Source organism: Bufo gargarizans, chromosome 3 (genome assembly GCF_014858855.1).
Source record: "Bufo gargarizans isolate SCDJY-AF-19 chromosome 3, ASM1485885v1, whole genome shotgun sequence".
NCBI lineage: Eukaryota > Metazoa > Chordata > Amphibia > Anura > Bufonidae > Bufo > Bufo gargarizans.
The window spans coordinates 155566135-155638223 of NC_058082.1; positions in this window are offsets into that span (position 1 = coordinate 155566135).

Sequence of the window (72089 nt, forward strand, 5' to 3'; positions counted from 1 at the left end):
CACAGGACCCCCGTCGGCATTGACCCAAGGTGCCTGCTCAATGATTTGAGCAGGGACCTCGTTCCGATCACCGCCCGCCGCGGACATCAAAGCGTACCTGTAAAACAGGTATTATTTGCTTACCAGCATTAAAGGCATGAATGGATTATTTCTAAATAACTGTAGTTGGGCAGGAGACATCAAGATAAAATTTGATTAGGGAATCTTCAAACGGCTCATCAAGACCTATAAAAGAGAAGACATTAGCCCATTCACGTAAGTATAATTCTTCAATCCCCTCCCTCCCCGAATTTATATATTTTAGTCGCGTTGCTTATTGATGGGGGTTAAGTCATTCTGTTTAGTGGACTATAAGTTTAAAAAAGTTGTTAATTGCTGGTTGATTATCAGATTTAATACATTTTTAATTAATTGGTTTATTATTATAATGATCAATTTTATTATTAATAGTAACATAATAAGCATCGCGGCCTTTAAATAACCAACACAATATTTTAATAAAGATTTTGTTTAACTGACTTATTTGTGTTATTTATTTAATATATTAGAATTGGTTTATTAAAAATGGGGAATATGGCATCATGTTGTGTTGTTTTAGTGTGGCTTGCTATCTGTAGTCCTTCTGCTCCTTATTGCTGCCAGTGTTGAAGTTTGCTGTTTGTTGCTTGCCAGTGGAAATTATTTTTGTCTTTTTGCTGAGTTGGTTTTTGATTTGCCTCTGGCTCCTAGATTCTTCTTGTTGTTTTGCACGGTAATATTCAGATTAGGATCAATTTCTGCCAGTGTTGTTTCTTTTTGTTCACCATTAATCATCTGCTCCCAAATCTGTATACCATCACCATTTTCTATCTGCTTCATTTTGGACAGCCATCTCCATTATCCATTTGCCATAATCATTCTGTTTTTGTCATCTGTGAGTTTACTACTATATATTTGCTGCCTGTTACCAGTTATTCGTGCTTCATATTACTATTCTTACGGCCATCTGGTTGTTATGAAATTTAGCACTACTGTGAGTCCTGGCAGGATCTGGGAACCTAGTGACACCATTAGTACCAGGGAAAGGCAAATGCTATAGGTAAAGTCTAATTCTGAAGTGTTGTCGACATCACATGTCCTTGCTGTGTTGTTGTGACACAATCAGAGCCAGGTATGGATAGAAAAGGGAGAAAAAGTACAGTATGAAAAAAGAATTTAATTCTGTCAGTCCAAAGGTGCAATCTGTAATACCTCATGGGACATTACAGAGATAGACATTTGCGGTGATAGTCATCTTATCTGTCATGTTTAAAAATAATTAAAGTCATGATGCTAATGTGAACAGAGCCTTAAATAAAAATTCATGTATAAAAGCAACTTACTATCAAACAGATTATTATGCATATACCATCATAAAAACATATGCACAGTTCACATGAACATACAGACGTGGACAAAATTGTTGGTACCCTTTGGTCAATGAAAGAAAAAGTCACAATGGTCACAGAAATAACTTTAATCTGACAAAAGTAATAATAAATTAAAATTCTATAAATGTTAACCAATGAAAGTCAGACATTGTTTTTCAACCATGCTTCAACAGAATTATGTAAAAAAATAAACTCATGAAACAGGCATGGACAAAAATGATGGTACCCCTAGAAAACACAGAACATAATGTGACCAAAGGGACATGTTAATTCAAGGTGTGTCCACTAATTAGCATCACAGGTGTCTACAACCTTGTAATCAGCCATTGGGCCTATATATATGGCTCCAGGTAATCACTGTGTTGTTTGGTGATATGGTGTGTACCACACTCGACATGGACCAGAGGAAGCAAAGGAAAGAGCTGTCTCAAGAGATCAGAAAGAAAATTATAGACAAGCATGTTAAAGGTAAAGGCTATAAGACCATCTCCAAGCAACTAGATGTTCCTGTGAGTACAGTTGCACATATTATTCATAAGTTTAAGATCCATGGGACTGTAGCCAACCTCCCTGGACGTGGCCGCAGGAGGAAAATTGATGACAAATCTAAGAGACGGATAATCCGAATGGTAACAAAAGAGCCTAGAAAGACTTCTAAAGAGATTCAAGGTGAACTTCATGCTCAAGGAACATCAGTGTCAGATCGCACCATCCGTCGTTGTTTGAGCCAAAGTGGACTACATGGGAGACGACCAAGGAGGACACCATTGTTGAAAACGAATCATAAAAAAGCAAGACTGGAATATGCCAAACTACATGTTGACAAGCCACAAAGCTTCTGGGAGAATGTCCTGTGGACAGATGAGACAAAAATCGAAGTTTTTGCCAAGGCACATCAGCTGTATGTTCACAGACGAAAAAATGAAGCATATCAAGAAAAGAACACTGTCCCTACTGTGAAACATGGAGGAGGCTCTGTTATGTTCTGGGGCTGCTTTGCTGCGTCTGGCACAGGGTGTCTTGAATCTGTGCAGGGTACAATGAAATCTCAAGACTATCAAGGAATTCTAGAGAGAAATGTACTAGCCAGTGTCAGAAAGCTTGGTCTCAGTCGCAGGTCATGGGTCTTGCAACAGGACAATGACCCAAAACACACCGCTAAAAACACCCAAGAATGGCTAAGAGGAAAAAATTGGACTATTCTAAAGTGGCCTTCTATGAGCCCTGACCTCAATCCTATTGAGCATCTTTGGAAGGAGCTGAAACATGCAGTCTGGAAAAGGCACCCTTCAAACCGGACACAACTGGAGCAGTTTGCTCATGAGGAGTGGGCCAAAATACCTGCTGAGAGGTGCAGATGTCTCATTGACAGTTACAGGAAGCGTTTGATTGCAGTGATTGCCTCAAAAGGTTGCGCAACAAAATATTAAGTTAGGGGTACCATCATTTTTGTCCATGCCTGTTTCATGAGTTTATTTTTTTACATAATTCTGTTGAAGCATGGTTGAAAAACAATGTCTGACTTTCATTGGTTAACATTTATAGAATTTTAATTTATTATTACTTTTGTCAGATTAAAGTTATTTCTGTGACCATTGTGACTTTTTCTTTCATTGACCAAAGGGTACCAACAATTTTGTCCACGTCTGTAACTAAACTGGCTGAAGCAGTTTTGGAAATAATTAGAGTTGAGTGGACACCTGGATGTTCAGGTTCGGCAGGTTTGGCCGAACTTGAAAAAAAAGTTTGGGTTCGGGACCCAAACTTGACCCAAACTTAACCCTGAACCCCATTGAAGTCAATAGGGACCCGAACTTGTGGGCAATAAAATGGCTCTAAAATAGTCCTGGAAAGGACTAGAGGGCTGCAATAGGCATCAAAATGTGCTTAAGAGCATAACAACTGTTCTGCAAATAAATGTGGATAGGGAAATAACTTAAAATAACATAAAATACTGAAAAATTAAAAATAACAATCTGGATCTAGGAGTAGGAGGTTGAGGAGGCGGTGGATGGGTGGATGTGGCGGTGTAGGTTGACATGGCGGTGTAGGTGGAATAGGTAGCTAACACTGATTTGTTTTATTTTTTTAAAAATTGGGGTATCCCCCAAAATATTGGGACATAAAACAAAATAAACAAAGAATAAGTGCACTTGAGTACAAGAATAGATGATTGAGGCTGGTATAAATGTCTATTCTGCACAAGGTACGGACAAATCCTGTGGGATCCATGCCTGGTTCATTTTAATAAATGTAAGCTTGTCCACATTGGCTACGGCCTGTGATAATGCTCTCTGCCGTGCTAAACACACGTTCACACTATACACTGGCTGCAGGGCAGGTCAGCAGTTCCAAGGCTGACAAAGCTTTTCCACATTTGGCCCATGCTAACCCTGCCTTCTCAGGTGCTGGTGGTGCCCCAGCTGCGTTGGCGACCTCTTCCTCCTCCTCTGCCTTCGCCTTGTGCTTCCTCTGTGCCCCCGCTGTCAGGTGGGAATGCCATCAGCAGCGTGCGCTCGTAGTCGCGCATCTTCCGATCAGTAACAGATGTTTTCACTAAATTTAGTTCCCTGTCAGCAATGCAGAGCAGGGGTTCATTCACGGAAAAATGGGGTTCTTGTCATCCAGCAATAGAACAGAGGATTTCGAGAGATTTAGGCCCCTGTCACCCAGGCACAGCAGGGATTCATACACGGCAAAAGGGGGTTCATGTCACCCAGCAATAGAACAGAGGATTTTGAGAGATTTAGGCATGTGTCACCCAGGCACAGCAGGGGTTCATACACGGCAAAAGGGGGTTCATGTCACCCAGCAATAGAACAGAGGATTTTGAGAGATTTAGGTCCCTCTCACCCAGGCACAGCAGGGGTTTGTATACGCCAAAAATGGTAAAATGTCACCCAACAATTGAAAATAAGAATTTTTTCAATTTAGGGCACTGAAATTGGCCCTTTTTTGCATTAAAATGGCTCTAAAATAGTCCTAGAGGGATGTAAAAGGCAATAAAATGTGCTTAAGAGCATGGCAACTGCTCTGCAAACAAATGTGGATAGGGAAATAACTTAAAATGAAATAAAATAACAAAAAATTACAAATTATTAGTCGGAGGTTGAGGAGGCGGTGAATGTGGTGTTGTAGGTGGAGACAGCAATGGAGGAGGAGGAGGTAGCCAACAATGTGTTTTTTTGCTTTTTTTATTGGGGAATGTAGCCCCCAAAATATTATCGCACACCATCAGGCCGGGCTTGAGGCCCACTGGCAGCAACCACTCGTCGGTCTGTTGTTCTATACCCCGCCACAACTCCTGCGCGGTGTGGGGCCTGTCCCCCAAACACATCAGTTTCAGAACGGCCTGCTGACGTTTACCCCTGGCTGTGCTGAAGTTGGTGGTAAAGGTCTGTTGCTGACAGGATGAGGAGGTGGTAGAAGAGGAGGAGGAAGCCGAGTAGGAAGAGGGGTCCACAGGAGGCAAAGAATGATGCCCTGTGATCCTTGGCGGCAGAAGGACGTGTGCCAAACAGATCTCCGCCTGGGGCCCAGCCTCCACTACATTTACCCAGTGTGCAGCTAGGGAGATATAGCGTCCCTGGCGGTGCTTACTGGTCCACGTATCTCTGGTTAGGTAGACCTTGCCACAGATGGCGTTGCGCAGTGCACACTTGATTTTATCCGATACTTGGTTGTGCAGGAAGGGCACGGCTCTCCTGGAGAAATAGTGGCGGTTGGGAACGACGTACTGTGGGACAGCAAGCGACATAAGCTGTTTGAAGCTGTCCGTCTCCAGCAGCCTGAATGACAGCATTTCAAAGGCCAGCAGTTTAGAAATGCTGGCATTCAGGGCCAGGGATCGAGAGTGGCTAGGTGGGAATTTACACTTTCTCTCAAAGGTTTGTGAAATGGAGAGCTGAATGCTTCCGTGTGACATGGTGGAGATGCTTGGTGACGGAGGTGGTGTTGTTGGTGGCACATCCTCTGTTTGCTGGGCAGCAGGTGCCAACGTTCCTCCAGAGGCGGAGGAAGAAGCCGAGGCAGCAGCAGAAGAGGGAGCAGGAGGGGCCCTTTCTTGGTTTTGAAGGTGCTTACTCCACTGCAGCCTGTGTCTCACATGTAGATGCCTGGTCATGCAGGTTGTGCTAAGGTTCAGAACGTTAATGCCTCGCTTCAGGCTCTGATGGCACAGCATGCAAACCACTTGGGTCTTTTCGTCAGCACATTGTGTGAAGAAGTGCCATGCCAGGGAACTCCTTGAAGCTGCCTTTGGTGTGCTTGGTCCCTGGTAACGGTGGCCAGTAGCTGGCGAACTGTTTTGGCGACCGCTGCTCTGCTTTTGCACCCTGCTCCCGCCTTTGCTCCTCTGTTGGCTCGGTCTCACCACTGCCTCTTCCTCCGAACTCTGAAAGTCAGTGACACGACCTTCATTCCATGTGGGGTCTAGGACCTCATCGTCCCCTGCATCGTCTTCCACCCAGTCTTGATCCCTGACCTCCTTTTGGGACTGCACACTGCAGAAAGATGCAGCAGTTGGCACCTGTGATCGTCATCATCAGAGACGTGCTGAGGTGGTATTCCCATGTCCTTATCAGGAAACATAAGTGGTTGTGCGTCAGTGCATTCTATGTCTTCCACCCCTGGGGAAGGGCTAGGTGGATGCCCTTGGGAAACCCTGCCAGCAGAGTCTTCAAACAGCATAAGAGACTGCTGCATGACTTGAGGCTCAGACAGGTTCCCCGATATGCATGGGGGTGATGTGACAGACTGATGGGCATGGGTTTCAGGCACCACCTGTGCGCTTTCTGCAGAAGACTGGGTGGGAGATAATGTGAACGTGCTGTATCCACTGTTGGCCACCCAATTGACTAGCGCCTGTAGTTGCTCAGGCCTTACCATCCTTAGAACGGCCTTAGGTCCGACCAAATATCGCTGTCAATTCTGGCGGCTACTGGGACCTGAGGTAGTAGGTTCAGTAGGACGTGTAGCTGTGGCAGAGAGGCCACGTCCTCTCCCTGCACTAGAGGCTCCACCAACACCACCACGACCATGACCGTGTCCCTTATTAGATGTTTGCCTTATAGTTAGCGTTTACAATGCAAAGTAAAAAGTGGTTAAGTCTGTTAAAAATAATTAACTGCCAATAAAAACCCTGATGTAGGGTATTGCACTCAAACTTTTTTTTTTACTCTATATGACAGCGGTATTTGTGGCCTAAATGTGACACTTACTTATGTATATCTTATCCCAGATGTGCAGTATATCAGAGGGTTTTTTCACAGCAGTAACCAAAAAGCTGTATTTCTGGCCTAAATGTGACAGTCACATATGCACATGTAATCCCAGATATGCAGTATATCAGAGGCTTTTTTAAACCCCAGTAACCAAAAAGCTGTATTTCGGCCTAAATGTGACAGTCACTTATGCTTGTCTAATCCAAGATGTGCAGTATATTAGAGGGTTTTTTCACCCGATTAACCAAAAAGCTGTATTTCTGGCCTAAATGTGACAGTCACTTATGCATGTGTAATCCCAGATGTGTAGTATATTAGAGGGTTTTTTCACCCCAGTAACCAAAAAGCCTTATTTCTGGCCTAAATGTGACAGTCACATATGCACATGTATTCCCTGATATGCAGTATATGAGATGCTTTTTTTCACCCGATTAACCAAAAAGCCGTATTTCTGGCCTAAATGTAATCTAATCCTAGATGTGCAGTATATTAGAGGCTTTTTTCACCCCAGTAACTAAAAAGACATATTTCTGGCCTAAATGTGACAGTCACTTATGCATATGTAATCCCAGATGTGCAGTATATCAGAGGCTTTTTTCACCCCAGTAACCAAAAAGCTGTATTTCTGGCCTAAATGTGACAGTCACTTATGCATGTGTAATCCCAGATGTGCAGTATATTAGAGGGTTTTTTCACTCCAGTAACCAAAAAGCCGTATTTATGGCCTAAATGTGACCGTCACTTATGCTTGTCTAATCCTAGATGTGCAGTATATTAGAGGCTTTTTTCACCCCAGTATCCAAAAAGACATATTTCTGGCCTAAATGTGACAGTCACTTATGCATGTGTAATCAGAGATGTGCAGTATATTAGAGTGTTTTTAACCCAGTAACCAAAAAGCCGTATTTCTGGCCTAAATGAGACAGCCACTTATGCTTGTCTAATCCTAGATGTGCAGTATATTAGAGGCTTTTTTCACCCCAGTAACCAAAAAGCCTTATTTCTGGCCTAAATGTGACCGTTACTTATGCACATGTAATCCCAGATATGCAGTATATCAGAGGCTTTTTTCACCCCAGTAACCAAAAAGCCGTATTTCTGGCCTAAATGTGACAGTCACTTATGCATGTGTAATCCCAGATGTGCAGTATATTAGAGGCTTTTTTCACCCCAGTAGCCAAAAAGCCGTATTTAATGCTTAAAAATGACAGTCACTTTTGCATGTGTAATCCCAGATGTGCAGTATATCAAAGGCTTTTTTCACCCCAGTAACCAAAGAGCCGTATTTCTGGCCTAAATGTGACAGTCACTTATGCATGTTTAATCCCAGATGTGCAGTATATCAGAGGCTTTTTTCACCCCAGTATGCCAAAGCCGTATTTAATGCTTAAAAATGACAGTCACTTATGCATGTGTAATCCCAAATGTGCAATATATCAGAGGCTTTTTTCACCCCAGTATGCAAAAGCCGTATTTATGGCCTAAATGTGACAGTCACTTATGCACGTTTAATCCCAGATGTGCAGTATATCAGAGGCTTTTTTCACCCCAGTATGCCAAAGCCGTATTTATGGCCTAAATGTGACAGTCACTTATGCTTGTCTAATCCCAGATGTGCAGTATATTAGAGGCTTTTTTCACCCCAGTAACCAAAAAGCCGTATTTCTTGCCTAAATGTGACAGTCACTTATGCATGTGTAATCCAAGATGTGCAGTATATTAGAGGGTTTTTTCACTCCAGTAACCAGAAAGCCATACTTCTGGCTTAAATGTAACAGTCACTTATGCTTGTCTAATCCTAGATGTGCAGTATATTAGAGGCTTTTTTCACCCCAGTATCCAAAAATACATATTTCTGGCCTAAATGTGACAGCCACTTATGCTTGTCTAATCCTAGCTGTGCAGTATATTAGAGGCTTTTTTCACCCCAGTAACTAAAAAGACACATTTCTGGCCTAAATGTGACAGTCACTTATGCATATGTAATCCCAGATGTGCAGTATATCAGAGGCTTTTTTCACCCCAGTAACCAAAAAGCAGTATTTCTGGCCTAAATGTGACAGTCACTTATGCTTGTCTAATCCTAGATGTGCAGTATATTAGAGGCTTTTTTCACCCTAGTAACCAAAAAGCCGTATTTCTGGCCTAAATGTGACCGTTACTTATGCACATGTAATCCCAGATATGCAGTATATCAGAGGCTTTTTTCACCCCAGTATCCAAACAGACATATTTCTGGCCTAAATGTGACAGTCACTTATGCATGTGTAATCAGAGATGTGCAGTATATTAAAGTGTTTTTACCCCAGTAACCAAAAAGCCGTATTTCTGGCCTAAATGTAACAGTCACTTATGCTTGTCTAATCCTAGATGTGCAGTATATTAGAGGCTTTTTTCACCCCAGTAACTAAAAAGACATATTTCTGGCCTAAATGTGACAGTCACTTATGCATATGTAATCCCAGATGTGCAGTATATCAGAGGCTTTTTTCACCCCAGTAACCAAAAAGCAGTATTTCTGGCCTAAATGTGACAGTCACTTATGCTTGTCTAATCCTAGATGTGCAGTATATTAGAGGCTTTTTTCACCCCAGTAACCAAAAAGCCGTATTTATGGCCTAAATGTGACCGTTACTTATGCACATGTAATCCCAGATATGCAGTATATCAGAGGCTTTTTTCACCCCAGTAACCAAAAAGCCTTATTTCTGGCCTAAATGTGACAGTCACTTATGCATGTGTAATCCCAGATGTGCAATATATCAGAGGCTTTTTTCACCCCAGTATGCCAAAGCCTGTATTTATGGCCTAAATGTGACAGTCATTTATGCATATGTAATCCCAGATGTGCAGTATATTAGAGGCTTTTTTCACCCCAGTAATCAAAAAGCCGTATTTGTGGCCTAAATGTGACAGTCACTTATGTATGTGTAATCCCAGATGTGCAGTATATCAGAGGCTTTTTTCACCCCAGTATGCCAAAGCCGTATTTATGGCCTAAATGTGACAGTCACTTATACATATGTAATCCCAGATGTGCAGTATATTAGAGGCTTTTTTCTTTCACAATATTTTTATTGAGTTTTTGAACAAAATAATACAGGTATTTAGCAATAGCAGCTTGTACAGATATACAATAATCATAGTGTTACTGAAGGTCATGACACTTCCCACATTAATTGCCCGTATCAGGTTAAGGGGGGAGGGAGGGACATAGGGAATAGAACAAATATAAACAAACAATAATAACAACCTGTCCATGGTCCAAAATTATGCCCACTGCACAATTATATCTTATGCACGAATGGTATTCACAGCGCTCACTGGTGACTCAAAGGTCTCTTAATGAACTCCAGCTTCATATGCACTTTGACACCACTCACCATGACATATAAAGAACACCTACTCCCAAAGATTTCCCCAACTCTCTCCTTTATCCATTGGTAGTGGGAAATTTCACTTTCCACTCCCCCCAATTATTCAAGTAATGTTTAAACCTGCCCTGACACGAAGCCAGGGTGCCTTCCATTTCACAATGAAAGCTAACCCGATTGACTACCTCTGAGATGCAGGGAACTTTATTAGATTTCCAGTATTTAGCTATGAGGATTTTGGCAGACTTTAATATATGAAAAACTATCGTACGATAGGCCTTCGGCACTAAATGCAACCCATTAAGTAATAAGACCAAATCTGGAGTAAAGGGGAGAGTTAAGTTAGAGAACGAGATAAGCATGTTAGACACTTCCTTCCAAAAGGATTTCAGTTTTGCGCATTCCCAGAAAATGTGCATCATACCTCCCCCATGCTTCCCACATCTCCAACACAAGTTTAATACTTCTGGGTATATTAAGGACAACCTTTCTGGAGTCATATACCATCTGTAGATTATTTTCCTAGTAGTGAATATATGTTCCCATGCAATTTGATCTGTAGGCAGATCCAAATCTTTGGCCCATTTATCTAAACCTGTCACGGTCTCTTTGCTATAAACTTCAAGGAGTAGCCGATAAAACTTAGAAATACCCTTCTCCTTACTACTTACACTAAAGAAGAATGTAGCAAATAATGAGTCAGGTCTACCCACTTCCTCTGGTAGAGACTTCAATAGGGATCTCAGCCTCAAGTATTTATAAAACTCTTTATTAGGGATCTCAAATGTACGAGATATATCAGAAAATTGCAGCATCCCTGAATCACTCCACACCTCTCTTATTGTCTTAATTCCTTTCTGCCTCCATGAGTTAAAGGAAATATCTGGTATCATCTGCTCTATAGCTTCCAACGGTATATCTAACCTCTTCATATGAATAAAATCTTTGGATAGAATTACATTCTTCCACAACACTAACCCTGCTTTGATCAGTGTTGACTTGGATTCACTACCCGCCGGATCAATATATGGGCAATGTAAAGTCACCCCAGTATTCTTTACAGCCGACGTATTTGACTCTATCTGCACCCATAATGGAGGATTCGGATCTGTCAGGCTTTGTCTCTTGGGCGTCAAAAGTGCTGCGTAGTGATGATAAAGTAAATTAGGAAAACTAAGACCTCCCAAAGCAATTGGTTTATAGAGGGTGGCAGCCGCTACCCTGTGTCTGGCATTTTTCCATACGAAACGTAGCAGCATAGATTGTAATTTCGCTATATATTTTTGGGATACAGAAATTGGAACATTTCTAAACACATATAGAATTTTCGGCAGCACCATCATTTTTATCGTTGCAATCCGACCTACCCACGATATTTCATTACCTGCATATGTTTTAATGTCCTCAGCTATTGTATCTATCAGCGGTTCGTAGTTAACTTTAAATAGCTTTTTAGAAGGAAAGGGCAATTCTACCCCCAAGTACGTAATACTATCTTTCGCCCATTTAAACGGGAATTTAGATGCTATGAATAACTGATCAACAGGGGCCAGTCTCATATTTAACACTACTGACTTATTAACATTGAGTTTGTAGTACGAAACTGTACTAAATTCCTCCAGAATGGATAAGACTGCAACTAAAGATCTGGCCGGGTCAGTTAACGCTAAAATTACATCATCCGCAAATAATCCTATTTTATGTTCCTTCCCTCCAACTTGGACTTCCGAGACATTACATGCCCCCCGAATATATTCTGCCAGTGGTTCCATGACCAAGGTAAAGATTAGGGGTGATAACGGGCACCCTTGTCAAGTACCATTTGTGATGGGGAACCCCTTAGACATGAAACCAGAAGTCAGAACTTTAGCCGATGGTTTAGAATACATAGCCAAGATTGCTGTTTTCGCTTCCCCCACAATTCCAAATTTATCTAATATCTTATCCAGATAACCCCAATGGACCCTGTCGAACGCCTTCTCCGCATCCAGGGATAGGAGCAAAGAAGGCATTCCATGCTGCTCCACCAGTTCAATCAGGTCTATGAACCTTCTGGTGCCATCTGCTGATTGCCTGCCTTTTACAAATCCCACTTGGTCTATATGGACCAAGCTAGGAAGAATCTCCGCCAATCTCACCGCTAGAATCTTTGCATACAATTTTAAATCTGTATTCAACAGTGAGATTGGACGAAATTTCTCTGGTTTATCTGGAGACTTCCCATGTTTTGGCAATGTGATGATAGTGGCCTCTAGCATTTCAGCCGGGAAGTCCCCCCCCCCACCTACTTACCTCATTAAAAAGTTTCTTAAGCGAAGGTACCGGATAATCTTTAAATTCCTTATAATAACTATTTGTAAGGCCATCTGGACCAGGAGCTTTATTAGGTTTTAAACCTCTAATGGCACTTTTTATTTCCTCATCAGTAATTTCTGCCTGAAGAACCTCTAGGTGAAATTGGGAAATTACAGGTAATTTTACCCCCTCTAAGAATTTATCAATTCCCTCTAAGGATGGCTGGATCGTTGCGTTAGTTTAAGATTATAAAGCGACGAGTAAAATACAGCCATTTCCTCAGCTATCAATTGAGGGTCAAAATTTTTTGTACCATTATCACTAAGTATATAGGGAAGTTTCATTTTACATTGCCTCGCTTTTAGCCTAGAAGCCAATAAGGAACCCGCCTTATTATCCCTCCCATAGTATTGGGCTTTCATCCGCCTGAGCGCCAGATCATACTTGTGTAGATCCAGGATATGTAACTCCTGCCTCAGTTTTTTAAGTTCTAGCTCACGTGTTACACAAAACACTTTCTTATTTAGGGAGCTAAGTCTAATGATAGAGTTAACTAGCCGTGCTCTATGAGCTTCTCTTTCTCTTTTATCTTTAGCTGCTAAACTAAGAAAATGCCCCCTAGCAAAGGCTTTATGAGCACACCATACCGACCTAATATTGACTTCCCCTGTGTCATTATAGGTAAAATATTATTTGATAGATCTGTGCGACCCTTCAATATATTTTGCTGAATGGAGAATTCTCTCATTTAAACGCCATGACGTGCGAGTGCCTGACCTAAATTGTTCCATAAGTGTAACATGAACTGGGGCATGGTCAGACCAGCTAATATAACCTATGTCACAAGAGATGACTTTAGGCAAAGTGTTTAAATCAGATAAAATGAGATCAATTCTAGAATAGGTTTTATGCCTGTGGGAGAAAAAACTATAATCCCGTTCATCAGCATGTTTGGCCCGCCAGATATCAACTAATCCTTCCTGCTGTGAGGCTGAGAATAGTTTGGAGGGCGCGTCTTGCTTCTCCGCAGCCAAAGAATCTAACGCTGGCCACATCAATGAATTAAAATCCCCCATAACTAATAAGGAACCTGATTTGAGACCTGAAACCACGCTAAACAGTTTACGAATAAATTTCAAAGGCCCCTTATTTGGCGCATACAGTGCTACTAATATAAATGGAATATTATTGATCTCACATATCAAGATAATATACCGCCCCCCAGTATCAATTTTTGAGTCAACCAACTTAAATGCCACAGAATCCTTTATGGCTATTGATACTCCTCTCTTTTTCTTATCCTTTAAGGTGGATGAGAACACATGCAGATATTTTTTATGTTTAAATCTATGTGCGTCAGCTGTGACTAAGTGCGTCTCCTGCACACACAGGACATCTGAACTATCCAATAGCGCATTTCTCCACAGCTGAGATCTTTTAAAAGGACTGTTAAGCCCCTTTGCATTAATGGTAGTAAACTTAATCACCATTCTGACAGTGATAGTAAGAGCTAGTCAATATGAGCTCCCACTCCCCATTCCCGACTATCTCCAATGAGCCTTGTAGATAATAAACATGCATAATACGAGTACACAATTCCGGACCATGGTACACAAGAAATAACAAAAAAGTAAACAAGTAAACCTCAACTCTTCCATATCTGGACGCCGACCACATTGCGTCCTAGAGGGGGTTGCAGTAACCACCTACGACCGTTTAAGCCTAACATTGACACAGTGTCTGTGTAATTGGCATTAAAGGAATTAAGTCCTTTATCACTGCATACAACCTCTTCAGGTGTCTGGTGTACGTCCGCTTGTCACCTCAGATCACTCGCCATCCAACTTAGTCAGAGACGGAGCCTTGGATCTTTGTGGAATGATTGATGACAAATTCCAATTGTCTAGTAAAGACACAGCCTCATCCACTGTTGAAGCTACAAATTTCCTGCCTCTGTATGAAATGAGTAGTTTAGCCGGGAATCCCCATCTGTATTGAACGCCATGATGACGAAGAATTCTGTCTGCCTCTTGAAATTCTCTCCTCTTTGCGAGCGTGGCAGCTGACAAATCTGTGTATAGGGATACAGCTCGAAATCTATCAGGTAAGTTAGGATTCTCTCTGGCAGCCGCCATTATTCTTTCCTTTACGTGATAAAAAGTAATCCGCGCTAAGACATCCCTTGGCACCTCAGATGGCAGACTCTTGGGCTTGGGAATCCTGTGAGCCCTATCAATATATAACTCAGATTGCGACAGGTCTGGTAATAAGGCCACAAATAAGTCAGTTAGAAAAACGTGCAACTCCTCTTGTTTGACCGTCTCTGGAATGCTGCGAAATCGGATATTGTTTCTACGAGAACGGTCCTCTAAATCAATTACTTTTGCTCTCAGAAACTTTAGCTCCTCTTCTTTCTCATTCTGTGTATCTACAAGATCATTGTGCGCTCTGGCAAACTCCGCCATTTTATTTTCTAGGTGAGACGTTCTGTGTCCCACAGCCATTATCTCCCTTTGAAAAGGCACTATTATTTCTTTAATGTCCGCTTGTAGGGACTTCCTCAGATCCCCCATCAATGTAATGAGCATAGATTCAGTTAGGGGGTTATCTCCCCTTCTTGACTCAGAAGGTAATAGGTGCTCTTCCTGATATTTCAACAGAGCTGACCTGCTATGTGCCCCTGGGCTCTCGCTCTGCCCCTTTAACATACTATGCTGCTGTCCCCCAGTACCTGTGACCACAGCTGCAGTAACGGCATTCTGTGTGCCGATAAGATCACACTGGGGTGTAATCATCCGAATCGCTGGGGACCCGATGCTCGCTTGTAGCGAGGAAGAGGCTGCAGGGCTCATGTGGATATGTTCAGCTGCGTTGCACAAGGCCACGCTTCCACCTGCGCCATCTTGGCTGCCGCTTACCGCCGGGAAGAACTCGGTGAGTTTGGAAGATGCCAGCTTCTTTTTTGGCTTCACCATTCTTTTCCGACTTAGTCCCCTACTGGGGATAAGTTCAGCTCACTAGAAGACCTTAATAAGCCGCTATGAGCCGCTATGTAGGCTTATTGGCACCGGAGCTCAGCTAATGTGCGTCTTGCTCCATGGGCCGCCGGCCACGCCCCCCCATTAGAGGCTTTTTTCACCCCAGTAACCAAAAAGCCGTATTTCCGGCCTAAATACCAGTAACCAAAAAGCCGTATTTCTGGGCTAAATGTGACAGTCACTTATGCATGTGTAATCCCAGATGTGCACTATATTTAACAGATGTATTTTTTTAATCCCAGTAAGCAAAAAGCTGTATTTCTGGACTTGCAGACATGCAGATAGCCTGTGCTGTTCTGCTCTGCTACAAGATAAGTTTTGGAAAGAATCTGTTATCAGAACTCCAATTGAACTTAGCGATCTACATAGATATAGTTGTGTGGGTGCAGTGCTCAATCTTTTCACCCTGCCCTGAGCCCAGTGACACAGAAAAATAACTTTTAGCTGTCTGTTAGATAGGTGGGCGGCAGCAGCCATTTTTTTGGCAAGCTCCGTGCACCAGCACTGCATATGTGCTTTTGTGACATTCAAATCCAAGCTTGAAATACTGCAATAATAATCTGGCTTTGAAAAAACACCCATTTTTGGCAATATCCAACATCTGGTGCCTTTGCAGGATTAGTCAGTGTGCAATTTAAGCTAGAAATAGAGCTATAATTTCTGGGTTTTTACAGACACCCTTTTTGGGCAAAATACACTATTTTACAGCCCTTGCAGCATCTGCACATGTGAAATTCAAGCGTTATATACAGCTTTCATATTCTGTTAGTAAAAAAACACCCTTTTTTTGCTAAATACTTAATATTGCAGCCCTTGCTGCATCTGTGATTGTTAAAAACAAGTTTTGAAAACTTCAATAATTTTCTGGCTTTGAAAAAACACCCATTTTTGGCAATAACCTTCATTTTGGGCCTCTGCCTCATTAGTCAGTGTGCAATTTAAATTAGAAATACAGCTATAATTTTCTGGGTTTTAAAAAGCACCCTTTTTGTGCAAAATGCACAATTTTAAAGCCCTTGCTGTAAAATTATCTCATGATATTCTCTGTAGTAGTTTTCCCTAACATGAATCCCGATTGGTCCTCATGAACAAGCGCCAAAATCACACTCCTAAGTCTATTTGCCAAACTCTTGGCTAATATTTTATTATCGTGGTAATCAATGAAATAGGACGGTATGAATCCATCAAGACTGGGTCCTTACCTGGCTTTAAAATAAGTGTAATCAAGGCTTCTCGAATAGAATCTGGCAATTTCCCCACCTGCTTCGCTGACTCCCAGGTTCTAAGCAATTTTGGAATTAATATTTCTTTATATTGAGCATACACCTCAAACGGGATGCCATCTGTTCCTGGAGCCTTGCTCTTTGTTATCCTATTTAACATCTCCTTCACTTCTAAAGGGGTTAAGGGAGCTTCCAGGGACTTACATTGATTTTGTTGCTAACCACAAGATAGTAATTTAATCCAAAAACAATTGTATTTGCTCTGAGTTTTAATTTATCTTACTACTGTATTTATTCGCAAAATATTTTTGGAGTAACTCCAACTTGGCTGTTTGTTCCATATTTTTTATCCCATTTCATCCACTATACAGTAAATATACTTATACTTTTTTGTTTGGGTCGCTGCCAAGTTCGCAAATTTTTTCCCAAGAGTATGTGCATATATGTAATTATCCCTTACGTGATTTTTTATTTTTGTTGTTCTGCCAATAAGAGCAATTCATCCTTTACTTCAGAGGCCTTCTCTATCCAAACAATGTAGTTTTGTTCTGTAGGGTTTGCAATATAGTTTTTTTCATATTTTTCTGCCTTGCTTTCCATCTTTGTTATTTTCTCTCTTATTCCTTTCTTGTATATTACTGTGTATTTTGTAATAATCCCTCTAATAAAGGCCTTGGCAGCCTCCCATATCATATTTACGGCATATATATTAGGACATCGTCAGACATCATCCACAACTCCATCCTCCGTCAGGCAAAACTCCATCAGCCCTCAGACATCAGACAAAACTCCGTCCTCCGTCAGGCAAAACTCCATCAGACATCAGACAAAACTCCGTCCTCCGTCAGACAAAACTTCATCAGCCCTCAGACATCAGACAAAACTCCGTCCTCCGTCACCCAAAACTCCATCAGACCTCAGACATCAGACAAAACTCCGTCCTCCGTCAGGCAAAACTCCATCAGACCTCAGACATCAGACAAAACTCCGTCCTCCGTCAGGCAAAACTCCATCAGACCTCAGACATCAGCCAAAACTCCGTCCTCCCTAACTCAAAATACGCCCTACTACACACACTCTTCACCTGACGGAGCTGCTAGCTGCTGGAGAGGCAAAGGACCTGTGATGACGTCATGACCATGTGACGAGTCACGTGTGTGGGAGGGGTCAGATGTGCACAGCAGCTGGTAGAGTGTACAGAACAGTAGCCATCAAATAGAGCTCTGTACTAGAGATGTGTGTGTAACCTGCATGTAGCAGAGCTGTGTACTGTGTTACAGAGATGTATGTGTAACCTGCATGTAGCAGAGCTGTGTACTGTGTTACAGAGATGTATGTGTAACCTGCAGGTAGCAGATCTGTATGTGTAACCTGCAGGTAGCAGAGCTGTGTACTGTGTAGCAGATCTGTATGTGTAACCTGCAGGTAGCAGAGCTGTGTACTGTGTTACAGAGATGTATGTGTAACCTGCAGGTAGCAGAGCTGTGTACTGTGTTACAGAGATGTATGTGTAACCTGCATGTAGCAGAGCTGTGTACTGTGTAGCAGAGCTGTATGTGTAACCTGCATGTAGCAGAGCTGTGAACTGTGTAGCAGAGCTGTATGTGTAACCTGCATGTAGCAGAGCTGTGTACTGTGTTACAGAGATGTATGTGTAACCTGCATGTAGCAGAGCTGTGTACTGTGTTACAGAGATGTATGTGTAAACTGCAGGTAGCAGATCTGTATGTGTAACCTGCAGGTAGCAGAGCTGTGTACTGTGTTACAGAGATGTATGTGTAACCTGCATGTAGCAGAGCTGTGTACTGTGTTACAGAGATGTACGTGTAACCTGCAGGTAGCAGAGCTGTGTACTGTGTAGCAGATCTGTATGTGTAACCTGCATGTAGCAGAGCTGTGTACTGTGTAGCAGAGCTGTATGCGTAACCTGCATGTAGCAGAGCTGTGAACTGTGTAGCAGAGCTGTATGTGTAACCTGCATGTAGCAGTGCTGTGTACTGTGTAGCAGAGCTGTATGTGTAACCTGCATGTAGCAGAGCTGTGTACTGTGTTATAGAGATGTATGTGCAACCTGCAGGTAGCAGAGCTGTGTACTGTGTAGCAGATCTGTATGTGTAACCTGCATGTAGCAGAGCTGTGTACTGTGTTACAGGGATGTATGTGCAACCTGCAGGTAGCAGTGTTGTGTACTGTGTAGCAGAGATGTGTACTGTGTTACAGAGATGTGTGTGTAGCCTGCATGTAGCAGAGCTGTGTACTGTGTATATAGAGCAGTGTGTGTAACAGCATGTAGCAGAGCTGTGTACTGTGTTACAGAGATGTGTGTGTAACCTGCATGTAGAAGTGCTGTGTACTGTGTAGCAGAGCTGTATGTGTAACCTGCATGTAGCAGAGCTGTGTACTGTGTTACAGAGATGTATGTGTAACCTGCATGTAGCAGAGCTGTGTACTGTGTTACAGAGATGTATGTGTAACCTGCATGTAGCAGGCTGTGTACTGTGTTACAGGGATGTATGTGCAACCTGCAGGTAGCAGAGCTGTGTACTGTGTATATAGAGCAGTGTGTGTAACAGCATGTAGCAGAGCTGTGTACTGTGTTACAGAGATGTGTGTGTAACCTGCATGTAGCAGTGCTGTGTACTGTGTAGCAGAGCTGTATGTGTAACCTGAATGTAGCAGAGCTGTGTACTGTGTAGCAGAGCTGTATGTGTAATCTGCATGTAGCAGAGCTGTGTGCTGTGTAGCGGTGCTGTATGTGTAACCTGCATGTAGCAGAGCTGTGTGCTGTGTTACAGGGATGTATGTGCAACCTGCAGGTAGCAGAGCTGTGTACTGTGTATATAGAGCAGTTTGTCTAACCGCATGTAGCAGAGCTGTGTACTGTGTTACAGAGATGTGTGTGTAACCTGGGAACTATAAAAAAGTGTAAAAAAAAAACATAAATATTCAGATCACCCCCCTTTTCCCAAAATTAAAAAAAAGGAAACATCATGGGTTTCGCAATGTGTAAAAACGCCCATTGTATAAAAATATATTCCCCATACGGCAAACAGCAAAACAGAAAAAAAAAAAGAGTCCAAATGTCCGATTCGCCGTTTTTGGTCACTTCATTTGCTACAAAAATGTAAATAAAAAGTGATCAAAAAGTCTTAAACACCCCAGAATGGTATCAGTAAAAAGTTTAGATTGCCCCGCAAAAAATGAGCCCCCATCCAGCTCTGTACACATAATTACAAAAAAGTTATGGGGCTCAAAATATGGCGACAAAAAAAATCGGATATTTTTTTTTTTATCACTATTAAAACGCAAGAAAAACTATACATATAAGGTATTGCCGGATTCGATCTGACCTGTAGAATAAAAGTACCAGTCAGTTTTATCGCACATCGAATGTCGTAAATAAAAATCACGTAAAACTGTGGTGGAATTGCTTTTTTTTTTCAACAGGAAGAATGGGCAGTTTTACCATCTGAGAAAATAAAGAGCCTCATCCACAACTACCACAAAAGACTTCAAGCTGTCATTGATGTTAAAGGGGGCAATACATGGTATTAATAACTGGGGCGTGTAAACTTCTGATCAGGGTCATTTGGGGAGTTTGTGTTGTGATTATGATTTATAAAGAGTAAACACCGTTGTTTGACATAAATGGCTTCAGCCGACCACTAACCATGAGCGAGAGAGAAGTGTCTGTGGTATCAATCATATTCTTTGAACAATGGTTAAAGGGGTATTCTCATTTTAATGATCACTGTTAAATCTGTTAATGATTTGACAGTGATAATTTTTCTAAATGCATTTTATTACCCAATTCCCATCCTTTTTTAGAAAATAAGTCCCCTCTTACCTGATGTTGTCTTTGGTCTCCCCTGGTCACGGTCACCTCTCCTGTCGAATCCAGCCGGGCCACGCTTGCGCAGAAGACGGAAAATTCGCTGCGCCATGATGACTTCTTCCTGGCCAGTATAGTACAGAGCCGCGAATGCGCACGCCGACTCTGTACTATACAGGCCAGGAATAAGTCACCATGGCACATGCGCGGCGCTGTGCGCGTTCAGGACATTGCGCGGCCCGGCCGGGAGAGAATCTTCAGTCTTCTGCGCAAGCGCGGCCCGGCCGGGAGAAGAATACAGGAAGTGAACATCACGCTCAAGGAAGGTAAGTATGAAAAAGGGAAGATGAGAATACCCCTTTAAGAAATCATAAATTCTGCAAGGGTATGTAAACTTATCAGCACAACTGTAAGTAGCTGTGTGATATAAATCTGTGGAATATGGGAAGCACAAGAGGATGTGCACCTTAAATCCCATCTTTGTAAGGCCTCTTGCACATGGTCGCTGTGTGCCTGTGGTCGAATTGTGGACCACATACGGCGGTTCCGCAATACACAGGGCACCAGCCGTGTGCATCCCGCATCCGTGATGTCGACCCATTCACTTGAACGGAACAGAAACACGGATCAGATCCCCACAGAAGCACTACAGAGGGCTTCCGTGGTGTTTCTGGTCATGCCTCCGCACAGCAAAAAAGTAGAACATATTCACGGACCTATTCAAGTTGAATGGGTCTGGATCTGTCCCGGCTGCTGCACGCACGTTGCCCGTGCATTAGGGACTGCAAATTGCTGTCCCCAATGCACGGAATGGACCAACAACGTTCATGTGCAAGAGGCCTAACACTTGTGATCTGTGTGAAGCGGCATATATGCATTCATGTTGCATGTATTTATTAATTAGGGCTACCAATTCTGAGTAACTCGGAGTGACAGGAGATTTACAGAATCAGATTTATTTTTTTGTCGTCATATTTTGAGCTCTATAACTTTTTTGTAATTATGTGTACAGAGCTGGGTGGGGGCTCATTTTTTGCGGGGCAATCTGAACTTTTCACTGATACCATTCTGGGGTGTTTAAGACTTTTTGATCACTTTTTATTTACATTTTTGTAGCAAATGAAGCAACCAAAAACGGCGAATCGGACATTTGGACTCTTTTTTTTCTTCTGTTTTGCCGTTTGCCGTATGGGGAATATATTTTTATACAATGGGTGTTTTTACACAATGCGACACCCATGATGTGTATTTTTTTAGTTCTTTTATTTTCATTTTGGGAAAAGGGGGGTGATCTGAATTTTTATGTTTTATTTTACACTTTTTTATAGTTCCCAGGTTACACACACATCTCTGTAACACAGTAAAAAGCTCTGCTACATGCGGTTACACACACATCTCTGTAACACAGTACACAGCACTGCTACATGCAGGTTGCACATACATCCCTGTAACACAGTACACAGCCTGCTACATGCAGGTTACACATACAGCTCCGCTACACAGCACACAGCTCTGATACATGCAGATTACACATACAGCTCTGCTACACAGTACACAGCTCTGCTACATTCAGGTTACACATACAGCTCTGCTACACAGTACACAGCACTGCTACATGCAGGTTACACATACAGCTCTACTACACAGCACACAGCTCTGCTACATGCAGGTTACACATACAGCTCTGCTACACAGTACACAGCTCTGCTACATGCAGGTTACACATACAGCACTGCTACACAGTACACAGCTGTGCTACATGCAGGTTACACATACAGCTCTGCTACACAGTACACAGCTCTGCTACATGCAGGTTACACATACAGATCTGCTACACAGTACACAGCTCTGCTACCTGCAGGTTACACATACATCTCTGTAACACAGTACACAGCTCTGCTACATGCAGGTTACACATACAGCTCTGCTACACAGTACACAGCTCTGCTACATGTAGGTTACACATACAGATCTGCTACACAGTACACAGCTCTGCTACCTGCAGGTTACACATACAGATCTGCTACACAGTACACAGCTCTGCTACCTGCAGGTTACACATACAGATCTGCTACCTGCAGGTTACACATACATCTCTGTAACACAGTACACAGCTCTGCTACATGCAGGTTACACATACATCTCTGTAACACAGTACACAGCTCTGCTACATGCAGGTTATACACACACATCTCTAGTACAGAGCTCTATTTGATGGCTACTGTTCTGTACACTCTACCAGCTGCTGTGCACATCTGACCCCTCCCACACACGTGACTCGTCACATGGTCATGACGTCATCACAGGTCCTTTGCCTCTCCAGCAGCTAGCAGCTCCGTCAGGTGAAGAGTGTGTGTAGTAGGGCGTATTTTGAGTTAGGGAGGACGGAGTTTTGGCTGATGCCTGATGGAGGACGGAGTTTTGGCTGATGTCTGAGGTCTGATGGAGTTTTACCTGACGGAGGACGGAGTTTTGTCTGATGTCTGATGGAGTTTTGCCTGACGGAGGACGGAGTTTTGTCTGATGTCTGAGGTCTGATGGAGTTTTGCCTGACGGAGGATGGAGTTTTGTCTGATGTCTGAGGTCTGATGGAGTTTTGCCTGATGGAGGACGGAGTTTTGTCTGATGTCTGAGGTCTGATGAAGTTTTGGGTGACGGAGTTTTGTCTGATGTCTGAGATCTGATGGAGTTTTGGGTGACGGAGGACAGAGTTTTGTCTGATGTCTGAGGTCTGATGGAGTTTTGCCTGATGGAGGACGGAGTTTTGTCTGATGTCTGAGGTCTGATGGAGTTTTGGGTGATGGAGGACGGAGTTTTGTCTGATGTCTGAGGGCTGATGGAGTTTTGTCTGACGGAGGACGGAGTTTTGTCTGATGTCTGAGGTCTGATGGAGTTTTGGGTGACGGAGGACAGAGTTTTGTCTGATGTCTGAGGTCTGATGGAGTTTTGCCTGATGGAGGACGGAGTTTTGTCTGATGTCTGAGGGCTGATGAAGTTTTGTCTGACGGAGGACGGAGTTTTGTCTGATGTCTGATGGAGTTTTGCCTGACGGAGGACGGAGTTTTGTCTGATGTCTGAGGGCTGATGGAGTTTTGCCTGACGGAGGATGGAGTTGTGGATGATGTCTGACGATGTCCTAATATGTATGCCGTACATATTGACTGTCGTTGATCCCTCGTTCATCTCAAAGAACTCAATTATCTCTCGCAAGATCTTACTGTGTATATCCATCATATTTATCCATCCTATATTTATATTCATACCTCTTTTGTTTTTATTTTATTTTTTTATTTTTATATTTATATTAATTGGATTGTGATCCGAAAATCCCCTTTGCCCATATTTTACCCCAACAATTTCTAGTGAGCCTTTCTCATTTGTAAAAACTAAATCGATCCATAAAAACTCCTGTGAGTCTTTGAAAAGCACAAATATTTCCTTAAATTAGGGTACATAACCTTCCAAATGTCAATCCATCCCATTTCTTTAGTATTATTATTTTTTTATCTTGCATCCATAACATTTTTGAAATCCCAACCACCAACAGTGATTTATCCCCTTCCTTAAGTGCAATATCGTAAATTTTTAATAGGACGTCGATTTTAAAGGGTGGTGGCATATATACACTTGCTATTAACCACGCCCTACCTTCCAGTATACAATCCAACAGGACATAACAGCCCTCCCTATTAGGGATGAGCGAACCCGAACTGTATAGTTCGGGTTCGTACCGAATTTTGGGGTGTTCGTGACACGGACCCGAACCCAAACATTTACATAAAAGTCTGGGTTTGGGTTTGGTGTTCGGCGCTTTCTTGGCGCTTTTTGAAAGGCTGCAAAGCAGCCAATCAACAAGCGTCATACTACTTGCCTCAAGAGGCCATAACAGCCATGCCTACTATTGGCATGGCTGTGATTGGCCAGTGCAGCATGTGACCCAGCCTCTATTTAAGCTGGAGTCACGTAGCGCCGCACGTCACTCTGCTCTGATCAGTGTAGGGAGAGGATGCAGCTGCTGCTGTTAGGGCGAGATTAGGCAGGAATTTACTCATCAAAAACACTTAATGAAGTGATCGATCTACAGCTGTGCATCATTCAACTTCTGCTAGTTAATTGATCATTGTTTTTAGGCTGCCCAGACCGTTTTTCTGTTACATTTTTCTAAGGTGATCGGCGGCCATTTTGTGTCTTGTGGTGCGCCAGCACAAGCTGCCTCCAAGTCCATTTAACCATCAATAGTGTGTGTTTTTTTTTGCTATATCCTACATCAGGGGCTTGACTGTGCTTGCTATTTTATTGAGGGGTGAAATATAATTGCCAAAATAGCAGTACCCTAAATCTGGTGTTTCAGCTGTGGCTAGCCAATTGTAATACTGTCTGCTGTCTGGCAAAGGATATATTTTTGTTCTGGGTTGAAATTCAATTGCCAAATTAGCAATTCCATAAATCAGTGGTTTCTGCTGTAGCAGGCCAAGTTTAAATCTATCCATAAAAGGGTATATTACATTGAAGGTGCTGATAGGGTCATCCTAAATAACTTCACACGCCAACGTGCATTTCCAAGTCTAATTCTGTCCGTAAAAGGGATACCTGTCATCCAGGGCCTAAATACTAGGCCTACAATTTATATTCAGCTAAATCTGTGGTTACTGCTGTGCCTGTATTAGCGTAATACGGTACCTAAATAGATAGCCAGATAGTGTTAGGTGCCTGTAAAATAAGGCCTGAATTTGAATTCAATACATTGGGCCAAATAATTTTTTTCTTATTGTGGTGAACGGTAACAATAAAGAAAACATCTAGTAAGGGACGCAGATGCGGACATGGTCGTGGTGGTGTTGGTGGACCCTCTGGTGCTGGGAGAGGACGTGGCCGTTCTGCCACAGCCACACGTCCTAGTGAACCAACTACCTCAGGTCCCAGTAGCCGCCAGAATTTACAGCGATATTTGGTGGGGCCCAATGCCGTTCTAAGGATGGTAAGGCCTAAGCAGGTACAGGCATTAGTCAATTGGGTGTCCGACAGTGGATCCAGCACATTCACATTATCTCCCACCCAGACTTCTGCAGAAAGCGCACAGACTGGCGCCTGAAAACCAAGCCCATCAGATCACCCCCATGCATATCAGGGAAACTGTCTGAGTCTCAACTAATGCAGAAGTCTCTTATGCTGTTTGAAAACTCTGCTGGCAGGGTTTACCAAGGGCATCCACCTAGCCCTTCCCCAGCGGTGGAAGACATAGAATGCACTGACGCACAACCACTTATGTTTCCTGATGATGAGGCCATGGGAATACCACCTCAGCACATCTCTGATGATGACAACTGGTGTCAACTGCTGCGTCTTTCTGCAGTGTGCAGACTGAACAGGAGGTCAGGGAGGAAAACTGGGTGGAAGACGATGCAGGGGACGATGACGTCCACATGGAATGACGGTCATGCCACTGACTTTCAGAGTTCAGAGAAAGAAGCAGTGGTGAGACCGAGCCAACAGCATAGCAAAAGAGGGAGCAGGGGGCAAAAGCAGAACACCCGCCGCCAAGAGAGTTCGCCTGCTACTGGCCACCGCCACCTGGGACTGAGCACCCCAAAGGCAGCTTCAAGGAGTTCCCTGGCATGGCAGTTCTTCAAACAATGTGCTGACGACAAGACCCGAGTGGTTTGCACGCTGTGCCATCAGAGCGTAAAGTGAGGCATTAACGTTCTGAACCTTAGCACAACTTGCATGACCAGGCATCTGCATGCAAAGCATGAACTACAGTGGAGTAAACACCTTAAAAACAAGGAACTCACTCAGGCTACTACCTCTTCTGCTGCTGCCGCCTCGGCCTCTTCCTCCGCCTCTGGAGGAACGTTGGCACCTGCCGCCCAGCAAACAGGGGATGTACCACCAACACCACCACCTCCGTCACCAAGCACCTCCACCATGTCACACAGCAGCGTTCAGCTCTCCATCTCACAAACATTTGAGAGAAAGCGTAAATTCCCACCTAGCCACCCTCGATCCCTGGCCCTGAATGCCAGCATTTCTAAACTACTGGCCTATGAAATGCTGTCATTCAGGCTGGTGGACACAGACAGCTTCAAACAGCTCAAGTCGCTTGCTGTCCCACAGTATGTTGTTCCCAACCGCCACTACTTCTCCAAGAGAGCTGTGCCTTCCCTGCACAACCAAGTATCCGATAAAATCATGTGTGCACTGCGCAACGCCAACTGTGGCAAGGTCCACCTAACCACAGATACGTGGACCAGTAAGCACGGCCAGGGATGCTATTTCTCCCTAACTGCACACTGGGTAAATGTAGTGGCGGCTGGGCCCCAGGCGGAGAGCTACACATCTTCACCACCAACTTTAGCATAGCCTGGGGTAAACGTCAGCAGGCCATTCTGAAACTCATGTTTGGGGGACAGGCCCCACACCGCGCAGGAGTTGTGGAGTGGTATTGAACAACAGACCGACGAGTGGTTGCTGCCGGTGAGCTTCAAGCCCGGCCTGGTGGTGTGGGATAATGGGCGAAATCTCGTCGCAGCTCTGGGACTAGCCGGTTTGACGCACATCCCTTGCCGGGTGCATCTGCTGAATTTGGTGGTGCAGAAGATCATTCACAACTACCCCGACATGTCAGAGCTGCTGCATCAAGTGTGTGCCGTTTGTGCGCGCTTCCGGCGTTTACATCCTGCCGCTGCTCGCCTGTCTGCTCTACAGCGTAACTTCGGCCTTCCCGCTCACTGCCTCATATGGGACGTGCCCACCAGGTGGAACTCCACCTTGCTGTCACCGCCAGACATCTGAGAAGCTCTGACAGACGTTCTTCAGAACCTCCTGCTTGAGGTTCTTTTGTTTTGCTTTCGTTTTGTCATCTCGTTTTCTTCTCTCATTCTGTCAACTAGTTGCACTGATTGCATCCCTTTAAATCCCCTCCCGTACTGCATCACTTTGTGGTTTATACAACTTCCTGGAGTGTGTTCATGGTGGATGCTACAACTGATGCTTCTATAGATAAGTCTGTTCATTTATTTGTGTTTTCCTGTTTGCTTGATCCTAGGTGACCCTGACTCTCTCCGCATTAAGTGTAGGGAGCCGGTGGTCGTGTCTTCTCACTATTATAGGGTGTTCGGGTGTCATACAGTCAAGGCACGAGGGCATGCAATTTTCTATCATAGAGATCTTTGCATGGGCTGAGAAGACAGGCAGAGATTCAGGGCTTAAATAGGGGTAACCCTTTTGTTCCTTAGTTTTGGATCAAGCCAGTCGGATACTTATTTGTAACTTCTTGTTTTCTGTTACACCATCCGTGACACTTGCACATGCTGGACAGACTGTGCGAGCAGCAGCAGGCCATAGTGGAGTTTCAGCTGCAGCACGCACTGGTCAGTCGCACTGGGGAACAGCACCACTTCACCACCAATGACTGGGCCTCCATGAGAGACCTGTGTGCCCTGTTGCGCTGTTTAGAGTACTCCACCAACATGGCCAGTGGCGATGACGCCGTTATCAGCGTTACAATACCACTTCTATGTCTCCTTGAGAAAACACTTTGGGCGATGATGGAAGAGGATGTGGCCCAAGAGGAGGAGGAAGAGGGGTTATTGTTAGCACTTTCAGGCCAGTCTCTTAGAAGTGACTCAGAGGGAGTTTTTTTGCAACAGCAGAGACCAGGTACAAATGTGGCCAGACAGGGCCCACTAGTGGAGGAGGAGGAGGATGAGGATGAGGAGGAGGTGAAGGAGGATGAAGCATGTTCACATCGGGGTGGCACCCAACGCAGCTCGGGCCCATCACTGGTGCATGGCTGGGGTGAAACGCAGGACGATGACGATAAGCCTCCGACAGAGTACAGCTTGTCCTTACCTCTGGGCAGCCTGGCACACATCAGCGACTACATGCTGCAGTGCCTGCGCAACGACAGCAGAGTTGCCCACATTTTAACATGTGCGGACTACTGGGTTGCCACCCTGCTGGATCCCTGGTACAAATACAATGTACCCACCTTACTTCCTGCACTGGAGCATGATAGGAAGATGCGCGAGTACAAGCGAACTTTGGTAGATGCGCTACTGAGAGCATTCCCAAATATCACAGGGGAACAAGTGGATGCCCAAGGCAGAGGAGGAGCAAGAGGTCACCAACGCAGCTGTGTCACGGCCAGCTCCTCTGAGGGCAGGGTTAGCATGGCAGCGATGTGGAAAAGTATTGTCAACACGCCACAGCTAACTGCACCACCACCTGATACGGAACGTGTTAGCAGGAGGCAACATTTCACTAACATGGTGGAACAGTACTTGTGCACACCCCTCCACATACTGACTGATGATTCGGCCCCATTCAACTTCTGGGTCTCCAAATTGTCCACATGGCCAGAGCTAGCCTTTTATGCCTTGAAGGTGCTGGCCTGCCCGGCGGACAGCATTTTGTCTGAGCGTGTATTCAGCATGGCAGGGGGCGTCATTACAGACAAACGCATCTGCCTGTCTACAGCCAATGTGGACAAGCTGACATTCACAAAAATGAACCAGGCATGGATCCCACAGGACCTGTCCATCCCTTGTGCAGATTAGACATTTATAACTACCTCCCCTTAACCATATATTCTTGTTCTCCAGGGCACTACCTCATTCAATCCTCTTTTTTTCATTTTACCATTATATTGCGGGGCAACCCAAAGTTGAATGAACCTCTCCTCTGTCTGGGATCCGGGGCCTAAAAATATCTGACAGTGGCCTGTTCCAGTGTTGGGTGACATGAAGCATGATTCTCTGCTATGACATGAAGCCTGATTCTCTGCTATGGGACCTCTCTCCTCTGTCTGGGTGCCAGGGCCTAAAAATATCTGACAGTGGCCTGTTCCAGTGGTGGGTGACATGAAGCCTGATTCTTTGCTATGGGACCTTTCTCCAATTGATATTGGTTAATTAATTAATTTATTTTTATTGATTTCCCTATCCACATTTGTTTGCAGGGAATTTACCTACATTTTGCTGCCCTTTGCAGCTCTCTAGCCCTTTCCTGGGCTATTTTACAGCCTTTTTAGTGCCGAAAAGTTTGGGTCCCCGTTGACTTCAATGGGGTTCGGGTTCGGGGCGAAGTTCGGGTTGAGTTCGGGTCCCGAACATGAACATTTTCGGGAAGTTCATCCGAACTTCTCGAACCCGAACATCCAGGTGTTTGCTCAACTCTACTCCCTATCTATAGTTACTTTCACTATTTTTATATCTATGTCCCAATGTATTAATATACTTACTCCTCTCGCGTATGCTGAATATACTGAGTGGAAAGAGTGTTGCATCCATGGTCTATCTATCCCATCCATCGTCTCTCTTTAAACCCCTACTCAACCCTCTAATATTCCATGAGATAATTCTCATGTTTTTTGTTCTTAATCCTATCCATCACCAGGATATCGCAGGACCTCCAATGTTGTAAAAAGATCAGGAGCGGAGGGAGGGAGGAGACACGGGAGGAGAAAAGAAAAGGGGAGAGAGAGAAAGAGAAGAGAAAAAAAAAATACACGCTTTAGTATTAGTATTAGTAGAAAAACAGCCATTTTGTGCAAAAATCTTTAATTGTGGCCTAGTCTGGATCTGTACATGTGAGATGCACCATTTACATACTGTCATTCTATTCTGCTATTAGAAAAACACTAATTTGGGGCAAAAATCTTTAATTGCGGCCTAGTTTGCATATGTGTGAGATACACACTTTAGATACCGTGGTTCTATTCTGTTATTTGAAAAACAGCCATTTGGGGCAAAAAACTTAAATTGTGGCCAAGTCTGGATCTGTACGTGTGAGATACACACTGTACGTGTGAGATACACACTTTAGATACTGTGTACTGCTATTAGCAAAACACCCATTTTGGGCAAAAAAATTTAATTGTGGCCTAGTCTGGATCTGTAAGTGTGAGATACACCCTTTACATGCTGTGATTCTACTGTGCTAATAATAAAACACCCATTTTGGGCAAAATTTTTTAATTGTGGCCTAGTCTGGATCTGTAAGTGTGAGATACACCCTTTACATGCTGTGGTTCTATTGTGCTAATAATAAAACACCCATTGAGGGAAAGATCCTAAATTTGAAAAAATATGAGGAGAGCGTCAAATAAGGGACATGGCCCAGGTCGTGGTGCTGCTGGTGGAGCTCCTGGTACAGGGAGAGGATATGGTCGATCTGTGGCAGCTGCACGCACAAGTGAAACCCCTTCCTCGGGTGCGAGTAGGCGAGTAGGTGATAGAACCTGCAGCGGTATTTGGTCGTGGCTAATGCGGCTCTATGAATGGTGAGGCCAGAACAAGTACAGGCGATAGTGTAGATTGGGTTGCTGACAGTGCCTCCAGTTTCTTCACATTGTCTCACACCCAGTCTCCTGCTGAAAGATCTGAGTTGGCACCTGCAGCTGATGTCCATCAGTCTTTCACCTCACCCCCTTGCAAATCAGCCAAGCATTCTGAGCCTCAAGTCATACAGCAGTCTCTTCTGCTTTTTGATGACTCTGTTAGCAGGGTTTCCCAGGGCCATCCACCAAGCCCTGCCCCAGAAGTGGAAGAGATTGAGTGCACCGATGCCCAACCACTTATCTTTCAAGATGAGTACATGGGAGGACCATCGCAGCACGTCTCGGATGATGACGAAACACAGGTGCCAACCGCTGGGGCTTTCGGAAGTGTGCACACTGACAAGGAGGGCAGGGGTAAAGACTGGGTGGAAGATGATGTGGAGGACAATGAGGTCCTCGACCCCACATGAAATCAAGGTCATGGAAGTGACCTGTGTAGTTCGGAGTAAGAGGCAGTGGTCACACAGAGTCACCAGCACAGCAGAAGAGGGAGCAGGGTGCAAAAGCGGAGCGTCCGTCCCCTAGACAGTACGCCTGCTACTGCCCACCGCACACCAAAGCCAGCTCCAAGGAGTTCCCTGGTGTGGCAGTTCTTCAGACAATGTGTTGATGACAAGACACAAGTGGTTTGCACGCTGTGCAATCAGAGCCTGAAGCGAGGCATAAACATTCTCAACCAGAGCACAACCTGCATGACCAGGCATCTAAGTGCAAAGCACGAGCTTCAGTGCAGTAGACACCTCAAAAAACAAGAAAGGTCTCTGGGTCCTCCTGCTTCCTCTTCTGCTGCAGTCTCGGCCTCTTCATCCACCTCTGGAGTGACAGTGCCACTTGCCACCCCGCAAACAGAGGATCTTCCAGCAACACCACCACCTAGGTCACTAAGCATCTCCACAATGTCCCACGGAAGCGTTCAGCTCTCCATCTCCAAAACACTGGAGTGGAAGAGTAAGTACCCCCCTACCCACCCGCGATCCCTGGCCCTTAATGCGAGCATTTAAAAATTACTGAATGCTGTCATTCTGTCTGGTGGAGACGGAGAGTTTTAAAAGCCTTATGGTGGTGGCTGTCCCACAGTACATCATGCCCAGCCGCCACTACTTTTCCAGGCGTGCCATCCCTTCCCGGCACAACCAAGCGGGGGACAAAATCAGCTGTGCACTGCTCAATGCCATCTGTGGCAAGGTGCACCTAACTACGGATACGTGGACCAGTAAGCATGGTCAGGGACATTATATCTCCATAACAGCACAATGGGTAAATGCAGTGGCGGCTGGGCCTGAGGCAGGATAGCAGTTTGGCGCATGTCCTTCCACCACCTACTCCGCCTCCTCATCCTCTACCGCCTCCTCATCCGGTCAGCGTAACACCTTTACCACCAACTTCAGCACAGCCAGGGGTAAACGAAAGCAGGCAGTTTCAAAACTTATCTGTTTGGGGGATAAACCCCACACCGCGCAGGAGCTGTGGATGGGCCTTGAACAACAGACCGATGAGTGGTTGGTGCCAGTGAGCCTCAAGCCCGGGCTGGTGGTGTGGAATAATAGGTGAAATCTCGTAGCAGCTCTGGGACTAGCCGGTTTGACGCACATCCCTTGCTTGGCGCATGTGATGAATTTGGTGGTGCAGAAATTACTTAAAAATTACCCCGATATGTCTGAGCTGCTGCATAAAGTGCGGGCAGTCTGTGAGCTCTTTCGGCGTTCTCACCCTGCTGCTGCTCGCCTGTCAGTGCTGCAGCGTAACTTCGGCCTTCCTGCTCACCGACTCATATGCGACGTGCCCACAAGGTGGAACTTCATCTTGCACACGCTAGCCAGACTGTGCAAGAAGCAGCACGCTATAGTGGAGTTTCAGCTGCAGCACGCACGGGTGAGTCGCTCTGCGGAACAGCACCACTTCAACACCAATGACTGGGCCGCCATGCGAGACCTGTGTTCCTTGTTGCGCTGTTTCGAGTACTCCACCAACATGGCCACGGCCGATAACGCCGTTCTCAGTGTTACTATCCCACTTCTATGCCTCCTTGAAAAAACGCTGCTGGTGATGATGGAAGAGGATGTGGCACAGGTGGAAGAGGGATCATTTCGTAAGGTATCCAGTCATTCATTCACAAGTGGCTCAGAGGGTGGGTTCCTGCACCCACAAATGCCAGGTACACAATTGTCCAGCTAGGGCACAGTTCTGGAGGATGACGAGGTGGAGGATGAGGAGGAGGAGGAGGAGATGGAGGAGGAGGAATCTTGTTTACAGCAGGGTGGCACCCAGACCAGCTCATGGCCATCACTAGTGCGTGGCTGGGGGGATACAGAGGAGACAGACGATACACCTCCCACAGAGGACTGCCTCTGGGCAGCCTCGCACACATGAGCGATTACATGCTGCAGTGTCTCCGCAGCGACCGCCGAGTTGCCTACATTCTAACTTGTGCTGATTACTGGGTGTCCACGCTGCTGGATCCCCGTTACAAGGACAACATACCGTCCTTAATTCCGTCACTGCAGCATGAACGTAAGATGCGTGAGTACAAGCGCACGCTGGTAGACGCGCTGCTGGTGGCATTCGCACCTGACAGCGGGGGCACAGTGGAAGCACAAGGCGAAGGCAGAGGTCGCCAATGCAGCTGGGGCACTGCCAGCACCTCAGAAGTCAGGGTTAGCATGGCCGAAATGTGGAAAAGCTTTTTCAGCATGCCACAACAACCAGCACCACCAGCGGATATGGAACGTCTTAGCAGGAGGCAGCATTTCAGCAGCATTTCAGTATGTGTGCACACGCCTACTCATACTGAATGACGGGTCTGCCCCCTTCAACTTCTGGGTCTCCAAATTGGGCACATGGCCTGAGCTTGCCCTTTACGCCTTGGAGGTGCTGGCCTGCCCTGCAGCCAGTGTTTTGTCTGAACGTGTGTTTAGCACGGCAGGGGGCGTTATCTCAGACAAGCGCAGCCGCCTGTCCACAGCCAATGTGGACAAGCTCACATTCATTAAAATGAACCAGGCATGGATCTCAAAGGACTTGTACTTACCTTGTGCAGAATAGATATGTATACCGGCCTTAACCAGCCATTGTTATACTACAGCGCAATTGCTCATTCTTGTATTTTGGATATTTCACACTCTTTTGGAATGTACCCTAATAAAAAATAAAATAAAACCAGTGTTGGCTACCTCGTCCTCCTCCATCTCTGCTTCCACCTACACCGCTACATCCACTGCCTCCTCAAACTCCTACTCCATATGGACCTCCACCTCATAAATCAATTTTTTATTTTTTTAATTTGTACGTATTTTAGTTTATTTTATGTCATTTCACTAATTTGTCTTTTACATTTTCGGGTGACGTTTACCAATTTTTGGGTGTGATATACCACTGCTCTACCTAGTAGACCGGTTAAAAAATTCACTAATTTATCTGTTACATTTTCGGGTGAAATTTACAAATTTTTGGCTGTGATATACCACTGCTCTGCCTAGTAGACAGGTTAAAAAATTCACAAAATTGTCTGTTACATTTTTGGGTGAAATTCACCTATTTTTGGTTGTAATATACCACTGCTATACCTAGTCGACAGGTAAAAAAAATTCACTAATTTGTCTGTTACATTTTCGGGTGAAATTCACCCATTTTTGGTTGTGATATACCCCCTGCTCTAACAGCTTAATAAATTCCTACATTTTTTTTTTTTACAATTTCGAGTGACATTAAACAATTTTTGGCTGTGATAGACCCCTGCTCTACCTAGTAGACAGGTTAATAAATTTCACTAATTGTTCTTTTACATTCTTGGGTTGACATTTTACAATTTTTGATGTGAATAAACCCCTGCTCTGCATAGGTGACAGGGATTTAAATTTCTAAAATTCGTCTTTAATTGGCCCTTTCCTTCGATCCTTCTGCTTTAATAATTTGTCCCACATTTCCGCTTCATCCCATTGCAGCCATTGACCTCCCTTGGATGAGGTCTCCCTTTCTCACGCTCCCTCTCTGGTGTGGAACCCTGATTCGCCGATAACCGTGATCAACATGGTAGGCTCAGAAAAGAACATCGAAATTTGATAGAGAAGATATCCAAATGGATGGTGGACGTCACAGGGCACCTCTGCATAGGTGACAGGAACATACATTTAAAAAAATCGTCTGTTACATTGTCAGTTGACATTTTACAAATTTTGCCGGATAGAAACCCCTGCTCTGCAAAGGTGACAGGGAATAAAATTTCTGAAATTCTTCTTTAATTGATGCGCGCCACCTCCTTTAATTCAATGCTTAAAGTTTAATAGTTTTTCCCAAATTTCCACTCTATCATATTTAATTTGAAACAATTAACCTCCCTTGGATGTGCTATGCCTTTCTCACGGTCCCTCTCCAGTGTGGAATCCTGATTGGGGCATACCCTAATTTAAAATAAATAAAAATGTAAAACCAAAAAGCAGTGTAGGCTTCCTCCTCCTCATCCACCGCTGCTTCCATCTACACCGCCACATCCACCGCCTCCTCAACCTCCTACTTCATATGGACCTCGTCCTCCTAGATCAGGATTATTATTTTTATTTTTTACCTATTTTATGTTATTTAAAGTCATTTCCCTATCCACTTTTGTTTGCAGAGCACTTGCCATGCTCTTAACCACATTTTGATGCCATTCGCAGCCCTCTAGCCCTTTCTATGACATTTTTACAGCCATTTTAGTGCTCAAAAGTTCGGGTCCCCATTGACTTCAATGGTGTTCGGGGTCAAGTTTGGGTCCCGAACTCGAACTTTTTTGTGAAGTTCGGCCGAACCCGTCTTACCCGAACATCCAGGTGTCCGCTCAACTCTAGCTATGATCTTAGAAAATTTATATTCCTGGAAAATCAGCATGCTATAAACACAGGAATTAATTAAGATATTTTTTAATGTAGTAGTTAAACATTTGAAGTGCTCTATTAAAAAGGTTGAGAGGTATAAATAATCAATAATCAATTGAAATTCTCACCTCATGTCATAATAGTCTATTTGTTACAATAAATGTCATGACTAGTGATGAGCGGTAGCCAAAATATTCGAATTTGCAATATTTCACGAATATTTAGTAGAATATTCATCATATATTTGCGAATTCGAGAATTTGCTATTATTTTCTTGATTGCGAAAATCGGCAATGTAATATTCGCGTAAAGCAAGCGCAATACAGCTGTGGGTCACTTTTGCTACATTTTCCAAGCTGCTAGAGGTTTCCTGAAACTGGAGAAAATGGTTGGTACGGCAGAACATTAAAAAGACTTTAAATGTAGATAGAGTGCTCCAATATATTCGTGATTGAGCTAATCGGCAATTAATGATGTGCATATTTGGCGCAATACGTGAAACCACATTTTAGCAGGTCTGACTACATATTACTGATTGGTGCACTAAGTATTGTTGTGAACTTGTGACATCACAGCACTATGTCTGTAGCATGTATGTTTGGACAGCAGATCCTATCACACTACCTAACACACTGCACTGGAACAACAACACTACATCAGGATATAACCTACACTGACTATCTCCCACTAACTATCTGTATTATATATATAAGCTATCTAACTATCTATCTAATGTAATGAGTGAAAAACACAGAGCACAGCAATGACACTGCTCTCTCTCTCTCTCAGAACTTAAAAAAAAACTGTAGAAAATGGCTGCTTGTGAGGTTCTTATATAGTAAGGGGTAGGCAACTTTCCTATTGGTTGCTAGGGATGTTGCTAAGCTCAGACAAAGACATTGCAGCCTTCTTATTGACCCACAAGCAAGAAGCAGGGAGGGATCATGGGTCCAGATGAAAAAAAAATCTAGAATATTCGAAAATACGAATATACCCGTATATTTTAAATATTCGCGAATTCTCAAAATGCCGATATTCACGATTAGTGATAAGGAAATATATATTTGCTGTGTTTGTATGAGGGGAGGCGGGGTCTAGCGTTTATAAGACTCTACCTTCCCCCCTCTCCTCACCAGCGTCAGCTCGTTTGCCCCACCCTCCCAATCCCATTATTACAACAACTCATTGGGGGTGGGCCCCTTTAGCCTACCCTCCGTACAGCAGTCTCGGCCCACCTCTACTGCTTTAGAAATAGGTAGGTAGGTCTCACATATATAGAAGACCCGAATACAAATATTCGTTATTTGAATATTTGCACCCAACACTAATCATGACATTATTGACTTAAATCTATAGAATTTATTGTTATCTGCGTTTCCAGACGTCATCTCTTTTACATTAAAATAACTGACTTTATTTTAAGAAAAGGTGCTTTTTTTAAGCTTTTTTTTCTACTCATTAACTTGACATGAGGAAATTTGATTTCAATTGATGAGAGCAATGCCTTCATCTATCAAAAGCATCCTGACGGTAAAGAATAAAGGATGCTCCCACAGATAAGATAATATGGTAGTCAAAGAGCAACGTCAAAGTGATTATGAAATCATGTACTTTCCTTTCTTTGAAAATAAAAGAAATAAAGTTTATGTCTAAAGAGCCTTCATTCAATACACCCTGAGCATGAAAAGGATGTATAACTGGAAATCGATCTTTAGAACAAATATGAAGGCAAAAGTCATTGTTTAAATAAAATGAATAAACTAAAAAATGCCAAGTTAATCTTCAGTTCTACTTGCTTGTATATTGATTTTTAACCTGTTCCCGACCACCGTACATATATATGTACGTCTGCAATCGGGATTTTAAACATGGCACCAGCTAGTGTGTGAAGTGGGTGCCATAGCCACTCGATACCTGCTGTTTTAAAGAGCAAGCACACTGAGCTAATGTATGTGGCTGGTGGTACAACTGATTGTGGACATTTAACCCTATAGATGCCATGGCCAAATGTGACCACGGCATCTCTGATTATAAAATCCAGGAGAACACACTCCTGACCATGCTCCAGCTCCTCTTGGAGGGGATCAGGGGAGCTGGAGTGTGTGTGCACATTAGTTCCTATGGAGAGCTTGTCTGTAGTAGAGCTCCATAGAAGCACAGTAATATTCTCAATGCTAATGCATTGGAGTCTATGAGAGAAGCAATCTAATGATTGCTTGTTATAGTTCACTAGGGGAAAGTGTGACTAAAAGAAAAAAACAGTTTTAAAAAAATAATAAAATATAAAAATTCAAATCACCTCCCTTTCCCCAAAATTTAAATAAAAGTACATAAACAATAAAAGTAACATAATGAGAATTGCATAATGAGTATTCCCATACTATTAAAATATAAAAATAGTTATCCCATAAGGCAAAACGGAAAAAAGACTAAATTAACACTTTGTTGGCACTTCACCTCTCACAAAAAAAGGAATAAAAAGGAGTCATACACACCCCAAAATGGTATCAATAAAAAGTACCATTGCCCTACAAAAAATTAGCCCTCAGACAGCTCAGTATGCAGTAAAATAAAAAAGTTAGAATATGGTGATTGTTTTTTTTAACAATCATACATGTGTGGCATCGTTATAATCGTACTGCATAGAAAACTGTAAAAACAAAAGCCATAAAACTGCAAGGGAATTGTATTTTATTGTAGTGCCACCCCAAATTAAAAAGTTATGGCTTTAGGAAGGCTGGGAGTAAAAAATGAAAATGAAAATATGGAAACATTTCCCAGTCGTTAAAGGGTTAAGGATATTTATATACAGTACTTGAAAACATTTTGTAATGTATTGTAAATCCAATTGGGATACTCTGGATTTATAGGTATAGTGAACCTTGTTTTGCGCTAGTGAGGGTAAAAACAACAGAAATAACTTGGTTCTTAAATGGATATTGTCACGAACCAGCAGTTGTGAACACACTGGGTCACATGTCCTAGCTCCTCTAAGGGCGTTGTCTAAGTGAACCCCTCATTCTTCACAGTACTCCTGATGGTGGGGATAGGCTTTCCTGAGAGGAACATCAGGTCGCCACCTCTTGAGAAGGATTGGCACACGAGGCAGCTGGTCCAGAGGGCCCAGGATGTACCAGAGGTACAGATGTAGTTAGCAGTCAGGGGCATAACCAGTAGCAACAGTGCAGGAACGAAGGATGAGGCAGAGGCAAAGTCTAACAAGCAATAGGTCAGGGCAGGTGGTATAGTTACAGGTCATGCAGTCTGGGTTGGCAAAAGGAGAGTCAAGGCAAGCAGGCAGGGATCAAACAGGTAGCGGAGTCCAGAAACACAAATACGGGGCAGATGCACAGAAACAAAAGCACAGAAATCAGCAACCTTTGCAGGACACAAGGACTTTGACACTCTGGGAAGGGGGCTGAGACACTTATATACATGCAGGAGGGCTAGGATTAGTCAGCGAGGTCACATGATATAACCCATAAAGCACAGGAAGTGATGAGCACCGACCCTTAAGGAAGTGCTGCAGGGAAAAACCACCAAAATGCTATGGCCAGGGCTGAAACAAAACTGTACCTGCAAGGACAGAGCCCAGGACTGCAGCGATGAATGGGGAATCACAGGCAGCAGATTACCGCTGAACATGGCACCCAGGACCACACAGCAGCCGCTGTTACAGACATGTATCAGCTAATAGCAAAGTTGTGCTCAAAATGCCTAGCTAACCAGGTACTTGCTTTTTGGTACATTCTAAAAGCTTTTTTTCTTACTACCATGCAGTAAAAACACTTAAAAATATATTTTGTGTCACTGTATTCCAATAGCTGTAAGAGTAGTGATGAGCGGCAGGGGTCATATTCAAATTCACGTTTTTTTCGTGAATATTTCGTAGAATATTCGTTGAATATTCGCAAATTCGAATATTCATTATATTCAACAGTTTTTTTTGTTACTAGTGGCTCATTGGCCCACAAGCAAGAAGCAGGGAGGAATCATGTTTTCAGATGTTAAAGAATGACGAATATGCGATATAGCGAATATATAGCAGTATATTCGAAATATTCGCGAATTCTCGAAGATGCGGTATTCGAGATAAATATTCATAATTTGAATATTCACGCTCAACACTATGTACGAGCTGCATTTTTTACTTTCTATCACTGTAGCTTATTTTTTGCAAGACAAGTTGTAGTTTTCAGTGGCACCATTTAGGGATACTTAGAGCTTTTTCATCACTTTTTTTGTCTTGTGAAGAACAAAAAATAAATAAAAAGCAACAGCAAACTACAGCAACGAAGCTGCTATTTTTAAGTTGTGTTTTAGTGTGCTATGACATTTTTCTAGTATGGTCAGTATAAAGAGTTTTCAGAGAATTTAATATTGATGACCTATCCACTAGATAGGTCCAAGAAAAGAAGATGGAGGCAGCATGACCGGTAAAAAAATCCCTTTTAATGGGAACCGCCAAGTGAACAAGCGTGCAACAGTTGTGACGTTTCGGCTGCTTTACAGCCTTTATCAAACACGGCTGTAAAGCAGCCGAAACGTCACAACTGTTGCACGCTTGTTCACTTGGCGGTTCCCATTAAAAGGGATTTTTTACCGGTCATGCTGCCTCCATCTTCTTTTCTTGGACTTATCATGTAGGAGCCCTGATGAATCTTGGACTCCAGGTAGGCTGTTGCATACCGGGTGACCTCAAGTTCTGGTGAGTGCGATTCCATCATTATATTTTGTTACTATCCACTAGATAGGTCATCGGTATCTGATCGGTAGGGGTCCAACACCCTGGATGTTTGAGAAGGCAGGAGCACTCTTGTGAGCACTGCTGCCTTCTCACAGCCTACTAAGCACAGCACTATACATTGTATAGTGGCTGTTCTTCATATCGCGCTCAGACAACATGGATTTACAGTAACATAAACATTTAGCTACAGTAATGATGTATTGAAGTACAGCAAATTCAGTTTATTTAGTGAAATGCCAAACAGTGAGTTATAGAAAGCTAGCTGGGAAATTATCAGGGCCTGAATTAGTATTTTAGCAGTGCCAGTGGTGAAGGAGCATGGGGACTGAAATGAGAGATATCTTTTAGGTAAAGGTGACAATTTGAGATGAGTAAATTTTTCACAAATTCGATTCAGCCGGTTTGCCGCTTTCCCCAAAAATCTGAATTTATTTGCGGGAAATCGCGTTAAAAAACGGCTAACCACCTTTATAGTGGTGTAGAACACTGTGCCTTGCGGTAACACACATGTTACCAGGAGTCTGCTGTGGTAGTGAAATAATACTGTGAAGCCTCATGCACAGGTCCGTGGGACACGGACCGTGAGATACCGGACTGGATTCCTGCTGAGTGCAGGCACGCATGGCGTCATTGGTTGCTTTGACGCCGTGCGCCCGCTGCTCTTAGAATCACTGCACACTTCAGTCACTGGGCCAAAACTGACCAAATAACTTAAGTATGTACTCCGCTTTACAGGTCTATGTTAGGGCCAAGAAGAAGCGCACTCCTTTTACACCGTCGTCAGCTGATTCCACATAGATGTCTACAGAACCTTTTTATTAGATGCTTATACAGGTAGAGCCCCCTAACAGAGTGGAGAGGGTGTCAGCAGTAAGTTTGTGTTTATGTCACTAATTATTTTGCCCTTCCTCTGATCCGTCAGAACAATAACCCCTAAAAAACGGATCCTGTCTGTGGAGCATCTGCTTTCACTCGGTCAGCATTTGGTCACTAATCCATCAGTATTGCTGATGCCCCCAAAAAACACAGGAGTGGATCCAAAAAAGAGATGGCACGTGAATGGAATATTTGCATGTCTTCTGTGTTTTGTACCCAATCCTTCTTTTGGCTACCAAATCACAAGCCAATTCTGATGGGACCATACAGGCCTTACATTATCTGCTACACAGACAGGATCCGTTGTGCATCTCATTTTTCCTTGCTTTTGACAGATCAGAAGAAGGGTCAAATAAATCATGATGTCAGCCAAGTCGAAAGGCAAAATAGTGGCCCAGTCATGAAGTGGGAACAGTGTGTCCACAGACTGGCCCTATGACATAGTTGTGAGGTGGAAGCAGCATGAGGAGACCACAGAGTGGCCCAATGTCAGAGTCTGGAGGTGGTGGCAGCATCAGGAGGAGGCCACAGAGTGGTACAATGACAGTTTGGAGATGGCGGCAGCATAAAGAGTCCACAGAGTGGCACAATGACAGTTTGGAGATGGCGGCAGCATCAGGAGGCCACAGAGTGGCAAGGTGACATAGTGTGGAGGTGGCAGCAGCATTATGAGACCACAGAGTGGCAAGGTGACACAGCGGGGAGGTGGCAGCATCATGAAGAGACCACAGAGTGCCAAGGTGACATAGTGTGGAGGTGACAGCAGCATGAGGAGACCACAGAGTGGTAAGGTGACATAGTGTGGATGTGGCAGCAGCATGAGGAGACCACTGAGTAGCAAGGTGACATAGTGTGAAGGTGGCAGCAGCATCAGGAGGCAAGGCAACATAGTGTGGAGGTGGGTGGCAATACAGGTACCCGCTGAAGATGGTGCTAGAAAGAAGGAGCACTTGGCATCAGATGTGTGGCATCAGGCGGGTGACAGCATCAGAATAGCAGCTGAGGCAGGTAGCCAGGAGAAACCAGTCTCTTTTGACAAAGTGTTGGTGTGGCACCATGGATGATCTAGTCTGATGCATCAGGCATTGGTGGGTGGAAATCCTGATTCATCTTGACAAAGGTCAGTCTCGCCACACTTCACCTTCTGCCTACAAATTCTACATAGTGTGGAGGTGGGTGGCAATACAGGTACCCGCTGAAGATGGTGAGTAAAAGAAGAGAGCACTTGGCATCAGATGTGTGGCATCAGGCGGGTGACAGCATCAGAATAGCAGCTGAGGCAGGTAGCCACTGGATGATGCAGTGGTTGCTGCAGCAGGCTGGACCACCACATCGGAGTGACGGTTCTCCCAGGCCACTTTGTGGTGTCACTGCATATGTTGATGCAGGGCCATAGTGCCAACATTGAAACCCTGGCCACGCTTCACCTTCTGCCCACAGATTCTACATAGTGTGGAGGTGGGTGGCAATACAGGAGAAACCAGTCTCTTTTGACAAAGTGTTGGTGTGCCAACATTGACATCCTGGCCACGCTTCACCTTCTGCCCACAGATTCTACATAGTGTGGAGGTGGGTGGCAATACAGGTACCCGCTGAAGATGGTGAGTGAAAGAAGGAGCACTTGGCATCAGATGTGTGGCATCAGGCGGGTGACAGCATCAGAATAGCAGCTGAGGCAGGTAGCCAGGAGAAACCAGTCTCTTTTGACAAAGTGTTGGTGTGGCACCATGGATGATCTAGTCTGATGTATCAGGCATTGATGGGTGGAAATTCTGATTCATCTTGACAAAGGTCAGTCTCTCCACATTTTTGGTGGACGGGTGAGTTGTTTCTTGGCAATCGCTTCAGTGATCGATTACTGACGAAATGACTGAAGAGGAGTAGTAGGGCGAGGAGCAGGAGCATCAAGACCAGCAGATGATGGGAAGGACAGACAGCTCCCTTGTTCGACTGAGGTGGTGAAGCCTTGACTGCCTGAAACCGGGTGTGTGCCACTGGATGATGCAGCGGTTGCTGCAGCAGGCTGGACCACCACATCGGAGTGACGTTTCTCCCAGGCCACTTTGTGGTGTCACTGCATATGTTGATGCAGGGCCATAGTGCCAACATTGACACCCTGGCCATGCTTCACCTTCTGCCCACAGATTCTACATATGGCCATGTTCACCTCCTCAGGCTTAACAAAAAACTGCCGCACCGCCGAGTAGGTGATTTTAACCCCCAACACTACGCGCTGACTGACTGCTACCGCTGCTGCCTCCGTGGACCGCTACTTCCCAGGCAGGTAGACTCCTGCGAAGTGAGTGGTCTGTCCCCGGCAACATTGGCTCCTGACCTCCCACTGCTGCCACCCTGCTGATTCCCGGCCACACTAGCGACTTGCTGGCTCTGCTGTTGCCTCATGGGCTAGCTGCCACCCTCTTCTCCACATGATGATGAAGCCCCTTTGTGACCTGGCTCCCAAGTGCTATCAGCTACATCAAGAACCGCTGGGTTGCTGGTCAAGATACGACAGCTAGCTGACACTGGGAGCTCAGCCCTCTCGAAGTGACCCCTGCTGCCATGGCCCCTTACTCTGCTGCGACCTCTGCCTGCGCCAGAAAAATTTAGGCCTCTGCCACTCCCCTGTGCAGGTCCTGGCACTTCTCTGTCTGACATACTGTTAGATAAAATAAATAAACAAAAAGGAAATTAAAACACCCCAAAAAAGTCTGCAATTTTCTCACTTCACCACATAACGGCTAATAAGCCCTTTTTTTCCCTCACTAATACACAAAAAAAGGGGCTTTAGAACATATAACTGCACCACTAAACTGCAAATATATTTTTCCTTTGCCACTAATACACGCCACAAAAGACTTTAGAACATATAACTGCACTGGTGAACGGCAAATATATTTTACTTTTTCCACTAATACAAGCCACAAAAAGCTTTAGAACAGATAACTGCACTGCTGAATGGCAAATATATTTTGATCTTGCCACTATGTCACGACAAAAAGGGCTTTGAAACATATAAATGCACCGTTGAATGGCAAATATATTTTACTTTTGCCACTAATACACACCACAAAAGGCTTTAGAACATATAACTGCACCGGTGAATGGCAAATATATTTATATGTTGCTACTATTTCACGACAAAAAGGCTTTAGAACATATAACTGCACCGCTTTAAGGCAAATATATTTTACTTTTGCCACTAATACATGCCACAAACGGCTTTAGAACATATAACTGCTCCGCTGAACGGCAAATATATTTTACTTTTGCCACTAATACATGCCACAAACGGCTTTAGAACATATAACTGCTCCGCTGAACGGCAAATATATTTTACTTTTGCCACTAATACACGCCACAAAAGGCTTTAGAACATATAACTATACTGCTGAATGACAAATATATTTTACTTTTTCCACTAATACATGCCACAAAAGGCTTTAGAACATACAGTACAGACCAAAAGTTTGGACACACCTTCTCATTCAATGAGTTTTCTTTATTTTCATGACTATGAAAATTGTAGCTTCACACTGAAGGCATCAAAACTATGAACTAACACATGTGGAATTATATACATAACAAAAAAGTGTGAAACAACTGAAAATATGTCATATTCTAGGTTCTTCAAAGTAGCCACCTTTTGCTTTGATTACTGCTTTGCACACTCGTGGCATTCTCTTGATGAGCTTCAAGAGATAGTCACCTGAAATGGTCTTCCAACTGTCTTAAAGGAGTTCCCAGAGATGCTTAGCACTTGTTGGCCCATTTGCCTTCACTCTGCGGTCCAGCTCACCCCAAACCATCTCGATTGGGTTCAGGTCCGATGACTGTGGAGGCCAGGTCATCTGGCGCAGCACCCCATCACTCTTCTTCATGGTCAAATAGCCCTTACACAGCCTGGAGGTGTTTTTGGGGTCATTGTCCTTTTGAAAAATAAATGATGGTCCAACTAAACGCAAACCGGATGGAATAGCATGCCGCTGCAAGATGCTGTGGTAGCCATGCTGGTTCAGTATGCCTTAAATTTTTAATAAATCCCCAACAGTGTCACCAGCAAAGCACCCCCACACCATCACACCTCCTCTTCCATGCTTCACGGTGGGAACCAGGCATGTAGAGTCCATCCGTTCACCTTTTCTGCGTCGCACAAATACATTTCTGAGGCTGGTGACTCGGATGAACTTATCCTCCACAGCAGAGGTGACTCTTGGTCTTCCTTTCCTGGAGCGGTCCGCATGTGAGCCAGTTTCTTTGTAGCGTTTGATGGTTTTTGTGACTGCACTTTTTTTTTTTCGGACTGACTGACCTTCATTTCTTAAAGTAATGATGGCCACTCGTTTTTCTTTACTTAGCTGTTTTTTTCTTGCCATAATACAAATTCTAACAGTCTATTCAGTAGGTCTATCAGCTATGTATCCATCTGACTTCTCCACAACGCAACTGATGGTCCCAACCCCATTTATAAGGCAAGAAATCCCACTTATTAAACCGGACAGGGCACACCTGTGAAGTGAAAACCATTTCAGGTGACTACCTCTTTAAGCTCATCAAGAGAATGCCAAGAGTGTGCAAAGCAGTAATCAAAGCAAAAGGTGGCTACTTTGAAGAACCTAGAATATGACATATTTTCAGTTGTTTTACACTTTTTTGCTATGTATATAATTCCACATGTGTTAATTCATAGTTTTGATGCCTTCAGTGTAAATCTACAATTTTCATAGTCATGAAAATAAAGAAAACTCATTGAATGAGAAGGTGTGTCCAAATTTTTGGTCTGTACCGTATAACTGCACCGCTGAACGGCAAATATATTTTACTTTTGCCACTAATAATGACTTTAGAACATATAACTGCACCAGTGAACGGCAAATATATTTTTATTTTGCCACGAATACACGAGAAAAAGTGCTATAATTTTAGCACTCAACCACACAACGGCTAATAAACCCTTTTTTCCCCACTAATACAAGCCAAAAAATGCTTTAGAACATATAACTGCACCGCACAAGGGCAAATAAGATGTAGACATATTTCCTTGTAATAAACCCTGTTAATGCCTGTATCAAACAATACTTGCACCCCAATAACATAGAACATTTTGCTGTAATTAAAGAGCTGTATAATGGAAATTTGGATCCCCAGTCAGTACAGCAAGGTGTAATAGGATTGTTCCTATTATCCAGGCTGTAACCTCCCCTACTGAACCCTGTTCAACATAAATGCTGTGGAATGATTCCTCCCTATCCTTTCTCTACACCTTGAATAATCATTCCCTGAACTTGTAAAAAATTTTTTGTAGCACAATTAAGTTTTCTCTAGCACTGTCCCTAGTGCCTGCTGACGTCTCTCCCTGCACTAAGTACACAAGAAAATGGTTAAATCCAAGATGGCTGCCGCTATTTATAAGACTGTGACATCACACGGCTGGCTTGCTGCATGCATTGCATTATGGGTGATCCCGTGTTCCCAGAGTTCCTTGCTCCATGTCCTCACACGTGCAGCAGCCATTTTAGGAAAAAATTAGATTCATTACGAAGTGTGAGTAAATACGGATTTGATGCAAATCAAATTTTTCCTGAAATTCAGATCGAATTCCACATCGTCAACTTCGATTCACTCATTTCTAGTGACAATTCTTTAAATAAGATATGTAACTCAAAGACATACAGACCAATGATGGGAGGGAATGGTAGCCTATCTGATATGATCTCATAGAAGAGATAATCTAGCACAAATTGCTATAAAGTATTATGTTGTTACAGAGGAGGTGGATATATCATATTTAAGTAAATAACATGATGGAGGAAATAGAATAGGCTCATTTTGAGAAGACATAGGCTACTTTCACACTACTTATGAACGTGTTGGTTGTATTATCTTTAACATACCCAAGATGGATCCATCATGAACTCTATTGAAAGTCAATGGGGGACGGATCTGTTTTCTATTGTGTCAGATTGTGTCAGAAAAAATGGATTTATTTGACTTGCATTGCGGGTCATGATGGATCCGTCTTACCCCGCATCCCAGGACGGAAAACAAACCGCATGCTGCGGTTTGCTCTCCAGTATGAAAACAGAATGCATTTTGGAGCATTCCATTCTGTTCAGTTACATGTTGTCCCCATTGACAATTAAGGGGAACAAAATTCAAGCGTTTTTTTTTTTCCAGTATTGAGACCCTATGACAGATCTCAATATCGGAAAATGTTAATGCTAGTGTGAAAGTAGCCTTAAGTGGGTTTTCCATGTCTTTAATATTGGTGACATATCCTTAGGTTTGTAGATGCCACTAAGGATAGGTCATCAATATTAAAGTCCCCAAAATCCATTTAAGGATTTGACAGTAGAGATAGTTAAGCAGTAGTGTTATTTAGAAGATCAGGTGAATTACTCTGAGAGTTGGGAGTTATCAACATGGTACTGGATGAAGTTGGGAAAGATGAATAAATCTTTTTTTTTTTTTTTTACCTGTAAGGATAGAGCCCATTAGGATTATAGAATATTAGGAGATAGTTTATATGCAATTTTCCACCATACTAGATTATTTTAATCACTTTTATTTAACACATTTCTGTTGCAGTTCTCTTACTTATTACAATTCTTTTTTTTTATCTAACAGGTGCATTCAAACATTATTGCTACATATAAGGGGCATGAAAAGCAAAATGTATTACCGTATTTTTCACTTTATTAGATGCACATGATGATATGGTGCACCAATGTTTTAGAGGAGGAAAATAAGAAAAGAAAATATTTTTCATAAGACCTCAGATCAGATCCCCATATCAGATCTGTAGATCAGACCCGTATATAAAATACTAAGTTCAGACCCCCATATCAGATCCTCAGAACAGACCCCCATATCAGATCCTCAGAACAGACCCTCATATCAGATCCCCATCAGAGCTAAAATAAATAAATGAACTTACCTCTTTTTCCCAACTGCTACTCTACAGGTCTGGCTGTCTCCCCTGCAGTCATAGCTCCCTGGTCTTCTCTAGGCCCTATGCAAAGCATCAGGTGGTCATATGGCATCAGTGCGCACACTACATCCTGATGCTGTATCAGTCAAGACAGCTCATGCGCCCAGTGGAAGACCAGGGAGCAGTGAGTACAGCAAGTGCTAAAATTGTTATACTCACCATTCCCTGTGTTTACTGCATACCTAGTGAGTGCTTCTGTAATAGAAGCACTTTTGGGAGGAAAAAAAAATTGTGTCTTATAGCTTGGAGCAGCTTGCAAGAAACCAATCAGAGTGGTCCCTTGCCGGTGATCACTGTGATTGGTTAGTCTTAACAGACTAACCAATCAGAGCGCAGCTGCTATAGCAGTTCTGGTTTCAGGCTCTGATCTCCACAATTAATGAATCTGGAGAACAGAGTCTGAAATCAGGTATGCTCCCTGTTCCACTGATGCTGCCTGTGACCCTGATGTCCCTTCTTGTCGCCTGCCATGCAGTCTCCCCTCTGTGCACTATTATCTGTGAAGATGGTGGGCCAGGAACTGAGCCACCACCATCAGCAAGGGGTGTCATCTGTAAAATCAAGCGGATGCCAGTGCTTGCATTGATCCCGTACGTTTAACCCTTTACATGCCATGGTCAGTAGCGACTGCTGGAGTAAAGCGTTAACAGAGGTAGGGAGCTCTCTCTCTCCACCATCGGGCTGCCTTGCTGTGATGGCAGCATCCTGATGGTTGTGCCATAGCAGCTGGAGGCGTTACAAGAGGGTCTTGATAAAAAATGTAATAAAAAAATAATAATTTCTATAAAAAAAAATGGCTTTTCCCATATTTGCTCATTTATTATTGATTATAAAATTAAAAAAATAAACTACACATAATTGGTATTATTGCTGTTTTTGTTGCTCCACCTCCCCAAAAAATGGAATAAAAAGTGATATAAATATCATATGTATCCTAAAACGGTACCAATAAAAAACTACAGCCTGTTCCACAAAAAACAATGGCAGAACAATCAAATTGTTATTGATGTTAGTAAATGGTGATGCAAAATATAGCTTTTTTTAAATAAAAAAATGATTTAATGCTGCAAAAGCAGTCCGGTTGGTATCAAAAGATAAATACCAAGGGAGCGCAGGAATAACGCCCTTAGAGTTTAGCCCAAAGCCAAACCAGTCCACTCTCACTTTTCTATAACAATTGTGCAATTGTCAAAGCTGCATTTCATACAATGTCCTTTATTATTTACTTAAAAAGAGCATAATAGGACATAGAGCAAAAATCGAATTTGAAATTTAGGTTTGCATAAGATGAATTATGCACATTTGAAAATTACACAAACTGCAATTTTCGGATTTATTTTACTTTATGACTCCTATGGATTGTCCTGCAGATTCATCATGGGAAAGCAGTAGAAGTGTACTACCTGTATCGCCTTGCCAATTATCAAGGGAGGACCTATTATACCTTATGAAAACTCCACTCTTGCATGTTGTTGAATATGTCACATATGGGAAGGCATATTACTGACACAAAAACAAGTAGTAGATTACCAGTTGCATATACCTCAGTGCTTTCTGGAGGAATCTGGAAGCTGATGTTAAAAAGCTAGCATTTATAACAGGAGTACTGTTACTTTCACAATATAATGTATTCTTATAAACAGATGCCACATTTTTTCTTGAAGCAAATGTGGGTTTCCTAAAGCCCAAAATTTAATTCTCCAGGTTAGTATGATTACAGTGATGCCACATGTATATAGTTTTTATTTTGTTTTAATACTGAAAAAAATGCTAATTTACAATTTTTTTACCCCCTTAACTTTTTCATATTTCAAGTACATGTCAACAAGGGGTTAGAGTAACGGTTGTTTCATTTTTTTCCATAAATGAATGGAGTGAATATAAGAAAGAAACTTTGGAATGTATCTTAAAAGATGCTTAAAGATGCTCTCTTCTCCTCTCTACCTTCTCTTCTCTAACTCTCAGGGTAACTATGTTAGGTGAGATATGTAAAATGTAAAATATATTATTTCCAGTAATAAGTGTAATAATTAACCCTGATATATCACTTCCAGTATGTTGGAGAGAGGTATGGAGTAGAAGTGATGAAGGTTTAAATGGACATATGTATTGATGAAGTTATTCCTGAGGAAGGAGGATACCATGAAATGGGTTGAATATGTATTGCTGCATATAACATAATGTAATAAACTGGAAGATTTTACAATCGTGGAGTACCATTTATTAAAGTAATTAAGTGGAGATGCTGGAGAGTATCCTGGTAAGAAAGGAGGGTCTGTAATGAACTCTTCTCTGAGACATGAGTAATATTGACTACCTCATAGATGTAGAAATCCTTGCGGTTCACTGCATACCTTGTTCTTTGCTCTCCGTGTGTATTTTTTTATTTTTATGGAAGCATTAAGTAACCCAAGATATTTTTGCCTTATATGCTGATATTAGTTAAAAAGGTTATTGTTATAATTCTCCACCGGTCCTTTGAGATTGGCGGTGAATAGGGATGAGCGAACTCGAACTGTATAGTTCGGGTTCGTACCGAATTTTGGGGTGTCCGTGTCACATTTTCGTAAAAGTCCGGGTTCGGTGTTCGTCGCTTTCTTGGCGCTTTTGTGACGCTTTCTTGGCGCTTTTTGAAAGGCTGCAAAGCAGCCAATCAACAAGCGTCATACTACTTGCCCCAAGAGGCCGTCACAGCCATGCCTACTATTGGCATGGCTGTGATTGGCCAAAGCACCATGTGACCCAGCCTCTATTTAAGCTGGAGTCACATAGCGCCGCCCGTCACTCTGCTCTGATTAGCGTAGGGAGAGGTTGCGGCTGCGACAGTAGGGCGAGATTAGGCAGATTAACTCCTCCAAAGGACTTGATTAATCGATCGATCTGCAGCTGTGCATCATTGTGCTGCTGAAATTCAATTGCTCACTGTTTTTAGGCTGCCCAGACCGTTTGTCAGTCACTTTTTTCTGGGGTGATCGGCGGCCATTTTGTGTCTTGTGGTGCACCAGCACAAGCTGCGACCAAGTGCATTTAACCCTCAATGGTGTGTGCTAAAGCCTACATCAGGGTGAAGCTGTCACACCAAGTGCATTTAACCAGCAATAGTCTGTTAATTTTTTGGCCATATACTACATCAGGGGCAAGCTGCGCCCGTCACCAAGTGCATTTAACCCTCAGTAGTGTGGTTGGTCAAGCTGTCACACCAAGTGCATTTAACCAGCAATAGTCTGTTAATTTTTTGGCCATATACTACATCAGGGGCAAGCTGCGCCCGTCACCAAGTGCATTTAACCCTCAGTAGTGTGGTTGGTCAAGCTGTCACACCAAGTGCATTTAACCAGCAATAGTCTGTTTTGGCCATATCCCAGTCTAATTCTGTCAGTAAATCCATACCGGTCACCCAGCGCCTAAATACTAGGCCTCAAATTTATATCCCGCTAAATCTGTCGTTACCGCTGTACTGTTGTGGCTGGGAAAGTTATTTAGTGTCCATCAAAGCACATTTTTTGTTCTGGGTTGAAATACAATTCCCAATTTAGCAATTTCATAATTTAGTGGTTTCTGCTATATCAGAGCTATTTGAAATCTATCCCTAAAAGGGTATATAATATTCAAGGTGCACATAGGGTCATTCAGAATAACTTCACACACACGCTACTGTGCATTTCCAAGTCTAATTCTGTCAGTAAATCCATACCGGTCACCCAGCGCCTAAATACTAGGCCTCAAATTTATATCCCGCTAAATCTGTCGTTACCGCTGTACTGTTGTGGCTGGGCAAGTTATTTAGTGTCCGTCAAAGCACATTTTTTGTTCTGGGTTGAAATACAATTCCCAATTTAGCAATTTCATAATTTAGTGGTTTCTGCTATATCAGAGCTATTTGAAATCTATCCCTAAAAGGGTATATAATATTCAAGGTGCACATAGGGTCATTCAGAATAACTTCACACACACGCTACTGTGCATTTCCAAGTCTAATTCTGTCAGTAAATCCATACCGGTCACCCAGCGCCTAAATACTAGGCCTCAAATTTATATCCCGCTAAATCTGTCGTTACCGCTGTACTGTTGTGGCTGGGCAAGTTATTTAGTGTCCGTCAAAGCACATTTTTTGTTCTGGGTTGAAATACAATTCCCAATTTAGCAATTTCATAATTTAGTGGTTTCTGCTATATCAGAGCTATTTGAAATCTATCCCTAAAAGGGTATATAATATTCAAGGTGCACATAGGGTCATTCAGAATAACTTCACACACACGCTACTGTGCATTTCCAAGTCTAATTCTGTCAGTAAATCCATACCGGTCACCCAGCGCCTAAATACTAGGCCTCAAATTTATATCCCGCTAAATCTGTCATTACCGCTGTACTGTTGTGGCTGGGCAAGTTATTTAGTGTCCATCAAAGCACATTTTTTGTTCTGGGTTGAAATACAATTCCCAATTTAGCAATTTCATAATTTAGTGGTTTCTGCTATATCAGAGCTATTTGAAATCTATCCCTAAAAGGGTATATAATATTCAAGGTGCACATAGGGTCATTCACAATAACTTCACACACACGCTACTGTGCATTTCCAAGTCTACTTCTGTCAGTAAATCCATACCGGTCACCCAGCGCCTAAATACTAGGCCTCAAATTTATATCCTGCTAAATCTGTCTTTACCGCTGTACTGTTCTGGCTGGGCAAGTTATTTAGTGTCCGTCAAAGCACATTTTTTGTTCTGGGTTGAAATACAATTCCCAATTTAGCAATTTCATAATTTAGTGGTTTCTGCTGTATCAGAGCTATTTGAAATCTATCCCTAAAAGGGTATATAATATTCAAGGTGCACACAGGGTCATTCAGAATAACTTCACACACACGCTACTGTGCATTTCCAAGTCTAATTCTGTCAGTAAATCCATACCGGTCACCCAGCGCCTAAATACTAGGCCTCAAATTTATATCCCGCTAAATCTGTCGTTACCGCTGTACTGTTGTGGCTGGGCAAGTTATTTAGTGTCCGTCAAAGCACATTTTTTGTTCTGGGTTGAAATACAATTCCCAATTTAGCAATTTCATAATTTAGTGGTTTCTGCTATATCAGAGCTATTTGAAATCTATCCCTAAAAGGGTATATAATATTCAAGGTGCACATAGGGTCATTCAGAATAACTTCACACACACGCTACTGTGCATTTCCAAGTCTAATTCTGTTAGTAAATCCATACCGGTCACCCAGCGCCTAAATACTAGGCCTCAAATTTATATCCTGCTAAATCTGTCTTTACCGCTGTACTGTTCTGGCTGGGCAAGTTATTTAGTGTCCGTCAAAGCACATTTTTTTTCTGGGTTGAAATACAATTCCCAATTTAGCAATTTCATAATTTAGTGGTTTCTGCTGTATCAGAGCTATTTGAAATCTATCCCTAAAAGGGTATATAATATTCAAGGTGCACACAGGGTCATTCAGAATAACTTCACACACATGCTACTGTGCATTTCCAAGTCTAATTCTGTCACTAGGCCTCAAATTTATATTCAGCTGAATTTGAATACAATACATTGGGCCAAATAATATTTTTGTTGTTGTGGTGAACGATAACAATGAGGAAAACATCTAGTAAGGGACGCGGACGTGGACATGGTCGTGGTGGTGTTAGTGGACCCTCTGGTGCTGGGAGAGGACGTGGCCGTTCTGCCACATCCACACGTCCTAGTGTACCAACTACCTCAGGTCCCAGTAGCCGCCAGAATTTACAGCGATATATGGTGGGGCCTAATGCCGTTCTAAGGATTTAAATTTGTCCTAAATTTATGAAATTTATGAAAATGGACTGTTGCAGTGGTGGCTGACGTGAAGCCTGATTCTCTGCTAGGACATGCAGACTGATTCTCTGCCGACGTGAAGCCAGATTGTCTGTTACGGGACCTCTCTCCTCTGCCTGGGTGCTGGCCTAAATTTATGAAAATGGACTGTTGCAGTGGTGGGTGACGTGAAGCCTGATTCTCTGCTATGATATGAAGACTGATTCTCTGCTGACATGAAGCCAGATTCTGTGTTACGGAACCTCTCTCCTCTGCCTGGGTGCTTGGCCTAAATTTATGAAAATGGACTGTTGCAGTGGTGGCTGACGTGAAGTCTGATTCTCTGCTATGACATGCAGACTGATTCTCTGCTGACATGAAGCCAGATTGTCTGTTACGGGACCTCTCTCCTCTGCCTGGGTGCTGGGCCTAAATATCTGACAATGGACTGTTGCAGTGGTGGCTGACGTGAAGCCTGATTTTCTGCTATGACATGCAGACTAATTCTCTGCTGACATGAAGCCAGATCCTCTGTTACGGGTCCTCTCTCCTCTGCCTGGGTGCTGGGCCTAAATTTATGAAAATGGACTGTTACAGTGGTGGGTGACGTGAAGCCTGATTCTCTTCTATGACATGAATACTGATTCTCTGCTGACATGAAGCCAGATTGTCTGTTACGGGACCTCTCTCCTCTGCCTGGGTGCTGGGCCTAAATTTATGAAAATGGACTGTTACAGTGGTGGGTGACGTGAAGCCTGATTCTCTGCTAGGACATGCAGACTGATTCTCTGCCGACATGAAGCCAGATTGTCTGTTACGGGACCTCTCTCCTCTGCCTGGGTGCTGGCCTAAATTTATGAAAATGGACTGTTGCAGTGGTGGGTGACGTGAAGCCTGATTCTCTGCTATGATATGAAGACTGATTCTCTGCTGACATGAAGCCAGATTGTCTGTTACGGGACCTCTCTCCTCTGCCTGGGTGCTGGGCCTAAATTTATGAAAATGGACTGATGCAGTGGTGGGTGACGTGAAGCCTGATTCTCTGCTATGATATGAAGACTGATTCTCTGCTGACATGAAGCCAGATTCTGTGTTACGGAACCTCTCTCCTCTGCCTGGGTGCTTGGCCTAAATTTATGAAAATGGACTGTTGCAGTGGTGGCTGACGTGAAGTCTGATTCTCTGCTATGACATGCAGACTGATTCTCTGCTGACATGAAGCCAGAGTCTCTGTTACAGGACCTCTCTCCTCTGCCTGGGTGCTGGGCCTAAATTTATGAAAATGGACTGTTACAGTGGTGGGTGACGTGAAGCCTGATTCTCTTCTATGACATGAATACTGATTCTCTGCTGACATGAAGCCAGATTGTCTGTTACGGGACCTCTCTCCTCTACCTGGGTGCTGGGCCTAAATATATGAAAATGGACTGTTACAGTGGTGGGTGACGTGAAGCCTGATTCTCTGCTAGGACATGCAGACTGATTCTCTGCCGACATGAAGCCAGATTGTCTGTTACGGGACCTCTCTCCTCTGCCTGGGTGCTGGCCTAAATTTATGAAAATGGACTGTTGCAGTGGTGGGTGACGTGAAGCCTGATTCTCTGCTATGATATGAAGACTGATTCTCTGCTGACATGATGCCAGATTGTCTGTTACGGGACCTCTCTCCTCTGCCTGGGTGCTGGGCCTAAATTTATGAAAATGGACTGATGCAGTGGTGGGTGACGTGAAGCCTGATTCTCTGCTATGATATGAAGACTGATTCTCTGCTGACATGAAGCCAGATTCTGTGTTACGGAACCTCTCTCCTCTGCCTGGGTGCTTGGCCTAAATTTATGAAAATGGACTGTTGCAGTGGTGGCTGACGTGAAGTCTGATTCTCTGCTATGACATGCAGACTGATTCTCTGCTGACATGAAGCCAGAGTCTCTGTTATAGGACCTCTCTCCTCTGCCTGGGTGCTGGGCCTAAATATCTGACAATGGACTGTTGCAGTGGTGGCTGACGTGAAGCCTGATTCTCTGCTAGGACATGCAGACTGATTCTCTGCTGACATGAAGCCAGATCCTCTGTTACGGGACCTCTCTCCTCTGCCTGGGTGCTGGGCCTAAATTTATGAAAATGGACTGTTGCAGTGGTGGCTGACGTGAAGCCTGATTCTCTGCTATGACATGCAGACTGATTCTCTGCTGACACGAAGACAGATTCCCTTTTACGGGACCTCTCTCCTCTGCTTGGGTGCCGGGGCCTAAATATCTGAGAATGGACTGTTCCAGTGGTGGGTGACGTGAAGCCAGATTCTCTGCTATGGGACCTCTCTCCAATTGATTTTGGTTAATTTTTATTTATTTAATTTTTATTTTATTTCATTTCCCTATCCACATTTGTTTGCAGGGGATTTACCTACATGTTGCTGCCTTTTGCAGCCCTCTAGCCCTTTCCTGGGCTGTTTTACAGCCTTTTTAGTGCCGAAAAGTTCGGATCGGGTTCGGATCCCGAACCCAAACATTTCCGGGAAGTTCGGCCGAACTTCTCGAACCCGAACATCCAGGTGTCCGCTCAACTCTAGCGGTGAAGCATTGTGAACTTATGAAGTAAAAATAAAAAAATTGGCAGCATCACTAAGCAATTGCTGAGGTGACCTCATTTTCAGGAGGGTTGAGGGTCTCAGCAGTCAAACCCTTACTGATTACAAAATGATGGCATATTCTAGTGATGTTGTACCACTTTATGTGATAAGAATCACTCTTTAATTGGCTCATGTGAAATACAGTGTGTCACCACTTAAAAGTAACTACTACTTGTGCAAACAGAAAAAGATAAAAGTCAAGTTATATTTTTTTAAATATTTTTATCTGCAAGTTGATTCTACAAAATAGAGGATGCTTGCATTTTACCCAACCAAGCTTCTGTTTTCTATGTTGGACACAACACATCCTAAATATCGAGAAAGTGTAAAATAGTTCTTCATTACAGGTGCTGTGAATGTGTCTTTTTGCATTCTATATTCTACTTAATTATTTTATCAATTTATATACAATTCTATTGATATTTATCTACCTCACATATATATTTTTATTTGCGCATCTCTCATCCTTTTCCAGGAGCATAGTTAATTCAAGTATTTCTAGGTTTGATTGCTGCAACATACCCTTATTTATTCTATAATATTTGCTCATTTTCAGGGCCAGCTTTAGCGGTGAGCGATCATGGTGGACACTTCACTTTTCTTTACTGAAGGGGGCACCAATGGCCATGATGACCTAGACACCATCAGAAGGGCAGCTACATCTGTTTCGTTCATTTATTTTTGCACTCTTCTTTACTTACTGTATGATTTTTGTAAACTAAATCGAAATACAATCTGTGGCAGCTTGAGATGTGTTAACCCTAACCCGTTTTAGTCAGACCCCAGAGTGTGTAGTACCAGGATAAAAATGTATATTCACCTGCTCACTGCTATTCCATTCCAGCCCAGGGCCATTTCTGCCATGAGGCGAGATGAGAATATCGCCTCAGGAAGCAGTTTTCATTATTTTTGAGGGGATGGCATCCACACAGCAGTTGAACACTGCTAGTGGATGCCGCCAGTGTTCACTTTAAGCTGCACCCCCCAATCTTCTACTAAGTGCAGGGAGCTGCATTCCTGTCACTCACAGCTCAGCTCCCATTGCTCCTCCCCTCCTTCAGGTGAATAATGAAGTAGGAAGACTTCTCCCTGTAACACCATTCAGACTTCAGGAACAGATTGCACGGCCGGCCTGTGTGGGAGGAGCTTGCAGTCAGGGAATCTGCATAAGCTCCTCCCACATAGGGCTGCAGAGCGATTTGTGTCTGCGGGGGAGAGAGGACTGTGTGCTTCAGGAACGGTACTGTTTTGTTTTTTTGTTTACTATAAAAAATTTAAAAAGAGAGAACATTACTACTACAAAAGGGGCACAGAGCAGAGGGCATTGCTACTGCAAAGGGGGCACAGAGCAGAAAGCATTAGTACTACAAAGGGGGCAAAGTGGGGAAATGGGCATTACTACCACAAGGGGGGCACAGAAGGCATTACTACTACAAAGGGGGCACAGAGGAGAGAGCATTACTACTACAAAGAGGGCACAGTGGGCATTACTACTATAAGGGGGACACAGAGGGCATTAATACTGCAAAGGGGGCACAGTGGGCATTACTACTGTAACAACACCCCGGGCGTATTAGGGGGTAAAAGCCGTTTAAGAGATATTCCCTTTCCAGATGCAAAGACAGCTACTAAAGACGCCAATCTCCCGAACTGGAAACCATATGAATGCTGCATACAATATGCCGAATAGGAAAAACCATATGAAAGGTTTACACTCCTAGCAGTTGAACTAGAACAGTATACAATAAATCCCCCCAAGAACGAGACGGGGCTCTGTGTTGAGGATCAAGCAGTGGTCAGCCAGAGCTGTAATTTTATTGTTCTTATATACACATTCTTGCACATTAGTACCACCCACAGGGTTTTGTAAAACAGCCAGTAACCCCGTACAATACACTCAGACACTCCCACACAAAATCCTCCCCTCTGCCTGTGACACAATTATCTTGCACAATGTGTTAATGTAATTATCACAGGTAGGAATATACACAGTTTTACACAATATTCATAACTTTAAAAGTATGCATCACATTCACATAAAACTTACATTTACAGAATCGGCATACTCCAAATACAAACATACGTCAAAATCATACAACTTAGTCCAGTGGGTCAAAAGTTAGATCAAAGTCCTTTGTGACCAAAGGAGGCATGACTTTCCGGCCCAAACCAGTTTCCACAGAGTCTTCTGTCCTGGAGATAATTGGGAAGTAATCCAATTTATCTCTAAGGACAGAGGCAAAACTCCATTAGCCACATGGTACCAAAAGACAATAAAATACATAAAAATATATAACTGTGCAGCTATTGCATAGAAAAACAGGTACATTCAACATATCCCCAGATAGCTTGGATCTGAGCGCACATTATTACTGAATGGTGCTCAGATCACATACATACAGTTCAATTGCCATGGAGCCATATTCTTTCACATAGTCTTTTGTTATCCGAATGGGCTCCATGGCATAGCTATCTGGGGTATCACTGTTCAAATAGGGCATGTACCTAATGACCTGGCTTTCATGTCTTTGCAGGGGAAAAACAAGCTTTTCAACATGGGGCCATAGTCTAATGGGAGCAAGCGGGCAACCAGGCTTCTCCAATGCAATGTTGCGAGATTGGTCTAGTCACAACTACTATAAGGGGAGCACAGAGGGATAACTACTATAAAGGGGGTACAAAGGGCATTACTTCCAGAGGCCATTAGTAATATAAAAGTGGCACAGAGGGCATTGCTACTATAAAGGGAGCAGAGAGGGCATTACTACTATAAAAAGGGCACAGAGGGCATTACTACTATAAAAAGGGCACAGAGAGCATTACTACTATAAAGATGTGAACATAGGGCATTATTGCTATAAAAGCGCACAGAGGGCATTACTACTATAAAGGGGGCAGAGGGTATTACTAGTGATGAGTGGCAGGGGCAATATTTGAATTTGCGATAGTTCAAGAGTATTTTGTAGAATATTCTAGAATTCGAGAATTTGCTATTATTTTCTTGTTTGCGAAAATCGGCAATGTAATATTCATGTAAAACACGTGCAATATAGGTGTGGGTCACTTTTGCTACATTTTCCAAGCTGCTAGAAGTTTTCTGAGACTGGAGAAAATGGTTGGCACGGCAGACCATTAAAAATGGCTTTATATGCGGATAGACTGCTCCAATATAGTCGCGATTGTGCTAATCACGTAAATGAGTACCATGCAAGCAACCCCCAAGTCCTGAAATTCTCAGTCCTGGAGTTGGTCCATATCTCTCCTAGAAAGGGAGACTGGGACAGGAGAATTCTCCAAAAGGAGGCAGAATGAATATACAGATGTAAATCCCAATCACCCTCTGGCCTCAATGAGAGATTGACTTTCACATGCTTTATATAACATTTTTGATCATATAGTTTTCTCAAATATTCTCCCTTTTCTGCGTTAGACCTCTTCCGTTATTTTCAATAGCCCCAACTGGTCATAAATGCGGAATGCATTTGAATGAATTTGCATTAGTGTGATAGTATATCAGTCACCTTTCTTTTCCTAAGAATACTTTCACACTAGTTCCGTCATAGGTGCTCAATACCGGAAAAAACATAATAGTTTCATTCCCATGTATTCTGAATGGAGAGAAATCCATTCAGGATGCATCAGGATGTCTTCAGTTCAGTCACTGAACAGCGTTTTGGACACAGGAAATACCGCAGCATGCTGTGGTATTATCTCCGTCCAAAATTCAGGATCAGTTGCAGGAATACATAGAAATGTATTAGTGCTGGATCCGGCATTAAAAATACTGCAATGCCAGATCCATCCTTCCGGTCTGAGCATGAGCAGACCGGTAAAAATGTGAAACAAATATATAACGGATCAGTTTCTCCGGATTATATACGGAGAGACCGATCTGTTCTTGCAATGCATTTGTAAGACGGATCCGCATCTGGATCCGTCTACAAATGCTTTCTGTTTGCATGCAGATTGCCGGATCCGGCAGGCAGTTCTGGCTACGGAATTGCTTGCCGGATCACTCTGCCGCAAGTGTGAAAGTACCTGACTGTTCTCATCTAGCCAACAGTCCGGAGAATCTATTATTGTCATGTGTGTCCCTAGCAGATGCGGAGGGAATTCTACAACGGGGTGATAGGGATGATGTGGAGGGTGCATTACTATAAATTGCGGGAGGTATCATTATACTATTAAAAGGGTATATTTTCATATGGCTAACGCTCTTTACTCTACCTAAAGAGTGGATTTCCTTCTATTTTTAGGCTGCCCACTTTCCCATATTTCATCTTTTTTTCTCCTGCCCGTGCACTGCACCTGCAAGGCTGGAGGGTGGGGACTACTGGGAGAGGGTGAGACGCACCTTGGTACCCTATTTAAATCCCCACTGTTTGTATATGCCTCACTGCTTCATCAAGCATCCATTCTGAGGCAGTCTGGCAACTTATGGGGCACATTACATGTGAGCTTAACCCCTTCACGACTGCAATCTGTATATATACGTGATAGCTGCACATACCCCATGCAGCTACCACGTATATATACGTTCTGGCAGCTCTTTAATCCAAGCGCTGCAAAGCGCTTGGATTAAAGCTTCTGCCCCTGCCCTGTATGCTGTCACGGTCAGCATACAGTGCAGTAATGCCGGCAAGGGACCAATCAGAGTGGCCCCTTGCCGGCAATCGATCCGATTGGTTAGTCTGTGCAGACTAACTAATCGGATCGCTGTGTGAAAAAAATGCCGGTTTCAGGCTCTGATCTGCGGTCTGCAGATCAGAGCCTGAAACCGGTAATGTGTCCTGAAGCCCCCGTGCCCCCTTGAAGCCCGCGATCTGTGCCCCGTTCTTGTCCTGCCCCCCGATGCGGTCCGCCCCCTCCTGCCCCGACCTGCGCCCCCTTCTTGTCCATCATCTTCTCCTGCTACTTCCTCCCGATGCGGTCCGCCCCTTCCTGCAGCCCCTTCCTGTAAATAATGAAATGCTGCCCCCCTCTCCTCTCCCCAGTTTCCAGCGATGCCCCGTCCCCTGCCCCCGATGCGGTCCCCCTTCTGTGTGTGATGGCGGCGGCTCCATTCCTGAGCCGCCGCCATCAGCAGCGTGTGTCAGCTCTATGCTGACACTGCTGTAACCCCATAGATGCCGCAGTAGCGGCATCCATAGGGTTAATAGAGGGAGGGGGCTCCCTCTCTCTCAACCATCAGGGCTGCTGCGATCGCAGCGCCCGATGGTTGCCATGGCAACCGGACGCTTTGCAAAGGCGTCCGGTTGCCATGGTATAGGCGTCCAGTGCTGCCACCTACAGGCATCTGATTGTATTATACTTTGCAATGCAAGAGCATTGCAAAGTATAGTACAACCATCAGCCCCACTGGATCTTCAAGATCCAAGAGGGAACTGATAAAAAAAAAAAGTGAAAATAATAAAAGTTAAAATAAATAAATAAAAATGTAAAAAATAAATTTCCTTTTCCTATAAAAAAACAAACAAAAAAAAACCACACATATTAGGTGTCACCGCGTCCGTAACGACCATCTCTATAAATATATCACATCATCAACACCGTCCAATAAACACCATAAAAAATAAAAACGGTGTAAAAAAATAAGCCATTTTTGTCACCTTACATCACAAAAAGTGCAACACCAAGCGATCAAGAAAGGCGTATATACCCCAAAATAGTACCAATCAAACCGTTACCTAATCCCGCAAAAAATTAGCCCATATTTAAGACAATCGCCCAAAAAATAAAAAACTATGGCTCTCAGACTATGGAGACACTAAAACATCATTTTTTTGGTTTCAGAAATGCTATTATTGTGTAAAACTTAAATAAATAAGAAAAGGTATACATATTGGGTATTGCCACGTCCGTAACGATCTGCTCTATAAAACTGTCACATGACCTAACCCCTCAGATGAACGCTGTTAAAAAAAATAAAAATAAAATGTTCCAAAACAGTCAATTTTTGGCCACCTTGTCCCATAAAGTGTAATAATGAATGATCAAAAAATCCTATGTACCCAAAAATGGTACCAATAAAAACCTCAACTCTTTCTGCAAAAAATGAGCCCCTGCACAAGACGATCGGTAGAAAAATAAACATATGGCGTTCAGAAAACCAATCCAGCAAAATCTGCCTTCCAAAAACCGTATGGCATTCCTTTCCTTCTGCGCCCTGCCGTGTGCCCGTACAGCAGTTTACGACCACATGTGGGGTGTTTCTGTAAACCGCAGAATCAGAGTAATAAATATTGAGTTTTGTTTGGCTGTTAACCCTTAATGTGTTAAAGAAAAAAAATTAATAAAATAGAAAATCTGCTAAAAAAGTGAAATCTAGAAATTTCATCTCCATTTTCCTTTAATTCTTGTGGAACACCTAAAGGGTTAATAACGTTTGTAAAATTGGGTTTAAGTAACTTGAGGGGTGTAGTTTCCATAATTGGGTCATTTATGGGGGTATACACTATGTAAGCCCCACAAAGTGACTTCAGACCTGAACTAGTCCTTAAAAAGTGGGTTTTGGAAATTTTCTTAAAAATTTTAAGAATTGCTTCTAAACTTCTAAGCCTTGTAATGTCCTAAAAAAATAAAATAACATTTCCAAAATAATGCCAACATAATGTAGACATATGGGGAATGTTATGGAATAAATATTTTATGAGGTATCACTTTCTGTTTTCGAAGCAGAGAAATTGAAGTTTAGAAAATTGAAAATTTTTAAATTTTTTTGGTAAATATGGGATTTTTTCATAAATAAAGGTGATATATATTGACTCAAATTTATGACTGTCATGAAGTACAATGTGTCACGTGAAAACAATCTCAGAATGGCGTGGATAAGTAAAAGTGTTCCAAAGCTATTACCACATAAAGTGACGCATGTCAGATTTGTAAATTTTGACCTGGACATTGGGGCATCAATGACCCTTGGTCATGAAAGGGTTAAGTTCCTTATGCTGTTCATGGTGACTTTGACTGTATCTAGTTTCTCCTGATAGGCACATATATTGTCGTTGTTTTTTCATTTTCAGGTTGCATCCTCTCCTACCAGACCCACAGGAACATGCAATGCATCTGGTACCCATTTTTTAAGTCTGCCTAATCTGTCACATTCTGTGTTTAACTTATTGTATTAAGTATATCATCAAGATAGATGGGAATTTTTTTCTAGCTATTACCGACCCCCTGAGGAACCCAACTGTGGGAAACGAATTGGGAAGTGGTTACCAATAATTAAAACTATCTAGGTTATTTTAGGGTCTTGTAGGACAGGTACGAGGACAGGGAAATCCCACCATTAGGGGTTGTCCCTGGGCTGAGGTCTAATTATGGCCTCCTAAGGGAAAATGTTCCCGCCCGTTGCTATCAATGTTCATTGTCCTGTAGCCCTGTCCCCTTTTCTTCTTCCTGTGCATTCTATTATTTTGGCTGGTATCTATTGGATACTACATGTACAATGCTAGTTGGGCCATTCTTTTGCCCTTGATTATGAAATATCTATTCTCTGTCGAGATTACAGGGTGATTTAAATTTATCATTAGTAAAAGGTATGTTTTAAGGGTCAGTTTTTTCAATTTATATTCTCTATTGTTTGTGGACACCAATATTATCCCTTTCATTATCTATCCTTTGTATCTGGTAATTTGGTTATGCACTATTCAGGATGTACTCTGCTTGATCTGTATTTTCTCTAATGTAAGCCATGTTGTGTTTCTGTTCCTCATATTGTTGGCTGTAGACAGTTTGTCATGTAAACCTTCCTCCAGAAATTGTTAATTTAAAGGCTATCTAGTTTAAATATTTGGACACCAAAACTACATATCCTTAAGCTAGCGTCTCTCCCTCTATCTTATGCTGCCTTTAGAGGCTCCACTTTGTTAAATTACCTTTAGAGGCTTCACTTTGTTAAATTACTGTTTTCACCGTAATTTTGCATTGATTGCAATTTCAAGCATACATCCATATATTTACATTTTCTATACATGTACCACAAAAATTGAATGCGCTGATGACATTGCAGTTGCTCATTGTGATCCTCCTGTTGCATTATAAAGAGGTGGGTATTATGGGATGGTCATGTGTCTTTAAAGGTTACTTCTTGAACTTTTTGCCTGATTGGAGTTGGGAAGGAATTTTTTATTCCTCTAAAGTGAGGAAAATTGGCTTCTACCTCACAGTTTTTTTTTGCCTTCCTTTGGATCAACTTGCAGGATGACAGGCCAAACTGGATGGACAAATGTCTTTTTTCAGCCTTATGTACTATGTTACTATGTTACTATGTAACTTATTGAAAAGCAAATTACTTTTGACATGGAAGTGAGATCCATTTAGGACATGGACCTGATGACTGCTGGAGACAATTGTCTGAAATGGTATTCAGGTCCTTGTTCCATGGAACACAGTCTAAAATAAGATTGTCAGATCCAGTGTGTGAATGAAATCCAGTAGAAGAAAATAAATAGTATATCATGAAAGTTGTTGAAAACTTTCATGAGATACTTTGGGGGTAATTTACTAAGCTGAAATACATCTATATTAGGCGTATTTCAGGTGCAGATGACGGGCCTGTCTCATTTACCATTTTCTATGCCTGTTTTAGCATTGAAAAACATCTAAATGTAAGACTGCTCAGAAGCTGTCTTACATTTAGAATGGGTGCTGGATGTGCCAAAGTAGATCGCCAGATCCTCCGCAAGTGCAGGCTCTTTATTAAAAGGCTTATCCAATACTATAAAAATGTCCCCTATATGCCGGGCCTCTCACAGTGAATATACTTACCCCGCTCCCTGCGCTGCTCCTGGTCCCTGCACCGCCTGAGCCTCCCTGGCGTCACCCGCGGTCTTAATAAATGTGCACCTTTATATTTTCTTATATTGCTCTGATTGCTGTTTATGCTACATATGTTTTTAAATCACCTGATGCATTTAACTAGTGAAGGGTGGAATTCACTCTATGCCAAGAGTAAGACCATATTGTGCGATTGAAATATGTAGGCTCTGGAGTGTCACAGGAGATATTGGATTTTAATATGATGAAATAAATATTGGATTGTATTCACATGCTGCATCTGACAATCTGCTACAATGTCTACATTTAAACATATGCGGGATCCGTAGCATGAAGCTTATTTCGGGGGAGCTGGCTTTTTCTACTTCAATATATTCCAGTTTGTTCAGCTGTGCACACCAATGCTATATGCATGGACTTATTTAACTGAATTTTGCTGAGATCGCAATCTTTATAAAAGTTTAACCTCCTGTATCATTGTTTTTACACATTTTAAGTGATGACAGCATATACCTGAAAAGACAGACAAAATAGAGCAATGAAAGTTTTTGGAGATGATAATAGAGAGAATCAATTACAGTTAAGTTTGGAAGATACAACTTGCAAACTAGAAAGACTCATTTATAACAAGACCTATGTACAGTGAGAATTCACTACACTCCAGAAGTACCTGTATAAACAAAAAGACACGATTCCCCAGGGATATAGAATCAAAAAGATTCCAACATGTGTATATTCAGAAGAGTTTGTCCAAGAGTGGAATTCTGTTCTCAATAATTGCTCTTTAAATCTCATGAGACTTATAGTCAAACATGAGGACATAAAGCTGAAAGACACTCATCCTGAGATTGATTCCCTACAAACTTCCCTGGAGGACATGGCACATTTATCTACATTTGAAGAATCACAAACTAATCTCAAATAGAAAATTAAATTACTGGTACATGATATCACCATAAAGAAAAAAGAAATATGAACCAGACCTGTATGATTACACACATAATCAGGTCTAAAAATGAGTATGCAGACACAATGCTTTTATTACCCCCATAATCAATTTTGAAATCACACGGGAACCAATGACAAAAAAAACATCTGACACTTCACAGAGTCCATTTAAGTTCATCCGACGTGGACTCTTCTGATTAGAACACCGAAGATTCAGGATGAGACCATGGGAATTTATTCCCAAACTGTCTTATTATTTTAAAAAAAGCAAATCAAAGTCCAAAAAACATGGACAAAATTCAAAAAATGAAGAGAAGGAGGTACAAAAACAAACAAAAATCTGAAAATGGTCACAGGCAAACAAGACAAATACCGAATGTCATCTTTTTGGTTGTTATTAATGTATCCTCTCGGCCACTAACTCAGCCTGAAGAATAATTGCTCAATCTTTATCTCAACTTTCTCCTGCTAATCAATTCAGTATGTTCTCCACATTTAAGTACATCAATAATTTGTCCACAAGTTAGCATTTAAAAAAATATTTCATAAGGAAGCGCACAATCTGAATGGCCTGAGCTGAGAAATATTAATTGTAATGTTTTTATGAATTCTGAGTTTCCTGAACATTGTGCATTACTATTACTTAATAGTCTTGAGTCTCCAGTTGGAAATAATGAATCATGTATTGATCAGGCTATGAATTGTAATACTGCTAAGCCATCTTATTTGCCTTTTCAACCAAGAGTTGAAGCAATGGATAGGTTTCAGAGCACTGTGGAGCCTGACTTAAAAAAGTTACATGACATTACAAGAACTTTATCTGCCCCTTGCAACCTCTCACCCCCCTCTGCTATGCATTAAAGGAATTAAAATCTTCTCATGAAATCATTATTATAAAAAGATAAGGGAAGCTCAGTGGTTGTGATGGACAGAGAATTACACCGCACCCAGATATTATCACTATTGCAGCAGGATGAAACATAGAGTTTATTATCTACTTAGTCTACCATTATCAAACACTTACAATATATTTAATTACAGGTGTATCTTAAAAGAAAACTGTATGATTACCTATAGGTCACTACTCTAATGATTGCTACATTATATGGTTTACCAAAGATTCAAAAGCAGATCATCCTCCACCTACGGGACTTTCTGTCTCAGCCACTAGTCTGCAGGATATTGGGATATCTCCAAGATACTGCTGATGTTTTATGTATTGTTTTACAAGAGAATTCGGTAGGAGGGTGATGTATGGCTTTCATGTGATGTAGAAAGCATGTATCTATCTATACCTCACCATACAGCTTTTAGGGTACTTTCACAATAGCGTTATCCTTTTCCGGCATAGAGTTCTTCAGGTCAGTCTTTTTGCCTTTTCAGGATGGAGATAATACCGCAGCATGCTGCAGTTTTATCTCCGTCCAAAATTCCGGAACACTTGCCGGAATGCCTGATCCCTCATTTTTCCCATTGAAATGCATTAATGCCGGATCCGGCCCAGAGAGTTCCGGCAAAATGGATCAGTTTTTGCGGTCTTCGCATGCTCAGACCGCAAAAATGTGAAGGAAACAAATGCCAGATCCATTTTTCCGGATTATTCCGGAGAGACAGATCCGGCATTTCAATGCATTTGTCATACAGATCAGGATCCAGAACTGTCTACCGGAATCCTCTGCCGCAAGTGTGAAAGTACCCTTTTTTGTGAGGTACCATTTGTCAGAAAACTAGAGAAATTCAAATTTAGAAAATTGCTAATTTTTCCAAAATTTCTGTAAATTTTTGCTTTTTTTTTATAAATAAAGGTAAAATATATTGACTTGAATTTATCACTAACATGAAGTACAATGTTATAAAAAACAAAAAGGCTGCACACCGTTATATATACAAACAATAGAGCTAAGAAATGGGGGTCATTCTAGATAAAAATGGTACAATATCGAATATAAATGAATAATGGAAGCTCTTAGTGCACATACGTGTCAGGCCCATCTACCAGGCATTAAGGTGGCTTCCGCAGATGGGTCCCTATCACTAAATATACTGCCTCACTTTGGACTTAATTAAGCCTACAATATTCAGGGCAGTGTATGAACTAGCTACAAATGTACTCTGCTCAGAAGTCCCAGGTAGATGGGCGTGTTCAGTCTAAAAGAGGTGCTACCCTCAATATATTGCAAGAAAATTTAGACTAGAACCTTCAGAATCACAGGTGCATATCCATGAAGCAAACATAATTACAAAAAACAAAAAGGCTATACACCTTTATATATACAAACAATAGAGCTAAGAAATGGTGGTCTTTCTAGATAAAAGTGGTACAATACCGACTATAAATGAATAACGGAAGCTCTTAGCGCAAATACGTGTCGGGCCCATCTACCAGGCGTCAAGGTGGCTTCACTTTGGTCTTAATTAAGCCTACAATATTCAGGGCAATGTAGGAACCAGCTACAAACATACTCTGCTCAGAAGTCCAAGGTAGATGGGCGTGTTCAGTCTAAAAGAGGTGCTACCCTCAATATATTGCAAGAAAATGACCCCCATTTCTTAGCTCGATTTACACCCATTAGACAGGTGACGTCACAGGCAGAAGGAAATCACTAGCCGAGGAGACTGCATTGCTTTAACCATGTTTGAGTGCACAATAGATCCTTAGTATTAGTTATGCAGGCAAAATATAGACGGCAGACTCCCTACTGCTTTGCAAGATTGCACTTTATTTTTTTACAGTATTGGTATTTGATTCTGGTGCATGTTTTATGTGATTTTATGTTTATCTGCATTTTTGTCTAAATAAAAAAAGTTATGTGAAAAAAATTGGAACATAATCACAGTATTTACTATTACACAATATTATCCAGTATATGATGCCTAGAAACTCAACATAATTTCCAAAAATACAGTACCCTTTACTGTTGGTCTGCTTTGATAGTATAATCTGCAAACAAATGGATTAGCTGCGGAATAAATTGCTTAGAATAGTATTTTGTGACATTTTAAGAAAGGTGGACCATGTATCTTCTACTAAAGGCATGCTTTTGTTTATTGTAAAACTGAAAAGTTCTTTGTCAGCTGTACCTCCTGCCTTTATCCTAGACCTTTTCAGGCTAATGACATTTAAGGTTACACTGTCAATAGCTATTGTCATGGGAACTGAAATATCATTATCACGAAACAGCAAGAGGCAGACAGAAGGCAGAGTCAGCCTCCTGATAACAAAAACTTACTTGATTTTATTAGTCCAGTATAAACATGAATCATACTCAGGACAGGGTGTTATAATATGGTCCCTATAATGGTCTGAGAAACAAGGGATGAAAAGGATTAAAGTGATAGCACAGTCATATGGATATAGTTTAAATTGTTAATTCTTCCCAATTAAATAAAAATCCATCTAGACACATAGAAACAGGTCATTAATTAGGCTGTACAGTACATTAGCTATTTTGATAGCTGTGATCCATTGGTGGAAAATGAGATACCTGTTTATTGATGATGTCAACAGTATATAAAATGCATCAGATGTAAGCCATGGTAATGTTTAGACCTATTTTTTCTGTATAGGGTTATTAGTGCTAGTTCATCTTTGGGGCTTCCTCATGAGTGGCATATTTAGGAACAAAACTACAATATGTTTAGGGAAATAAATAATTAAACTAATTTGAAATTGCTATCAGTATTTTGAATACAGCTATATAGCAAGGTTTTCTGACACAGTTTTGGAAGCCAAAACCAGTAGTGGATCATAAAAGGAGAGAAAAAGTAAAGGACAAATGCATCTCTTTTTTTGAATTCACTCCTGGTTTTAGCGTTCAAAACTGCATCGGGAAACCTGACCGTGTGTCCGTAGCCTTATACTCATAAACAAACATTTCTGATATCAGTTAATCTGTTTGAAGATTTTCTAAAAGTATTAATCATGCAGCTTTTACTTACATAATTTGGGACCTTCTGCCCCTGCTAAGAATATTAGCTTTTGTCTATACGCATTATGGTAAAGAGTATAGACCTATGCAGTGATACTTAAAGGCTATTGACTTCTTTGATTAAAATGTTACAATTACATTGCATCTAGTACTGTATGTGTTAATAATACAGCTCAATTTGATCAGAATTGAGGTTAAATGAGTGTTCAGAAGAGTAGACAGGGGATGGAGAGCATTCATAAAAAATTGAAAATGGACTGTATTCTGTATTTTGCATTAATTTGGAACACCCTGGAAAACTGTTGAGCAACATTAAGGACCCTGATATTTTCCTTTTTTTTTTTCTTTTTTCACTCGACGCCTTCCCATAGTCCTAACTTTTTTATTTTTCCATTCACATAGCCTTATAAGGGCTTATTTTTTGTGGGAATTTGTACTTTCTAATGGCACCATTTATGGTTGCATGCCATGTAGTAGGAAGTGGGAAAAAAATACCAAATTGGGTAGAATTGGGAAAAAATGCAATTCTGATAAAGTTTTTTTTTTTTGGACACTGTACACTATACAGTAAAATTGACCTGTTATCTTAATTCTCCAGGTCTGTATGGTTACAACGATACCACACTTGTATCATTTTTCTCGCGTTTTAATACTGAATATTTTTTTTAACCTTTTAAAATTATTATTGGCTGTTTTTATTTTTTCCGTTACGCCATTTGCCATATGCCATTAATATTGTTATATTTTAATTGTATGGGCATTTTTGCACATGGCGATGCCCATGATGTTATTTTTTTATTGGTTAAGTATTTTTATTTTAAGGAAAGGGGGGTGATTTGAACTTTTATTTTATTTAAATTTTTTAATATTTGTAAAAACATTTTTTAAACTTTTTTTTATTTACCTTGGGTGACAATAACTGACAATCATTAGATTGCCCATTGTGTTAATTGATTGCTAAATATTTGACCACGGCATCTGACCACATTTGACCACGGCATCTTATGGGTAAAATGTATGCGATCAGCCTTATGGCTGATCGCATACATATGCTGCGGGTCTCTGCTATTTAAAATACCAGAAACACCACGGCTATGGCACCCGCAGCATGCGCGAGCAGGCGCCATGCTTGGGGACCGGACTTCCGTCGTACATATTCGGAGGAGTTCCTTAAGGGGTTAATGAACAGTGTTGGAGCACGGTGCCTGTGGCCCTGCCACTCATAAATGACAGGGATGGGAACCATAGGCTTTTGTAGCTCGCCGTAAAATGCCACCCACTGCCTTGAGGCAAGATGCTCATCTGGGCTCATGGTCGCGGGCTGCAGATAATTGTCTCAAACACTGCATGTGGCCTCAGGGCCGCATGTTTGAGACCCCTGCTCTATACACAAATCATCTCAGCCACCTCGTGTATCTATAATAAAAAAACTGAGTAGTTTTTTAAACAATCTATCAAATTTTTATATAAACATAGGCTGGTTGAGATGTTGTAAGTTGCCTATCTCTATGTAGTGCAGCCAGTCTTCTGTGCCATGTGCTGCTTGTGCAAGGAGTGGGGGACAGGGTGGACCAACAGTGGACTAGTCTGAGCCTGTTAATTAAAAACAACTAGAGGCGTAGAGGCATGACGTAGCGACGTAGCTACGTGGGCGTGCCGCGCGCCCGCGTGGATGCCTTCCCCCTGCCTGCCCGCCTCGTCCCGCACCATCAGTGTACCCAGGCTGGAGCGAGGCCTACCCGATACTGAATGGATCCGGGTGCATGATTTGTGGAGATCGCCTTGGTGGCAGGAGCGCCGACAGACTAGTGTACCGAG